Source organism: Mustela lutreola, chromosome 18, assembly GCF_030435805.1.
Source record: "Mustela lutreola isolate mMusLut2 chromosome 18, mMusLut2.pri, whole genome shotgun sequence".
In the NCBI taxonomy this organism is placed as follows: domain Eukaryota; kingdom Metazoa; phylum Chordata; class Mammalia; order Carnivora; family Mustelidae; genus Mustela; species Mustela lutreola.
The window spans coordinates 17,183,720-17,255,808 of NC_081307.1; positions in this window are offsets into that span (position 1 = coordinate 17,183,720).

The window sequence follows — 72,089 nt, forward strand, 5'->3', positions numbered from 1 at the left end:
TAAATAGCTCAAGGAGCATACAAATACCACCAAGTTTGAGCAACAAAATCTAACAGATTCATTAGAGCTGGTTGGGGTCCGTGGAGTTCAACTTTAGATCCTTTGTCTCTGCAACCTTACTTTCACAATGACATTTTCAGTGCGCAGTGCTTACTCGTTGGGTCTTCCTGGTCTCTCTGAATGGTTTATGGCAGCAGGAGTCATCAACCATGAAATTGCAGGAGGTCTCTGAATACATACTATCATTGACTGAAGGAAGACAGCTGAACACATTTGTCCAGATTTCTAGAACTCCTAATGTAAAACATGGCATTACCCTGGACCTGTGGAGGCAGTTCTCCTCCTCCCTCTGCAGCTCTCCCTCCCCTCCCCCTCCTTCTTCCCCTCCACCTCCTCCATCTCCCTCTTCTGACGGAAATACCCCGATCTAGGTGGGCAAAGGCTGGATATGTTTTCTTAAGTGAAAAGCACGTGTTTGTGTGGAGACTTTTATCTGCAGAACTGCTGCAAATATTAAAACACTCTCCCGGGGCACCTGGGTGGCTCAGTGGGTTAAAGCCTCTGCCTTCGGCTCAGGTCATGATCCCAGGGTCCTGGGATCGAGTCGCACATCGGGCTCTCTGCTCAGCAGGGAGCCTGCTTTCTCTCTCTCTCTGCCAGCCGCTCTGCCTACTTGTGATCTCTCTCTGTCAAATAAATAAATAAAATCTTATTTAAAAAACAACAACAAAAAAAACACCCTCCGTTACACACCCATTTCCTCTTAATGTTAAGAAAAAAAAAAAAAAGGCGATAAATTAACTTACTGAAGGAAACCACGGGCCTGTGTATGTATATGCATATATATAGTGCATATAATTGCATATTTAATTTACCTATTTGAAATCTTTTTCTCCTTCTAAATTCAAACATGCCCCAGAAATGTGTCTTCACTTGTCCCATCATTTGTTCATTTGTCATGAGTCTCAGAAATGGAAGATCCCATTTTATGAATGCAGATAAAATGTTCCTTGAATAGTGAATCTTTTTTGTTTTTTCTCTAATGGTCTGATTTTTTTTAAATAATTTTTTATTTTTTATAAACATATATTTTTATCCCCAGGGGTACAGGTCTGTGAATCACCAGGTTTACACACTTCACAGCACTTACCAAAGCACATACCCTCCCCAGTGTCCATAACCCCACCCCCCTTCTCCGAACCCCCCTCCCCCCCAGCAACCCTCAGTTTGTTTTGTGAGATTAATCTTTTTTAATAAAAGAAGAATTCAGGTTAAAGCAAAAGGAATGATCAGTACTTGAGGGCCTTGGGTTATTTTTTTTTTTTTAAGTTTTAATTCACTTATATCTTCACCAAAAAGAAAAATGTAAATTCTTCTCTGGGTTTCTGCTTAGCACACAAGTGAGTTCGAGTATATTATTTGAGGGAATTAAGACAGTCAAAATTATCCCGCTATAAAAGAAAAGCAATAGTAGCCAGTAATGCGTAATTGCATTTTATTTTAGTGAATGTTAGAATAATGATATATACGTGTTAAACCACAAGCATCTTAAGGGCTTTAAAATCTGTGGTTAGGGGATTTTCCAGCTGCCACATATCCTGCCAGATGCTTTGGTTTTGGGTCTATTCCTCAGTTCCGGAATGAAGAAACTCACTCTGCAAAAGTGTTGTCCCTGCATTCTGATGCTTTCCTCCAGCTGCTGAAGTTCCCATCCTCAGGATCTCTGCCCATCAACAACCTCGGCTTGAGTTTTATTTATTTTTTTAATCTAAAAAAAAATTTTTTTTTAAAGACTCCACTTATTTGACAGAGAGATAAACAGTGAGAGAGGGAACACAAGCAGGGGGACTGGGAGAGGGAGAAGCACGCCCCCTGCTAGCAGGGAGCCCAATGCAGAGCTGCATCCAAGGACCCTGGGATCATGACCTGAGCGGAAAGCAACAACTGAGCCACCCAGGCACCCTGGTCTTGAGTTTTAAAGTGCTGCTCATAATAACAAAGATGAGGAGGCAACTTTTAGTTACATGAATTTAGAGCTGAAGAGTTCTAATTTTTTGGGGGGGGGGGGTATGGTTATTCAGATGAAATTGTATAATACAGTAATGAAACTTACAAGGTTAAAAATTAAGGGCCAAAATAACATATACACAAGATGTGAAATACACAGCAGAATCATAAAACTGTAGAGTAGCTTCCAAAAGTCACCACAGAAAACTAATCTCATAAACTTATAATGAGTACTATGTATATAAAGATATGTATGCATAATAAAAGTTTAGATATCTTTGCTGCAAACATTTGTAATACAAATAACCTTTTCAACAAACCTGTGCACAGGGGATATTTTGAAACTCACAACACTTGTCAAGAGGAAATTAATTTTCACTTGAAATAAGCTAAAGTTAATGTCAAAAATGCCCTTTAGAAATTTAATCACAAAACAAAAGATCATGTCTAAGGAGTAAATTTACATACATAAAAATAATCTATAAAATGGCCTAAATGTTGCTTTATTACAGCCCGGTTTAGTAAATAATCTAGCTGTGTGATCTTGGGTGAGTCATTTAGTTTCAGTGTGCTCATATAAATAACTGATTTGTGAGGGTAGAGTGAGGCATGTATTCAATAATAATAAAAATAATAAAGCAAGTCCATGATACATTATTTTAAAAAAATTATAAGATATATTTATATCTATACACCTATGTGTATAGACACACATTATTTACATGACTAATGATGGTTATTTTTCTGTTTCCATGTTAAACACAAATATACATGTACTACAAAAAGTTTAATTTTTACATTTGATAATATTTTATAATTTTATGAAATACTTTCAAAATCACAGGAAGAAAACTCCTATAGGATCTTCTCTTCCAAGAGTAATGACAAGAGGCAGATTTGTTCAAAATTTTAGAATGACTGTTTTAAAATGTTGAAAAGCTATTGAAAAATTTTACCATAAACAAAATAAATTAAAATGCATGGCTACAGCTTTAGGATGTTTTTGTAAAACCTTATAAACTTTTATATTTGGAAATCAAACTGGGAACATCGAATAATTGCTTCTTTCTTAGACTTCCTGAAATCCAGGGTTTCGATAACCAAGATACACAGTAAGAACAGGTTTATACATGTACATATTTATCTTTGGACACAGACCAAGCAAATAAATATGAAAAACCGAATAAAATAAAAGTTTGTCAAATCTGTTAAACTGTGAAATAAGATACAGTCTCATTATAAGAGCAGAAGAAAATTTTTATTGTATCTCAACTTCCCAAGCCATTTTTTGTAGAACTCATCCCAGCAACATTTTTATCAAGCAAAATCAGCATGTTGTTCATCTCAATAGAGGGGGAATCAGAAATTAATTCTGGATTTACTCCAGTTTCGGAGGCCACAGAAATAAAATTAAAATTAAACTTTAAAGATGAAAACTCATGACTAAACTAATAAAACAGATGATTTTAAAACTAGAAATAGTTCCAATTTTCCAGGCATATGAATATCACTGAATATCACTGATTATCTTGACTCTAGTTCCATGGCTGATGAACAAAGCAGCATTATCAATGAGATTAATTCAAGCTGTCCCTAAAAATAATGCTGTTTGAGCAGTTATATCATGATTTATCCTTTAGTTTCCTCTTTAAACTGTTATTAAGCTAAGTGCTTGTTATGAATAAATACATGAATAATAATGAGTGAATAAGTGAATGAATGTACAGCTCAAATGTAATCTTCTCCAAAAAACTTGGTGGCTCTTTCCAAAGAGATTTCCAAAACCATGCACTTCTTGATTTATTCACACTTTCAGGAAAGCTTTTTAAACTTAGCTTTAATATTATGATTATTTGTTTTATTCCTCTGTGACTTTTTGGTGTGTACAGAGCACATTTTTGTGGAGGCCGAGAAAATGAAGGTCATCCCACCTCAGATTTAGCATTAGCACAAGTACAGCCATCTTAGCTTCGGCAGCCATCTCAGGCCCCTGTGACCAGGGGCTGAACTTTCCCCACCCTGCTTTAGTTCCAAAGACGCCCACCCTACTTTAGAAACAGGAATACCTAACCCTGTAAACACTTCCAGGAAAAACCCCTATACCTAACCTGTAAACATTTCCAAGAAAGTACCTAATCCTGTAAACAGCCCAGTAACAGTTAATCAGCCTACTGCAGAAAAGTCTGAAACTTCTCCCCACCCCCCTCTTGTAATGACCCACAAAAACCCCTGCCTTAACTAGCCTCGGGGTCCAAGTCCCTACTACGCTGCTGCATGGGGTATACTTGGGCCCAAGCTTAAGCTTGTCAAATAAACCCTCATGTGATTACACCTGTGTTGGCTCCTCGGGGGTCTCTCAGACAGGAAAACTCAGGCATAACAATTTTCTGTTTGTCTTTTCATTCTCAACACAAAGTATGGCAATTTGCATATTAAAGGTGATTAGTAAGTGGTTGACAAAAGAATTACGGAGTGAAGCAATAGGCTTCCTAGCATAGTCATACTCAGCTATTGACAGTATCAATTAGATAATTATAAACTCAAGCCTTTTCCTTTCATTCCCTCAGGAATATTGGTAGAGTGCTTAATATAAAGGAAATGCATTGGTAGCCACCTATCAGCTTTCTGTTGAATATGTCATCTATGAAGGTAAATAAGGAAGATGAGGGAAGAAATCCCCGGTGGTGCACAAAGCCCCAGGCTAAAGCTCTAAGGGCAGGAGATAATGAAGTTTCAATGGGCTCCATAAAAAACTAGTTTTGGTGATGTTGTCTGCTTAATCCTTCTGGTTATCAGTTCCTTCCGGTGTATTATGGAGGGATCACCTTGATGATCTTTAAATTTTCTGTAGATCTAACATCTTATTTTTGTGACCAAGAGTTATACTGTTCCAGGACGAGCTCTGCAGGCTCCTCAACACATTGCTTGAGGCACAGGCATCAAATCATTCTAAAGGATATCAACAGGGGGAAACCAGGCTCCTAAAATTATTCTATGTGCAAAATGCAGCACCAACAGAGGCAATGAAAGGTCAGGTGATGGTCGTGGTGGTGTGTGGTGGGGAGAGAAAGCTTCAAGAGAAGTGTTACCAAAAAATATGGATGCTAAACCTTGACTTTTCAGGGTAAATTTTGCAGGGACACAGCAGGGCATGTAATGGAATGAGTCATTCCAAATGTCAGAAACAACATGTGCGAAGAATAAAGGTTTGAAGCAGTGGAAACATAAAGAAAATTTAAAGTAGTTTGGTTTTGTTGGAGAATTCATTTGTGTGATGGAGACTGGAGTTGTAGGCAACAGCCAGACCTAAAGGATCTTGGAGTCCATGTCTAAGGGTGTAGACTTTTTTGTGTGGTGACAGAGCAACGTGACCCATCATTGTTTACAAAGACCATGATGGCTACTGTGTAAAGACTAACACAAGGAAATAAAAGCAGAGTAGTGGTTGTCTAAGAAGAAAGGGAGGTGAAACTCCAGGGGAGATGATAAGGTGGTCAATTGGAAGAGCAGGAGTGACCCGGAAAGGGACTCACAATGAGAGAGATTTGTGAGGAAGAATCAACAAATAAGATTCAATAATAGACTAGATTTGGAAATCAGTGAAGAATTACAGGGCAGAGTAGATTTTTTTAGATTGGGCAACTGAGGGAAGATGATTTCATTAAATAAGATAGGAAATATAGAAGCATAAACATGCTGGTAGAAGAAAGATGAATTTGGTTTTAAATATATTAAATTTGAAGTGCCCTTGAAACACCAAGGAAGCAATAGCCTTTTGCAATTAGACCAACAGTCCTGCCTTGAAAGTCTAACATAATGCTCTCATTCCTTCCTCATTTCCTACCATTCTCCACTTTCCTACTCTAGCCAACACCACCATTTTTAGATTCCTTGAACAGGCAACAGTTTTCTGCCCTGAGCTTTTGCATTTACTATTTAATCTGTTTAAAATAATTTCTGAGGTGCCCAGGTGGCTCAGTTGGTTGAGTGCCTCATTTAGATTTTGGGTCAGGTCATGATCTCAAGGTCCTGGGATCCAGTCCCACATAGGGCTCCATGCTGAGTGGGAGTCTGTTGGAGATTTTTTCTCTCCCTCTCTCTGCCCTTCCTCCCCAGTTGCATGATTGCTCTCTCTCTCAAATAATTTCTCCTAAAATATTTATTGCAATGGCTTATGTTTATTACATTATTATGTCTCAGAATATTGTCTTTTTAGAATCACCTTCTAGTACTAACTCAAGTTGCTTATTACCCCAATCATCTTTATCATCTCCTATTCATTTTCTGCATTGCTTATATGACTATCTAAAATAGTCTTGGTTATTTATGTATTTACTTGATAATTGGTTGTTCTCCCCTTCCAGACAGAAAATCTCTATGGGAATGTGGGCGGCTATTCACTATTACTATACGTACTCTAGAACAAACCTGATATGTACTAAATGCCCTGCAAAATTTATTTAATAAGTAACTGAACCTATGGTCATGGAATTAGGAGAAAGGATGGGCTGATACTCAATGGGGCACAGGAAGATTCACTGGGGAGTTTCAATTGTACAAGTCCCTTCTAAGGCTCTGAGATAACCTTTAACTAGGTTCATCACAATTTTTTTTCTTTAATTCACAAATAAGATATTTTCACCATGGTAAAAAGTACTGTCTTTTTTCAACTCTAACCTTTTCTAGTCCAGCCTCCTCATATCAGGTGATATTAAAAAAAAGGCATATTTGAAATCTGGCTTGAAAAGTTAAGTTGGGATACATTTTATTTAGTTTTTTAAAGGTGACTTTATATAGTTTGCAAAATAAAAAATTATAAATGTAGAATTATATACAGAAAGGAATATTTACTTAGAATGAGAAAAGAAATAATAAATTACAAATTAAAAAAAATACTAATACCTTAAATGTCACAACACCCAGAAAATAACATTATATTTTTATGTTATTTATGCCTGACATACTTCTATAACACTTCTGATATTTTTGGCTGGGTACACTTTGACCTCCTCTTCAAATTGCAATGCTTTTGTAATATAATTTTTTTACCTTCTCCTTCTCCTTCTTCTTCTCTCTCTCTCTCTTTTTTAAGTAGTTCTCATGCCCAAAACAGGTCTTGAACTCATGACAATGAGATCAAGACCTGAGCTGAGATCAAGGGTCAGAAACTTAACCAACTGAACCACCTTGGTGCCTCAATATAATTTTCTATAAAAATAATAAAAAGAAAATTCTACTTTTCTACTAGCATGGTTGATTTCTTTTTTAAACATTGTTTAAGAGATACTTATAGCATTATAACTTAACGGAATATCATATAAGTTTGAGGATTGTTTTCAAATTTGGGAGAAATTTCAAGTTTCCTTTACATATGAGTTATTATTTACATACTCACTGATTTTACAGGTTTGCACCCTACAAACACAGGAATTCTGATTAATTCTATTTTGTGTAATTACCACTAAAAAGTAGTATGATGTGCTTATCTTTGCTTATACCCCAAAAGAAAGAACTTCTATTACTTGAGAACCAACTTCTCTAATTACATCTTATTCATTCAATATTAGAAGAATATTCAGTTATGTATATTTCAAAATTTATTCCTCCATTTTTGATATGTTTCTGGTACTGAGTCCTATGGGGTACATTCATATTTCTGTGAAATATTTGGTCCTCTGCCCCCTGTCACAGCATTAGATGAGTCAGTATTTAGGGTTATCCCTATTTGAGGAGATGTACTAATAACTTGACTATATACCTACATAGCTTCATGGGAGGAGTTGACATATATACAAGATGGCCTAAGGGAAAGAGAAGATGGACAAGACAAGAATTTTCACATGATTTGTTTAGTAAAGAAGTAAAAGATTCAGGAAATAAATGGGCAGAAAGGAAGATTTATAACAGACAAAGGCAAATACCATGGAAGAAAGGCAGGGAAAAATTTCATGTCTATAAATATGGTTAAACAATGTTTATATAGTGCTAAACCATTAATCATTATGAACTTATGTTTTAAAGAATTAAAAATTTACATAACATAAAATATTGAATTTTAGAATGAAAAATTTTCATATGAAATTGAAAAGAATGTATCTGTATTACTTTCCAAGGGCTGTTGTAACAGATTACTGAAAACTGAGTGGGTGAACCAACAGACATTAATTGTCTCACACTTAAGGAGATTAGAGGTCATGATCAAGATGTTGATTCCTTCTGAATGTCATGAGGGAAGGAATTGATTCAGGTCTTTCTCTTTGTTTTGTAGATAGTTGTTTTCTCCCTAGGTCTTAATTTTTTCTTTTTTTTTGTGCATGTTTGTCTCTGGGTCTGAATTTTCCCTTTTTTAAAAGGACACCATCATACTGGATTAGGGACAACCCTAAGGACCTTATTTTAACTTGATTACCTCTGTAAAGACCCCATTTTCTGGGGTGCCTGGGTGGCTCAGTCTGTCTTCTGCTCAGGTCATGATCTAGGGTCCAGCCCTGTGATGGGCTCCCTGATCAGCAGGGAGTCTGCTTCTCTCTCTCCCTCTACACCTCATCTCCCCTACCACTCGTGTTCTCCCTCTCTTTCTCAAATAAATAAAATCTTACAAAAAAAAAAAAAAAAGACCTATCTCCAAATAAGGTTACATTCTGAGACTTCAGTAGTAAGAAAATGAAAATATCTTTTGGAGAGGACATAATTCAACCTGTCACATATCAAATTTAAAATTATATTTAGTATTAGTGGGTAATGACTAAAATAATAGGATGGTAGGAAAATGTCATGATTAACTGAAACAGTTTGATCTCTGGTTCCATCTATTGAGGAAATGCAGGTCACTGAAGGGCTGTGTATTTTAAAATAAAACATCCATTCAAAATAAAACATCTAGGGGCACCTGGGTTGCTCAGTCGTTAAGTGTCTGCCTTTAGCTCAGGTCATGATCCCAGGGTCCTAGGATGGAGCCCCTCACCAGGCTCTCTGCTCTCTGCTAAGCAGGAAGCCTGCTTCACCCTCTCCCACTTCCCCTGCTTGTGTTCCCCCTCTCTCTGTGTTTTTCTCTGTCAAATAAATAAATAAAATCTTTACAAAAAATCCATAACATACAAAATATAAAAAATATACATATAATATAAATATAATAAGTATAAAATATATAAATATAAAATATACCTTTTAAACTCTTATCCTATTTTTAAGAATATGTATGTACACCTTTGTTTTCTCAAATATACTTGAATATACTTGGTACCTATCTTTGCATTTCCTTTTTTTTTTTTTTTTAGTGGTAGTATCTAAAAGTTAGAAATGTTTCCAAAAGGGGAAGTCTACTATCTGTGTTAATTATTGCTTGGTTTGATTGTCAGCAGCTAGCCCCCAAGACCTGACCTTTCTTGCTCACTAGCTTGTACCTACCGACCCTTGTTCCACATTTTTCAATGTATCTCTTAACTCAGTAAAAAACCATACGTTCATAATATTGAGTGTTGGAAACCAAAACTATCCCTGAAGCAATAATGACTGCCCTGACAAGATCTCTGGCCAGCCCAGACCCCTGACTCATGCCTTTACAGATGGACCACAGAGTGACCTCTGGAAATACCAACCTCTGGAATGAGGTACCTTTACCTCATTATAATACTATAATCTCTGCCCAAGCAGGAGCACGAGGCTCATTTACATAACATGTAATGTATGTATATAGGCAGGTTTCCATAAGGTTAATATACAACCTCATGCCCACCTGTACATATGATGATAAGGGTGCCCTTTCTAAATATTCATCCTAACCCTAAATAAAAGGGACCCATTCACCTTTGCTTGGGGAGTCACAACTTTGGAAGTTCTTTATGGTCTCCTTATTTGCTGCAAATAAAGTTTTCTTTGTGCAACAACTCCACCTGGTATATCTGTGACTCACCAAGGGATGACTCTCATTGATTTGGTTACACTACGGCAATAGATTATCATGGCCCAGAAATATGGTTGTTCTTGAGGAACATTTGTGTATATGCACATACATCAATATACGTATACATGTATATGGGTGTGTATGTATATATATATGTTCATATGTTTAGGAGTATATATGTATATAGAATCTTTCCTGAAAGTTAAAACTGAGAAAACACTATATTTGTGTAAAGTAAAATATATAAATGAACAAAATAATCATATAAATCATAACTATATAAAACTCTAGCAAATAGTCTAATATATGTACAGCATATATATCATTTTTTCTATAGGCAAAATAAACATTTACATTAATAACTATTTAAATTAAATGCTAACATACAGAGTTAGAAAAAGCAAAATTAGTTTTTTATTATCCTTCTGACTAGATATTAATAGGGACAAGGTAATTTGATAAGAATGGTGCATAGTTAAAGCAATTTTACTCTATCCTTCAGTGTATTTGCCCTACATTGCAATTATTTCCTCTGTAGATTTGTTTCTAAGGCTGTAACTACCACAGGAGCAGATTGTACCAAAACAAGCAGACAGGGTCACAGCCCTCTGTCTAACCTTTGCTATTTAAACCAAAGTCTCAAGCCTTTTGAAAATGTAAATTGTCCCGGTCTGTTCACTGAGAAGACAAGAACATACAGTAAAATAATTATTTTTGTAGAAACTAATTCTTCATTCTTTTCCCTGAACACTCTTCAAGTGTTGAATTTAAAGACAGTTAATTATCATCCATTCTTCAGAGACCAAGAAAAACAATTTAGTCCTCAGTAAAATGAGCATGCAATCTACCTTATTACCCATTTTTTTGATAGGTGAATGTGAAGAATTTATACATTCATGTAAGAAAGGCAGCAACAACAGTGTTCTCTTGAGAAGACGGAACCATAAGAAAGATACAAGTTGACACTCGCTCAACCCCGCCACAAAAATCCATTTTCACTTGGCTGATAAAAAGTGCTAATATTTCAAAGAAAGTGGGAGAGAAAATAAGAACCAACAATCAATAATCCAAAACCAGTACCAGGCCTAACATTAACTTTCAAATGACACATTGGGCTACCCATTTTTAGTGACTTTTACTAAATTAATTGAAATATTCTCAATATGTCCATTTCTGCAGAAATAGAAAAGATATCAAGGCTGTGCCAACTCAGCTGCAAATTAGTACATGTCTGACTCCAGCAGGTCCACTTTCCCACGGATTTTAGTGAACCACCAGGAATTTAACAATCAGTGGGTCATGGAATATAGCATGGAATATGGCACAAAATGAATTGCTGAATGGGTAGCAAATTGTGATTTGTAAAATCTATTATTGTCTTTTGTGTGCTTTTTTTCCTTTCTTTAATAGACTATTTTTTAGAGACGTTTGAGGTTCACAGCAAAATTGAGACAAAGGTACAGAGATTTTCCATATGTCTCCCACTCTGACAGATGTACAGCCGCCCCATTATCAACATTCTTACTGAAGAGGTACATTTATCATAACTGATGAACCTATACTGACAAATTATTATCACACCAAGTCCTCAGTTTACATTAGGATCACTCTTGGTGTTGGACAAATGTATAATGGCACATATAGAACCTTATGTAGTATACAAAGTATTTTCAGTGCCCTAAAAATCCTCTGTGCTCTGCCTATTATCTCCTCCTCTCCTGAAACCCTTGGCAACCACTGACCTTTTTATTGTCTTCATAGTTTTCCTTTCCCACAATGTCATAAAATTGGAGTTTTACAGTATGTAGACTTCTCAGGTTGGCTTCTTTCACTTAGTAATAGTCATATCTCATTTTATTGTGCACTGCTTTATTGCACTTTGCAGATATTATGTTTTTTACAAATTGAAAGTTTGGATCAGCACTGCTTCCAGTAAGTGTATCAGTACCATTTTTCCAACAGTATTTGCTCACTTCATGTCTCTGTGTCACATTTTGGTAATTCAAGTAATAATTATATTCTTTCATTATTATTATATTTATTATGGTGATCTGTGATCAGTAATTGTAAATCATTGGAAGCTCAGATGATGGTTAGCGTTTTTTTTAGCAATTGGTCAGGTTTCTGTTAAGATCTTTGGCCTATAATGGGGTTGTTTTCTGCTTTAAGAGTTCTTTTTAAAAATTATTTTCATTAACATATAATGCATTATTTGCCCTAGGGGTACTGCTCTGTGAATCATCAGGCTTACAAATTTCACTGCACTCACCATAGCACATACCCTCCCCAATGTCCATAACCCAACCACTGTCTCCTTATCTCCCCATACCCCTTTTTATATTTTGGACAGCAGTCTTTAGAATTAGTTTACCAATATCCATAACAAAACTTTATGGGATGTTGATTGGGATTGCACTCAATGTGGAAATTAAGTTGAGGAGTACCAACAGTTTGGCAATATTGAGTATTTTTATCCATGAAGATTGAATACCTCTCTACTTCTTTCCATTCATCAGTTTTGTAGTTTGCCTTATATCTTGCACATAATTTGTTAAATTTATCATATGTATTTTATTTTTTAGAGTGCTAATGTAAGCATTATTGTGTTTTTAATTTCATATATCACCTGTTTGTTGCTGGTATATAGGAAAGACAATAGCTTTTGTGTAAGAAGTGTGAATTTTTAATTCTACGAAGCTCTATAACAGCTTATTAGTTATAATATCTTATTAGTTCCAGAAGTTTTTTGTCCATTCCATTGGATTTACTGCATGGACTATCACGGTATCTGTGAAGAGAGAGTTTTATTTTTTTCTTTCCCAACTAGTGTCTTTTATTTCATTTTCTTGTTTTACTGCATTAGGTAGGACTTCCAAAACAATGTTGAATGGAGTAGTGAAAGGGATATCCTTCTTTTGTTCCTGATAATGAACGTTTATACTTTGTTGTTAGGTACATATGTGTTAGGATTTTTACATTTTCTTGGAAAATTAATCTCTTTTTATTTATTTATTATTTTAAAGATTTTATTTATTTATTTGATAGACAGATATCACAAGTAGGCAGAGAGGCAGGCAGAGGGAGAGGAAGGGAAGCAGGCTCCCTGCTGAGCAGAGAGCCCAATGTGGGTCTTGATCCCAGGACCCTGGGATCATGACCTGAGCTGAAGGCAGAGGCTTTAACCCACTGAGCCACCCAGGCTCCTAATGCCTCTTTTTTTTTTATCTCTGATAATTTTCTTACTCTGAAGTCAGTTCTGCTTGAAATTAATATAACTTTTTTCTTTTGATTATGTTTGCATGGTATATCATTTTCTACTCCTATATTTTTCATCTATATGCATTGTTATACTTAAAGTGAATTTCATATAAACTACATATACTAGGGTCTTATCTTTTGATTCACTTTGACAGTCTCTGTCTTCTTATTGGTGCATTTAAACTATGGAAACTCAAAGTAATTATCAATAAAGATGAATTAATATCTGCCATGTTTGTTACTACTTTTTTTTTATTTGTTGCCCTGTTCTTTGTTCTCTATTCTTTGTCCTCTACTGTTTTTCTGCCTTTGGTGGTTTGCCTTTGCTTCTTATTGAACAGAACAAAAAGGGAATTAATGGTTCTCTCAAAATCAAATTTTATTGTTTTTTGAAACTAGAGAACTCTTCTGTAAATGACTTTTAACTTTATATGCTTGTTATTTGACATATGGTTTTCACCAGGCAATGTCCTTCACAACCAAACTCATGGGTTTTTGGTCCATTTACTTCCTCTTTTCTAGTTTTGGTTTTTAGAAATTTTTAAATTGTTGTAGTCATTTTTGATATTTTTAATTCTTAAAGTGGAAGGTTATACCAATGTATTTAGGGCATTACTGATAGTATTTTTTTTTTTTTTTACAAATTTCTACAATGATTTTATTTTAAATAGAAAAAATCCCTCTTTTTCCATTTTTATGGTATGAGCACTTTTTATGGTTTGATTTTTTACATCAGAAAAACATCTGATACATTTGAGATCTGAGGTATCTTCTTTCATCTAAACTCTCACTGAATTATCTGTACCATGCACGAAGTCAAGAGGTCTTGCTATGAAATGTGGAAGTCACAGATCTATGGAAGTGCAACCGCCTGTATATTGATTTCTACTGAGCACTTCTGCTTACCAGCTCTCCTGCTTGCCTTTCCTTTTCCTCATTAGTAAATGAGTATAATACGAATCTATAGTCTTATCATGGGTATTAGCTAAACTGTTTTAATGTAATGTATCAATTAAAATTTTCTGAAATATAATGAGCTGCTCCTCAAAATGAAATCTCACCTAATCATTATTATATTTTCCTTCATAATGCAGCCTTTTTTTTCCCCCCTATATAAAATAATCTAAAATGGGAATTGGGTCTCAAATTTTGACTCCCTAAGCACTTGATCTGTCATTTAGTATGAGCTCAATAGATGTTCAGCAAAAAAAAAATAAACATCCCCAATTTTAACTACTAGTAGAAGTATTCATTTGGCTACTAAGCAAATTTAATAATTAGTAGTTGATATACTTGAAAACTTTAAAAACATATTTGAGAAACGCTTCAAATGTGAATGACCAAACTAAGTTATCTGGCTTCTGAATTTATTCCTAGTAACCTCTCTGAAAAGTGTCCATGCAAGTGTTTTCTTTCCAATAAACCACTTTTAAAGGTTGAAGATACAACATCACAAAGTTTGAACACTTGCTACGTATTTTCAAGTGTTTTAGGTCCATATAACCCTGGACTCCACATGAACTCATTTCCAAATCCATCAAGTGGAAATGAAACTGTTTACCTATTCTTCATATCATTGTCACTTATTGTGAATTTCTCGGTTGTGGTTGAGAGCATGTTTCCTCTCATGTCATTCCCTGCAGGCAGCATTGTCCAGACTGTTTTAACAGTTGACGTCAATCTGCTTTTACCACTGTGAGTGGGAAGGAGAGAAGAAGCCAAGGTGTTCCCCCTTTCCTCCATCCTCAAGCTGAGGCTGAGATAGTGGCTACATATTTCTGTGGCTCTCTCCAGAAAGATCCACTGTGTTTCAGTTTCCACCAGATGATCCCTGTACCTGAGCCCTGGAAAATGCCTTCGGCTATGAGACTGCTGCCTAGGGATAAGAATGCCTGCTCCTGTGCCTGATCTTCATGTCTCCTCATGCTCACTTTGTTAACTTCTCAGTTCTTCCATCACCCTTGAAGCCGATTCCCAGGATTAAATTTTCCTGTTTCAAAATGACTAAAAGGTTTTTGTGTTCTTATTTTGTTTTGTTTTGTTGTTTTGACTGGATAGTGACAGATACACTTTGAATGATGATATTCTAGAAGTCACATTCACCGTATATTTTTTTGATGTTATTTCTAGGCACTGTGGATTATGATTCTGTTTTCAACTGGAAGCATTAAATTTTACAGCTTACATAGTAAAGTGACAATTAAATAAGTTTTCTCTTTATTTTTATTTTTTTTAAAGATTTTATTTATTTACTTGAGAGAGAGACAGTGAGAGAGAGCATTAATGAGGAGAAGGTCAGAGAGAGAAGCAGACTCCCCATGGAGCTGGGAGCCTGATGTGGGACTCGATCCCGGGACTCCAGGATCATGACCTGGGCCGAAGGCAGTCGTCCAACCAACTGAGCCACCCAGGCGTCCCAAGTTTTCTCTTTAAATAAAGTATTTTCTATTATAAAAAATGCAGAGGGGCGCCTGGGTGGCTCAGTGGGTTAAAGCCTCTGCCTTCAGCTCAGGTTGTGATCTCAGGGTCCTGGGATGGAGCCCCCATATTGGGCTCTGCTCAGCAGGGAGCCTGCTTCCTCCTCTCTCTCTCTGCCTGCCTCTCTGCCTACTTGTAATCTCTGTCTGTCAAATAAATAAATAAATAAAATCTTAAAAACAATACAGAAGCACAACTTTGATAATTAGTTCTGATATATACTGGGAACACATATAAGTGGATATAAAGCTTGATTCATGGAATCACATGGAATACTACCATGTGATACATGATATTATTCATGATATATATATGAGTGTGTGTATACATATATATCTATATTTACATATAATATTATAAATAAAACTTAATCTTGTATTAACCCAATAGGGATATTATATAACTTAACTTCCTATTATGAAGTTTGTAAAATATCTCCAAATTACATCCAGGCTATCTGAGTCCAAAGTCTAAAACATTTTATTCTGTAAAATCATCCTTTCTTCAAAGAAAACATCTGAACAACAGTGACAGAATATGAATATTCAATGCATACAATACAGAAATTCTTCTTCTTTTTTTTTAATTTTCTTTGCTACATTAGAAAAAACTCCTTGTGGTATTTTAAGATTAATGTTTCCCTTCCCTCAAGGAAAGAGAATAGAGCAAAATAAGTTTTGTTTTTAATGACTTGAGCTCTGGATTTAATGTTCTAAGCATACAATATGAAATTTTAAAAAAAGAAGAAAAGAAAAGAATGTATTTAGGGATGAGCATGAGTTAGAGGTAAAACTTCATGAAGAAGACAGAAAGAAGCAAAGAAAGCTTATCCAGTGGGAAGCAGAAGCCTGGGAACTGATGATGGGAAGATTCCCAAAAAGAATCTATTTGATCAGAGTCTCAAAAGCGGTTCTAGTGGAGAAGCAAGTAAGATCAACAACTGAAAGTCAAGTTATTTCTATGTGATAAGGAGAGAAGTACAAATTCATTGTTTTGCTCCTGAACTATGCTAACTAGCTTGTCCTCTATCAAAATATAACCTGCAGAGATCTTGGTTATCTGGATATTAGGCAGGGCATCATGCTGGTTCACTAAATGATGATATCACCGTAGTTAGACTTGACACAATAAAGTTCAAATAACCAACATGCCCCAATAAAATATAATATATATGTGTATATATAAACACATATATACACACATATGTATATGTATATAGAAACACACATATATACACATACATATGCATAAACACACACACACACACACACACACACACACACACACACACACACAACTATAGAAGATGGCAGGTAAACCTAATGGAGAATCAGAGAGGTTTACCAAATTGACCACATTTAGAGAGGTCCAGTGAACCGCAGCATGCCATGATGTAGAAATTTCATGTTGTACCTTCTATCACCAACAGAATCCCAGGTTTGATGAACTTTTTGGATTTTTGAGGCAGCATTGCTTGGTGGGTAAGTTGAAATGCTACCAGTTTAATGGGGATCTAGAGAAACAGAGGGCTCTATAGCACAGCATACTCTGAGTCTCAGGCCACATGACTAAGAAAATCCAACATGCTAGACATATCTGTGGTAGGTAATGATGCTGTAGAAAGCCTAAAACAGGCTCAAATATAAGGGCTGCAGCATGGACCCATGGGTCCTGGATAAGAGTAATAACTGCTGAAGCATGCAACTGGGCTCTAGCAAAGACTGAACACCTTACCATGGGATGCCAAATGGTTTTGCAATCAGATTTTTCCATTGTGAGCTGGACATCATCAGATTTGCCCATTGATTATCCTGAGAATTTGCAACATCCTTATATTGTATGATGGTAAAACACTGTATTCATTTTCTATTGCTGTATAACAAATCACAAATTTATTGGCTTAAACAATACAGATTTATTATTGTGGAGTATCTCTGGGTCAAATGTCTTGACACAGATTACTTATATCCCCTACTTAAAGTTTGACAGGCTACATTCAAAGTGTAGGCTGTACACCATTCTCCTCTAGAGATTACTGGGGAAGAATCCACTTCCAAATCCCTGCATATGGTTGGAATAATCAAGACCTCAAGGGAGACATATTATGATTAACTAAAAGGGGTATTCTGTGCATTAACTCAGAGAAAGGAACTGATTTTAGGATAAAGTGTGACAAAGGGTTTGTGGCCATGAGGTGCATGGGGCTAGAAAGCAACTAGTAGAAAAGTGGAATAGCTAAAAAGTGCTCAACTAAGGTAGAGCTTGAGGAAACCGCACTAACTGCATGTTTCCAGAATGTATACTAGACACTGAATCAACAACCAATATGTGGTGGTGAAACTCAAATATCTGGAAAATATAGTTCTCAGGACCACAACGTGGAAGTAGGGTTGACCCCCTCTCACAACTGTGTCTAAGTAATTCACTCGTAGAATAATTTCTGCTTCCCATTTCCACACTAATATTAGACTTTTCTGGATTAGAGATAATGGTTCCTAAGAGGGAAATGCTTCTAGAAGGGATACAGAAAAGATTCAATGTAACTTGAAGTTGGAACTACCACCTGCTTATTTTGTGTGCCCATATGCAAGGAAAGGGTTTATTATACTAGGGAGATAATTTACCCAGTTTACCAAAAGGAATTGGGATTGTTTTTACACAACAGAGACAGTGACAAATGTTGTATAACCCAAAGGAACACTGAACTATGGATCAAATCCCTTGGGGATAATAGTTTGAATCAGCCTAACAAGCAAATAGGTCAGACCAGCTAAAGTGCTTTGTTCTTGGTATAACTCACACATGCACTCACCCACTAAATCTTATACTACTTGCCCATCACTTACTATTCTGGAATTTTCTGTTGGCACCTAGAGAATAATGTCATGATGGCCTATGGGTGCTCTAGAATGTGCCACCTAGGAGTGTGGTAAGTTAACCCAGTAAAGCAATCTTTTGAAGAAAGGAGTTTGAGAGAAAACTCCCAATTTTTCTCCTGACAGACAGTCTTGAAATTCATTACATACACACCTTTAGGAGGTAGCCCTGAATGGAGAAACCAGTTGTCTATAGCTTTGGCTAAACTGAAAATGCACCTCTCATTGCTCTCTCTCCTTCTCTGTTTTGTTCCCCTGTGTCCTAGATCACACACCTCAATAAAATGTTTGCACTTGAGCTTTTGCTTTAGCTCTGGTTTCTGGGGAATTAAGGCTAAGGTCCTGCTCATTATGAGAATATCAATATCCATGTCAAGTTTATTAATTCCAGATGATCTAAAATTTCTTACATGCAAGGATCCAAACCACTGGAGGATTCTACTCACAGGTGTAGAGAAAAGTCTCTATTCAAACTATACATCATTTTTTGCCTACCAGGCTCAGAAACAGCTCCTCTTATATAAACTAAGGTCTCAGACATTCCTTCTTTGATGTGTCCATTAACATCCAAGGGGAAATATAACCCATCATCCAACACTTCACTCTTTTCTTCCTTCACTGATGTTACTCTGGCATAATTCTATAGCAACACTCCCATGAATCTGAATGGGATGAATTCAAGTGGCAATAGCCAATCACAATGCCAATTTATATATTTACAAATCTGTACATTCTTTCTAATTTTCCCATCCTATGTTTCTTCTCCTCTCAAAGTTGTATTTTGGCACATGAATACTTCATAATATGCTCAATACTGTAAGTGAAACAAGTTCCTTATGCTTAATCAATAACACCTTGAAGAATAGTTTATCATCCATTTATCTTAAAATCTTGTTACGTTTTTTATTTTGGAGGCATTACTTCTATATTTGCTTATGAGAAATATGCCCACTTGACCAAACAGATTAAAATCATGAAGATGGCAAAACAAAACAGAACAAATAAAAATTCATAGAATCCTTGCCTAAGTACCGTCTCTTTGAATAGATAGCTAATATTGTTATTATGCTGTTATGACCTTAAACACCTCATTAAAATTTGCCTGTCAGTAGGCATAATAAATTTCATCGAGGGTTATAACATACCAGATGTTGGTCTGAAGAAGGGGATTCTTGGGTCAGTACTACTATAGATGATAAAAGACCAGCTTTTTGCAGAAGTGAGTTAAATTTCGTTGGCATGCTTCTGTCCTGTTTTCAGTATGCTCTCCTCCATTCCAGTGGATAATGACCCATGTCTCATTTTTTCCTGATGAGACTGGGTTTATTTCCTAATCCCAGGTCCTTGTGGCCCTGTTACTAGAGAGTTCCTTTCCAAGGAAAACATTCTCATTATCACCTGCAGTCATTATTGTCTGAATTCTCTTCCCTACATGCACATTTCATTGTTACTGGTGTTTTTCTCTCTTCACATTGTTGTAGCCACTCTTTCCTTCACCTATGGCCCTAGGTGTGCTTCTTTTCTCAACTCATGCCCAGGCTGCATTTGTCCAGGCTTTCCACACATCAGGGTGTCTTGAGCTGAAGTCCACCTTCTTCTCACAAACAATGCTTTCTCTGTTGCCTGAGATTTGCTGAGTTATTGACTCTGCTGTATTCCCTGGGGTTTAAATTTGTAATGGGCTTAAGTTGCTACTAGTCCCCAAAGATACTTGAATTTTGATGGATAGCTACCAAATATAGAAACCTGTTTAAGCCACCCAATAAGTTTCTAATAGTAGAACTTAGGCAACTCTAATAGGCAGATATTTGCAAATTGGTGTACAATGTGTCTATACGTATATGTATGTAACCTTGTCCGTCATATTTATCTGTTTGTCATCCACCCATTTTCTACCCATTCTAAGTAGATCTAACATTAATGTTAGAGGGAAAACTATCTTATTTCACTGAGTGAAATAATGAGGAAAAATAGGGAGAAGTCATGTCATTGGTGGAGGAAAAAATGGCAGATTCTTACTGTGCAGAAGTGTAATGGACTACAAATAATTTGCTAGTAAATTTTCTTTATGTATGACCTTGTTATTTTAACTACACTGCAGTCAGTTTCCTCCCCACTTTTTCCTTTTGCAGAACTTACCCAGTCTCTGTTAGAAATCAGAATAAAGTGCAAACAAAATTTGAGATTTTCAAATGCACTCTGAAGTTGAACTATTTAGTTCTGGGCATTTACTACACCACTGGCCTTGTACTGAAAGTTCTGGAAATAAAGATAATGCAGTTGATGTGGCCTTGCTCTGAATCTACATGAAACAGTATTGATTCGTTTAACATTACAGTTTGAATGAGTTAAAAAAAAAAATCAACAACATCTAGGTTGTACCAGCTAGCATATTTTGAAATAAGCAAAAAGCTGTGGAAAAAAATCTAAAAGTAGAATATTTATTGTTCCCAATTGACACTATCAACAACAATATTTTTGCATTTATAAAAAGTGATCATGCTAGTATGAGAACAGTTAAACAGATGTTAAATGTGTGTTTGTAATACCACCATGACTGCCACCCTGCCACCTACTGCTCAAAGGCAGCCATTTTCACTTTTGTTTATATTATTTTGTTCATTTTTCAGGTGTTTACCAATTTGTTCATGAATAACATAGGTATAATATTATTTTCTGATTTAGCAATTTAGACATTTATCCATTTTGATATTTTGATATCCTATTATAATGGATATTTTGATATCCTATTATAATGGATATAGACTCAACTCTCTTTACTGGAAATAAAAGAGAAAAAGACAAATTTCTTAGGCATGTAGTAAATTCATTATACCATACAATTTCAGTGTAAGATTGGATTTCACATTTTACGTAGTTCCAACACTATCTAATACATGATTTTTTTTTTCCAGCCACTCCTCAAAGGACATCAGCTGTTGCATGAATTCCTTCAGTTGCTATGAAATTATACCTCTCAAGGTTGTCCATTTCATAATTCCACAGCTAAGCACTTGCTCTCTCAAATTAAAATCATGTTCCTGGGACTGCCCTATCTTGATCTAGAATTCCGAATGTAATTACTACTATTCTATCTGACAGATATATAAATATTTTGAAGGCAATATTAATTTTTTTCTTTTAGGATCCTCTTTTCAATGTTAAATATTATAAATTTCTTAAATTAATGTATTTCAAGCCATCACCCATGTTACCTCCTGAAGTTTTTTTTTTTTTTTAAGATTTTATTTGTTTATTTGACACACAGAGAAAGATCACAAGTAGGCAGAGAGGCAGGCAGAGGGAGAGGGGGAAGTAGGCCCCCCGCTGAGCAGAGAGCCCGATGCGTGACTCGATCCCAGAACCCTGAGATCATGACCCGAGCCAAAGGAAGCTCAACCCACTGAGCCACCCAGGCACCCACCTCCTAAAGTTTTAAGATGTCTTGATGTCACCATTAGAGGTGACACTGAGAGAGTGACATGCAATACATTCTCACCTCTACTTCCTTACCTGGTTTAGGAAAGCTACCATACCGTGCTTACTCCTAGTGAGCTTATGCAACCAAGACACTTTACAGAGTGCTTTTTGCTGTCTAGATTTTCTGATTCTGACCCCTTGACCTTGATATTTGGACCCAAGAACAGAGCCTAATATTTTATCCCTGTTATATTTTCTTTCTAGTTAGATTTGGTATGTTGCTAAGTCTGGGAATCTTTCGAATATAAATCCTATCATCTGTGATATTTCTCAACACTTCCATATTTGTGTCAACCACAAATATTCCATGCCTTCCGTGGGTACCCTTACATAAGCTATTAATAAAAACATTCAACCAGAAAGCATCAAGAACAGACCTGCTGGACATCTCCCTGTCAGGCTGACATTAATTCTTTGATAAATGTTTCTGGGAGTTAGCTTGTCTACTTGGTTACAGTAAGTTTTTTTTTTTTTATTAAAATGTATTTTTATTTATGTTGGGTTGCTGGAGATATATTTCTATAAATTTTTTATTTTTTATAAGTTTTATAGTTTGTAAAAGGAGACCAAGAGAGCCCAAGAAACAAATAATAATAGTAATAATAATAATAAGAAGAAGAATAAGAAAATAATAATGAATTTCTAAGATGTTAAGGTAGGAATGGAATAGAACCTGGGAGAAGCATTGATAATGCATTTTTTAAACAACGTATTCAAAAATAATTATGATTTTCTTACATGGCTAAAAGTTATCTGTAGGGTTTTAGGCAAAGTGAATTAAAGCAGAACACATAGTCATATTCATACAGATACTATAATTTAGCTGTTAACTTTTAGATGATGGCCTTGTCTTGCTGTAGTTAGTGTGTGTGTGTGTGTGTGTGTGTGGTTTGTGTATGTGTGCCTATCACAGGGACTTTTGCCTGGGAGGCATTCAAAAGTGTTTGCTGTTTATTTGTTTGTTTTTCTACAAGTGTTAGAAAGGCATGATAAATAAACAACCTGAAAATAATTGTGTTTTGAAGTACGTGAACAGATGCTCTGGTGTGTGGGGATTATTGTTGAACAAGTGTAAAGCATGTCTTGAGGAAACTTGTCATGTAGGTAATATCAGCTTCTACTGACTAAGAGATGGTCCCTACATCCCAATGTCTGGTGCATCAATTTCACAGAGTTGGTATATTCATTAGGTTATTTGTTCCTATTTCTGGTACTATGTCCATGTCTTCCTGGGAATGAAGGTTGGCCAGACCATCTGGGATTAGAAATAAAGACCAAACATGTCTCTTCAAACTGGGGACACTATAGGAAAATTTTCTCTTCCTTTTGGATATATTCCTGGTCATTGGTTTATTTCTAAACACTGTTACTGAGCTCTAGATTTTATTTTATGAGTTAATTGGGACTGAAGAGAAGATTTGGAATAAATGCATACTTACTTGCTTATTAAAATGAATAGCTTGCATGTTACTTCTTGCTAATTAGTAAACTCTGTTGGTTAGGTCTTAAAAGAAAATAATCTAAAATATAAATATTTATGGATACTTAGAAATGTAAACTGTCATTTTTTAATGTTTCTCTTTAACCAAATTTAGCAAATAAAAAGCTGTCCTGTTTTACCTCACTTAAATTTTTAGACATATGATTACACTAACACTACTCTATTTATGACAGAAATACTCTAATCTCTGGATCTCTAAAATACTGTATTTTTTAGCTAGATTAAAGACCTAAATATGAAGTATAACATCACAAAACTCCTAGAAGAAAACATAGGCAGTGACTTCTTTGACATTGGTCTTCACAACATTTTTCTAGATGTCTCTTCAGTCAATGGAAACAAAAGCAAAAACAAACTATTGGGACTACATGAAATAAAAAGTCTGCATAGTGAAAGAAACAATCAATACAAGAAAAAAAGCAACTTAATAAATGGAAGAAGATATTTCCAAATGATATACCTGATATGGGCTTAATATCCAAAATGTATGAAGAACCTCTACCAACACCAAAGTGGGGAAAAATCTGACTAAAAAATGGGCAGAGGACCAGGACAGAAATTTGTCCAAAAAAAGACATGTAGATGGCCAACAACACATGAAAAGATGCTCACTATCACTAACTTCAGGGAAATGCAAATTAAAACCATAACAAAATATCACTTTATACCTGTCAGAATGGCTAGAATTAAAAGAAAACAAAAAATAAAACAAAACAGAACAATAAGAATTACCAAGCATTGGCAAGGGTATGAAGAAAAAGGAGCTCTAATGTACTTTTTGGGGTAATGTAAATTGGTGGCACCATTACGGAAAACAGTATGCAGATTCCTCAAAAAATTAAAACTAGAAATACCCATACAATCTAACAATTCCATTACTATTTATCCAAATAAAATGAAAATACTAATTCAAAAAGATAACTCATCCCTATGTTTATTTACATTATTATTTATAATATTTACATTATTTAAAATAGCCATAACATGGAAACACCCTAAGTGTCAATTGATAAAAATTCATGGATAAAGATGTGGCAAATATATGCAATAGGATATTACTCAGCTATAAAAAGGATGAAATGTTGCCATTTGTGATAATATGCATGGGTTTTAGAGGGTATGATGCTAAGTGAAATAAGTCAGACAGAAAAAGACAAATATCTCTTCCAGTCCTGTCCATGTTGCTACAAAAGTTGGGTATTCATCCTTTCTGATGGAGGCATAATACTCCATAGTGTATACGGACCACATCCTCCTTATCCATTCGTCTGTTGAAGGGCATCTTGGTTCTTTCCACAGTTTGGCGACCGTGGCCATTGCTGCTATAAACATTGGGGTACAGATGGCCCTTCTTTTCACTACAACTGTATCTTTGGGGTAAATATCCAGTAGTGCAATGGCAGGGTCATAGGGAAGCTCTATTTTTAATTTCTTGAGGAATCTCCACAGTGTTCTCCAAAGTGGCTGCACCAACTTGTGCTGAGTGAAATAAGTCAAGCAGAGAAAGTCAATTCTCATATGGTTTCACTTATTTGTGGAGCATAACAAATAGGATGGAGGACAAGGGGTGATAGAGAGGAGAAGGGAGTTGGGGGAAATTGGAAGGGGAGGTGAACCATGAGAGACTATGGACTCTGAAAAACAATCTGAGGGGTTTGAAGGGGTGGGGGGTGGGAGGTTGGGGGAACCAGGTGGTGGGTATTAGAGAGGGCACGGATTGCATGGAGCACTGGGTGTGGTGCAAAAACAATGAATACTGTTAACGCTGAAAAAATAAAAAATTAAAAAAAAAAGAAAAAGAAAAATATCATATGCTTTCACTTAGGCACAGAATCTAAAAAATGAAACAAATAAATACATAAACAAACAACAACTAAAAACAGACCCATAAATACAGAGAACAAAACAGTGGTTGCCAGGGGGGTGGGGACAGGATTAGAGGGAGGGACAAAATGTGTGAAGCGGAGTGGGTGACACAGGCTTCCATTTGTGGAATAAGTAAGTCACGGGGATAAAATGTCTAGTAGGGAATATTGTCAATGACATTGTAATTGTGTTGTAGGATGATATACAGTAGCTATACTTGTGATGAACATAGGCATAACATATAGACTTGCAGAATTACTATGCTGTTCACCTGAAATTAATGTAAAATTAAATGCCAACTCAGGGCTCCTGGGTGGCTCAGTGGTTTAAGCCTCTGCCTTTGGCTCAGGTCATGATCTCAGGGTTCTGGAATAGAGCCCTGTGTTGAGCTCTCTGGTCAATGGGGAGCCTACTTCCCCCCCACCTCTGCCTGCCTCTCTGCCTACTTGTGATCTCTCTCTGTCGAATAAATTAAAAAAAAAAAAAAAACTTAAAAAAAAATTAAATCCCAACTCTACTTCAATTAAAAAAATAAAATAAAATCATGATTTCTTAGAGAAAGTTCCAAAGCAAAAACATTTTGAGTTTAGTATGTGATTAATCAGATGGAAACGTCTTTTACTGATCTTGATGTATATCTGGAAAGGAACAGGTGTGTACTGGCAATGCAAACAGAAAGGGGATTTCAGGTATCAACATAACAGGTGAATAAAAAAAATTAGAAATGTGTAAAGACACATATTGCCTTACAAAGAAACCATACTGAGGAGGCAAGCAAGAAATGAAATCAGTTAGATCAGAGTCATAGAAATGATTGAAAGACAGAGTAGCTGTACAAGATTAGGAAGGGAAAAAAAGGTTTGATCAAATCACATAAAACACAAGACAGTATCAAATGACAATATATTCCCAAAATGCAGAACCAAAAAGGGATATTATCAATAGAATCCACTCCAAAGAAATACGAATTGTTTTTATAAAATGGACTTTTGACAGCACAGCATTATAGATTGAGAGAAAACATCCTTATTCTCAAAGAGGTGGCAATCTCAAAATAAGACTCAGTGTTTGTAATACTTTCAACCTGGCAGGTGCTTGTACTATCAGTACATTAAGTTCATCTGCCTCTTTACCTTTCACCTAAAGACACTGCAGAAAGTTGCTGAGAATCAATCTTGGAAGATCCCTCCTTTTGAAGGGATCTTTTGGTTAAGGGATTCCAAAAGATGGTCTGAGGTAATCATGTTTCCAAAGCCATTTTTGCTTTGTATTTACATTATTTTGTATTACATTTCCCTATCTGTGATGCTGAGGGAGAAAATACTTTGGCCTAATGAAAACAAGGGGAACGGTAGGCAAACCCTACAATTTTGGAGTTTCTGTCCTTGGGAAACCATAGATCTACTGGAAAGAATAGAAACCTCAGTATATCAGGCTATAGCTTTAATATTTATGGGCTCTAGATGTTGACTCTAAGTGGCTGAGTTCTATGTTGACTACAACTGAAAGACAGAGTTTGTAAAATATGTGTGTATAGGTTCTCTTGGTAGTGATTATTTTATAATGACCACAAATTGGAAGTGTATTCAAATATAAACATAAAAATTATTTTTTCCCTGCTACTTTAATCCTATGGTGCTATATTTGCTTGTTTTTATTTCCCTCAGAAACCTTCATGGAAATACTAATTAATGCAAGTCAACTGTTTAACTTTTAATGTTATTGGAGACTTTAAGTAGGCTTAAAATCAAGTATTTGTTTTTAAAGTGCAATTGACACTTTTAAAAGTTTTTCTTTATATATAAAAACTATAAAAGCTTTTAATTATGGCTTGCTCTGTATATAATGGATTCTATTATCATAAAAGAAATTACTTAACTACCTCTGAAAGAAAAGTCACAGAGTTTGCATAGTTTCCAGCTTAATTTTAAGAAAATAAGAAAAGCAAGCTATTTTATAAAATGAAATATAATATTCTTTAAAAACCTGTAGTTCATTCATCTGAGAATATGACTGAATTTCCTTGGCAGCACAGCTTTGAAACATGGAGATGAAGGAAACCAATCCTATTATTGGATAAACATTTTTAGAGGGGCCAGAAATTGCCAAACTCAGGAATTACAGAGTTATATGCCTCTTGCAAGTAAGTTAAACATCAAGAGAGGGGTTGTAACCAGCTAATAATTATAAACAATGTATGAATACTAAGCCATTTATTTCTGTTGCCTAGAGGAAACCAGATACTAAAGCAAAATATATATATAAATATATATATGTATAGGTAGATACTTAGATAGATAGAAGGATAGATATCTATATACATAAATAGAAGGATTGCTCAAATGTGGTGACTTAGAGAATGACAGCTCATTGCATCCCCAGAGAACAAAGAAGGTGAATAACCCTGGGATCATGTTTCTTTCTTCAGCTGGAGGGAATGTGGAACCACGTGTCAGATGACTGTCCTTGCAGGGACTGTAAATTGGATGCTATAATGAGCTGGTGGTAGGACTCAAAAGGAACCATCCAGGGCTAATAAGCACCCAATAGCCCAGTCAGATATATAATGTGCTGTATTAGAAAGCTCCATAGACTCCAGGAAAATTCAAAGAACCAAATGTGAATTCTTCTGCCAGTCTAGGGCAATCTGGACTAGCCAATGTAGAAATATGGCATTTCTGCCATGTATCACTTTATAATCTTTTTCTGTTCATCGTCTTTTTTAATCCTTAAAACAATCTTGGAAACACAATCTTTGGGGACTGAGAAAAGTTTAAGTTCCTATGGAAGATGGTCGAGAATTGTTGTTAACCTCTCGTGTGACTTGCTTAAGGAATTTCCTCATTTGTAAAAATAGTGTCTATGATACTTGTCCTTTCTATCTCACAATCATTTTGATCATGAAATACATACAGATGTTCCCAAATTTATTGAGCTCCATATAATCCTAGGATCAAGTGGGATCTGGGAATGTTAAGAAAGCCCCCAAGAGCTTGCACTTTCTTAAGAAGAGAGGAGAATTGGAGTGAACCCTTTAGATCCTCAGTTGGAACTGGGAATTTTGGCAAAGTCTTATGAAAAGCCTATCATACTCTTGAAGGGAGACTTTCTTTCAGGCATGGCTCCATCTGGACTGAGTCATCTAGACCTTATTTTCGTACGTCTCACAGCCAGGTAGTATTGTAGTATTGTATTGTTTCCTTAAAGACCTCAAGGTTTCAACCACTAGGGAGAGAAATGGGAAAAGGCAGAGGAAGTTTATGCTTCTGAAATCACTTTGTTCCTACAATCATGGATTGTCTGCATCTACTGATCTCTGCAGAAGCATCCATGTCTTTCTATCTGCACAAGAACAAGAGATGGAGAAGGTAAGAAGGTAAGAAGGTAAGAATGTTCTGCCCTGAAAATCTCTGTGCTCTGTGTGTGTGAATGTGGGTGGTGGGAAGCGAAAGAGAGGGCAAGATGGAAGTTGAGAGAAGAGCAGTGAGTTCAAAAATAATGTTTCACCCTAACAAATGCTTGTAATTAGGTACTATGTAGTAATTAAAATGTACAGTCTTCCCTCTAGTAGTTTAAAATGCAACAGAAAATACAAGCAGGCAGGAGACAGCTTAGCAGTTGGGTATGTCCAGGAGAAGGCAAGGAGCAAGGGGAATGACTATGAATGGCTACAAGGTTTCTTTTGGGAATGACACAAATGTTCTAAAATTGGACTATGGTGATGGATGCACAACTCTGTATATATACTAAAAACCACTGAATTGCACATTTTAAACGGGTGAACTTTATGGTATATAAACTATATCTCAATAAAGCTGTTAAAAAGAAAGATGATGGGGACTCTTTTTTGCTAAAACAAGATAGATAAAGGTGCTTATGAATATGTTATTCTCATCTCTATCTCTGCAATGCCTTTCAAATCCATCTCATTCTTTCCATTCATTATGAATCTTAGTTCAAACCCTCGATTAGCTCTCTGTCCAACACTTACACATGGATAATAGCTTGTATTTCATGAGTGGCTTCTAGCTGATTAGTTATAAGCCCTCTTATCCAGACTGCTGCATTTGATTTCGAAATGGTTTTCTTACCCTGTCCTCACTCAAATTTTCTTAAAGCACAGATCTGATTATGTCCTGAACTTACTAAACGTTTCACGTAGTTCAACACTGCCTACAGAATGAAATGCAAACTTTTAGCTTGATCTATGATTCTGTCTTTCTGGTCTAATTTTTTACATCATAATCCTACTAAATCACAATTCATTTTTTGGCATACAAAACAACTCATCTTTGCCTTAAAACATACTCTACTTTTCCACTTCTCTGCTTTTTGCCCTTCTCCTAAATTCAAGCTGTCAAAATTTCATTCATTCAGCTCAAATGCTTCCTCCTACATGAAATCTTTAATTGCACACATCACAATCACAACCTTTAAAAAATTATACCCTTCCTTGTATTTAATTAGTTGTATATGTGTTACTTTTCTACTGTAACTATCCAATAAATATGATTAAGTTGAATTTTCAAATAAATGGTATATCATAAACCTTTTTATTTGTTATAATAGACAAGAGAGATTTTTGTAGAAATGATGCAGAGTAAAAATCCCTCCAAGCCAATACAGACCTTTGGCCACATCTTACAATAACATGCATCTTTAAGTTTCTGCTTCTTTTTCTTTTCTTTCTTCCTCCCCAAGCATTTCCAATCCACTCCAGACTCTCTTCCCCATGATCCTCATTGCTGAGAAAGCTCCAATTCTGTCAGCCAAGCTGGTCAATGCCAGCCTCCATCCATTGAAATGCACTTTGTATTAACTTAATCTTATTCAGAAACAGCTCTCAATCTAAGACTAAATTGTACAAATGGAATACAGGAGGGTAAAATGTCCTTTTTCTGGAAAATGTACAATACTGAGACACTATAGGGTACTGGTTTATGCAAAATGAATTCCTTTTAATGTTCTTACTAGGTACATTTTCATTGAGCTCATATAGAGATGAGGCTTTTGCTTGTGTTGCATAGTGAGAGATGATAGTGGTAAATATTTCTGAGATATTATCTTGAGAGTGGTTATCAAGAAGGAAGTAAAATGACTGGTGGGGAGGGGATGGTGAACAGAAATTTGGTTTGCGTGTGTGTGTCTGTGTATGTGTGTGTAGAAAATACAGCTTGGATTTCAAACCTTGACAATGTATAAGAATCATCTTGTATAATTTTTAAAGATACAAATTATGGGGTCCCATGCCGATTATTTTCAGTAGGTAATGCTCATGAACTAATGTTTGTAAATCTTCTCAGGTAATTCAGAACTCTCTGGTCCTTAGACTGACATTTTGGGAACAACTGGATCTTGGGCACATGTGTAATGACATCTAGGGTTTTCTGGTTTACAAAATGTTGTTCAGACATTAGAAATTTCTCCTAAAATTTCTTGGGAATTTCTGGGGAAATCCTCATGCAGAAAGTTTTTTTTTTTTTTTTCATTCCATGGTAGTCTTAAATGACAAAAAATAAGTTTTGTGGATATTCATCAGAGACTTGCATTTGGTTGGTATTTTGAATCTAGCCCAAAGAATCTTAAAAATTATTTATGCCTCTATGTGTATGTGTGTGTGTGTGTGTGTGTGAATCATCCTGAAACTTCAAAATATCACAGTTGGAATAACTGCAAATGTATACTTTATAATAATAATTAAATATTTTCTTCAAAAATTAACTATTTTAATTTTTGTCATATATAAAAGTATTGACAATTTAATGCTGTCCTATTGATTTTTAAATGACGAGATAGTAATGCTATTTCTAACTCCCCTCATAGTGTCTACTACTTTAAAGACAGACCTAATTTATAAAGAGAAAAACCTCAAAATAAAGAAAAGAATGAAATTCATAAATTGAGACATGCAGACATTACATCTGAAAGGTACTTAGGCTTTATAAGTCTGGTTTTTTCCCCTAGAATATATGAATTCTTACCCAGGAGAACAAGTTAATGAACTTTTCAGACTAATTTCTACCTTACCTTTAGAAGGCCTTATTTAATTAAAAAAAAAAAAAAGAAGAAGGAGAAGAAGAAAGAAAAATCTATACCACTCAGAATAGGTTGAATTTAAATTATATTTTCATCCCTAGTATTATTGACTCTAAATTTTATTTATTTAACATAGATCTTTAGCAATTATTACAACTGGTTTCATATGTGAGTTTATTTTATAATGTGTAAGAAGAAGAAATGGGCCCTTTTTTGATTGGAGAAACATTTTTATAATATACAATATATTTAAATTATAAGTAAACATAAAGAAATAAAAAGGTTTAACTGATAGATTCTAAGTCATTATAGTTTTTCATGTGAGTAGAAAGTCTTTTTTTCAAAAATATTGCAGGATCTCTTGCCACTCTTCGCATGATTTAGAATTTTAAATAACCAATACTTACTGTTTAAAAACTCTGAAAGATTGCTTTTATGTTTAATTTTCATTTTTGTTGTTAAGAAATTATTTGACTTTTTGACTAAAAATAGATTATGCACTCCTTTTTTCTTCTTGATACTACCATTTAGGCACCATGAATTATAGGAGACCAACATTAGATGTACTAATAATATAAAAACAACTGATTTTTAACATTAAATCATTTACAAATGATCAAATCTGTGCAATTTTTATTAAGATTATGTCATAGAAACAAGAACAAGAAGTATGTTCTTGGAAGAACATAACACGCATATCTAAGTAAGAATTGTTACTTTCTTTTGTATGTCAGTGTTATATTATTCAAATAAGTACATGCTGACAGGACTGACAAAGCAATACAAAGACAATTATAAATACAGAGAGAGGTAATTAGAGAAATATAGATATAAATTATAGATATGAGGAATAACTTGATATTTGATATCACTGACATAGTCATTATGAGAAAAATTAGAAATACACAACTGATTAAATATATTACCTTTGTTTTACAGAGTGGTTTATCTTGATTCCAGTTTGGGCTATGGAGCAGTATCTTTTCTGTTCTTAGAGTCTAAGTCTGATTGGCCAGTGGACAACTATTTCTATTTCACATTGTTATCAGTATGCCCATCTTAAAAACAAAGTGGAAAGTTGCAGTCTGATGCTGAAGAACATTCTTTGTACCTTAAAGAAGTCATACTTCTTGTGACTGACCTTCAACACAGAAATCCAAAAAGTATTTCTCTAACTTTATCAGAGGAACACTGATAAAGTCTTTTACTGAAAGCTTAACCTGTGCTTAGACATGTAAATCAGTTTAGGGGATTATTGTGGTAATACCCAGTATATAGTTTTGATACTTTAAATGTTGATTGTGAATTGATTTTATAGCTTATTCAAAAATTACTAGTCATTTCTATTATATTTCAGGTGTGGGACGAGAGATACTATGATCCATCTTGTTCTTGGGTATCTCACTGACATGATATTATTCCTTATTTATTTCTTCAAAGTCAAGCAAAATTCTATAGAAATAGTTTTTTAAAGATACTGCAGGTTTCATGTAGTTGGCACTTACTTTAAAGAAATGCCTTTAAAATTCTTGAGTACCACCTAATTACCTTTCTTACATCCACTGAAGTTATTAAGTACCTGACAAAAAATATCAAGAGGCTGTATCATGAGGAATATTTCACCTGAATATCCAATATTAGAGCAAAAATATTAAGTGCCATGTGTCTAGCATTATGGAGAATTCTGGGTTAAGTGCAGGTGCCCTTTCGAGAAAACTTGGTATTAATATTTCAGTCTCAGCCATAAACAGCACTTCATGTGTTACTTATAAAGGAAGATTTATTACCTTCATATCCTCTTAATAATTTATTTCTTCCTTTCATCAGGTATAATCTCATACTGCAGCCTTTTGGCCTTAAAGAATAATTTAATCTATTAGCCCAGAAAACCTTTAAAGCCAATCCTTGACACTGGGTAGAAGTAGACGGTGTCACTAAGAGTATGCTGTCCTAGACGGAAGCTCAGCTTTCAGTTCATCACATATCTGCAGGAGTCGTGCAGGGTAGAAACCAAATCCTTTGGCTTCCAATCTCCTTGTGGAACAGACTTCCTTTAAATACGAAAGAAGACAGACAAAAAGACCCTGAGCAAGGCCTACACCAGGATTGGAGGCTCAGGAAAATGGTTGTTTGTTTTTGGTTTTTTAAACATTTTATTTATTTTACAAGTAGGCAGAGAGGCAGGCAGAGAGCAAGAGAGAGAGAGGAGGAAGCATGCTACCTGCTGAGCAGAGAGCCAGAACTTGATCCCAGGACGCTGGGATCGTGATCTGAGCTGAAGGCAGAGGCTTTAACCCACTAAGCCACCCAGGCACCCAGGAAATGGTTTCAACAGGAGGTTAGGGAGTAGCCTTGACAAGTGGTAATCGGCACTCATCTTGGGAGATACTGTAGAGTAAGGGTGGGTTGATTTTCTTTATCCACCAGCTGAATAAGGAAGGCTATTATTTGCTATTAACAGAGATTCATCTTTAATTATTCACACTCGTATTTTTCCTGAGGAAGAAAATGATAACGTCATCTACCTCTCTCTGTATATATTTATTATTTAAACCAAAAGTTATGTTACAGAGTTTCTTAAGAATAAAAGGGAAATATCTGAAAAACAGTTACATTACAAGGAGGAAACACAAATGCAGCTTCCTGAATTTTTCATGAAAACTCACCCAGAAGGCACTACATAGTTTCGAATCAAAAAGCATAGATGCCTTAGGACACATAAACAATGTAACTGAATCAAAGAAATTGCAAAAGCTTTATAGTCTTAAAAATATTTCTCATTTTGGAAAAGATTTACTGAAGCAAATAAAATTACAAAATTGTGCGTAAACTGAAAAATATAATGGAATGGGAGCATAGAATATTTATTATTATTCTTTTTTAATTTCTTTTTTTGTAAATTTCAGCTTGATTGAAGTGTAATTCCCAAATATATTGTAAGATATTTTAAGTACATTTCATGGCAATATATTCATGTATATGTAATATACATGAAAAAATTCCTGCCATCTAGTTAACTTACACATTGATTATATCATATTTTTATTTCATTTTACTTTATTTCATTTATATTTTGGTGAAATTATTATTCTTGATTTTTAAAAAAAAATATTTTATTTATTTATTTGACACAGAGAGAGAGAAAGAGAGCACAAGCAGGGGGAGTAGAAGGTAGAGGGAGAAGCAGTCTTCCCAAAGAACAGGGAGCCCAATGTGGGACTCAATCCCAGGACTTGAGATCATGACCTGAGCCAAAGGTAGTCAGCTGCTTAACTCACTGAGCTACCCAGGCACCCCCAGATAGTATTCTTGATAAAAGCCAACAAATAATGGAGCATATGAATACATCATGAGATGGTCATTCAAAACAATTTTCAAAAAACTTGAAGTATTTATCATTCCTTTATTCATTTGACTTACATATAGGCTTAAGTAGGAAGAAAATGCTGATTACATAAGTGCTTTTAGGAACAGCACAAGATACTATGATGAGGAGGCAAGATTTTAAAGTCAAAGAGCTTAAGATATAGCAAGGGAGACCTAGATAAAACAAGCATCATTATGAGGCAAAAATCTAACACAGATGTTTACAGAAAGAAGAAAGAACTCTTCATTATTTCTTTTTCTGTTTTGTTTTTTTTAATTGAGGTATAACTGACACAGAACATTATGTTAGTTTAGGTTGTACAACATAATGATTGCAAAATGATCACCACGATAAGTCTAGGTAACATTTCCCACCACATGTAGTCACAAATTTCTTTTCTTGTGATGAGAACTTTGAAGATCCACTGTCTGAGCCACCTTCAAATCTGCAATACAGTATTATTTAGTCTCCATGTACACTACATCCCATGCTTATATATTTTTTAATAACTGGAAGTTTGTAAGTGTTGATTCCCTTCACACATTTCACTCTGCCTCCACCCCCTATTCTATTTGAATTATTTCACTTAGCCTATGTCCTGAAGGTCAATCCATTTTGTTACAAATGACAAGATTTCATTCTTTTTTAATGGCAGAGTAACATTCCAATATATAATATATATAATATTATATGTATTAATATAATATTCCTTTATAGATATTCATATGCTTTTCATTCATTCATTCATTAGGTTTTTTTTCTGTATCATGGCTATTTTAAATAATGCTGCAATGAACATGAGGGTGACTGTATCTTTGTGAGTGTTTTTATTTTCTTTAAATAAATATCCAGAAGTATAATTGCAGGATCATATGGCAGTTTTATTTTTAATATTTTGAGGAACATCCGTACCATTTTCTATAGTTGCTGTACCAATTTATAATCCCACCAACCGTGCCTGAGGGTTCCTTTTTCTTCATATCCTCACCATTCGTTACTCTGGTCTTTTTAATAATAGCAATGCTAACAAGTGTGAGATGATATCTCATTGGGGTTTTGATTTGTATTTCCTGATGATTAGTGATGTTGAACAACTTTTCATATACCTGTTGCCCATCTGTATGTCTTCTTTGGAAGAATATCTATTTAGATCATCTGCCCATTTTTTAAATTGGATAGCTTTTTTGTTTGTTTTTGTAATTGAGTTGCATGATGTATATGTGTGTGTGTATATATACACATATATGTATACAAACATACGTGTGTGTGTGCGTACATACATCATATAAATGTTAGGGGTAATAGCCCAAATATACGTGTGTGTATGTGTGTGTGTGTGTGTACATATATTTGGGCTATTACCCCTAAATCCCTTTTCAGGGTGATGCAATATTGACCCAGGAGACAGATAACCATTTCTGAGCAGTAGTGAGAGAAGTAAGATTGTGCAATGTGAATCTGTAGTGGAGTTAGTACCACTTACTTTCTGCAGCAATGCTAACAGAGTCTGAATGCAGTGAAAAAAGACCATAAGGACTACTCAGCATTGGGATTTATTAGAATACAGGTGGCCAAAGTCAAGTGGATGAGGGACTTTACAGTATCACTGAGAAGACCATTATGGTCTCACAATCTAAGTTAGGGAGAAAAGTGAAGTCAGAGAGAGGTTGATGAACTAGGAATATAAAGTGGTTTAAGTGATTAGAACTCACAGTGAGAACACAGTTTAAGTTAGTTGCTAGTGAAGGCAGAGAAGGGATGAAAAGTAAGCTAGTTCTTTCAGAGAGAGAAATTTTAATGTTCAAAATCAATAATATTGATTGAAGACCCATAGTGAGCAAAAGAGTAAGCTCTCATTGATCCAGAATGTTTGAGGAATGAGATATCTAATTAAGTAAATATGCTGACTTAGAATAAGTATTATATAAATAGAAAATATCCATGTAACATATTCATACACATAATGAAGTACATGGGATTTTGTCAGAGGAACTATTATGTTATTGTCAACAGTCATGAAAATATCTGAAATGTTGGATATCTCTAGTCCTGAGTTAATATTAGTGGTACATTAAAGTAAAATGAAGTAGTACATATACATTTTTATGCCTATTTTTCTTCTTCTATTTACATATATATACATATATATGTGTGTGCATAGTTTTAAATCTGTATCTAGACCTATAAAATCTTCTGGGTAGGTTGCACAGACCTAAGTGTGTAAAAGTCCTTCACACATACTGCCATCTTCTGAAACAGGTATGATACACTTTGATAGGAGCTTGAAAGGGGAAAGGGGTGGTAAATTGCTTCTATATTCACTCAATTGTATCAACCATATTAATTAATGCAAAGAAAAATGCACCTTAGTAGGCTAAGGTAGAAAACCTGTGGTAGAAAAAGGTAGAAAACCTGTGGAAAACCAACAGGTAGAAAGTTCTTGAAGGACAACATTAATTGGGAGGAAAAGAGAAAAAGAGACAATAGGATAATCAATGACCACAGCAGGTTTTCTTCCTATGAAGAGAATTGAACTAGATATGCATAAAAAACCAGCTAAATGCAAAGCTTGGGACTCCTCTTTTTCCTTGTCTTCCAACTGTTTATTATGGAATTTTTCTACATTATAATTTTGATACACAAAGGGATATGCTGTGGGTTGTCAGATTCTACAGAGTAAATAATACATATAATTCACACTTTACTGAATAAATATGCTCTATTTTGAATGATTCGGAAAAGCCTTCATGATGTTGGTTACTGTTGAAAATAGATTGGTTCTCAGAGGAATTAAAGCTAGTCTATCCTAATCCAAGCTAATCTATCTATACTGTGCAATTCTATTTGGCACTTAATACCATGCACTTATAAGAAAAAAATGAATAAAAGAGGCATAATTTTAGCTGTGTTGGACAAGGAAAGACATGGCATTAACTACCCATCCTTTGTTTTAATAGTTCAGAATACTCATGTAATTCCCCACACTGGATGAGGTGGCAAAAGACATGATATTGATTTTTCATACTGACTACAAATTGGGTGAAATGCCTACCCTATGCCCAAACTAACGTCTTTTGCTTTAAGGAAATGTAGCAGTAGGGTTTGGTTTTTAGGAGTCAGCTTGGTTAGAAGAGGCTAGATGGCAGTGAGGAAGAGAGCCATGAATATAAGGGAAATGTATTTCCCTCTCATGGAACTTCTGAGAGAAGCAGTCAGGACTGTGGGTGGTTCTGTTATCCTCAGCACATGGCTTCCAGGTTTCCTCCAGACAGCGCCAAGTCCAAGCCAGAACACTAAGCAGGAGAGACAGCCAAGGCAAACACCTTTAGAGATAGAGAAATGATTGTGAAGTAGCAAATATCACTTCCATTAATATATCTCGAGCTTGAAATTTGTTCCTGGATGCAACTAGCTGTAAGGCAGCCTGTGAAATCCTGCCTTCAATAGGGTTTCCATTGACAAAATGAAGATAGAAAGAATGGACATGGGACAGCTGGATTTTCTAACATTCATCCTGTTTGGGATAGAGGATTGCTGTGTCCTCCCATGGTGGTGAGAGAGACAGAGAGACAGAGACAGAGAATGAGTTCTCTTTTATTTTTCTTAGAAACAAAGCAAAACACTACTTTTACCATGAGGGTTCCACCCTCATGACCTCATCTAATCCTAAGTACCTCCCAAAGTCCCTGAGGGTTGCAGCTCTTCAGAGCCCATAACATCATCCAAAGTTGATAAATCTGTTTCCTTGGCTTGTTCACTCACATAAGACCTATTTACAGAATTGGGCAAATGAACTGCTATTGCCTCATATAATTAAATCCATTTAGAAAAAAAAAAAAGGCAAAAGAAAGAATCTTTGTGTCGAAGGCATGCTGATTTGTAAAAATATCTGTATGTTATTACTCAAAGTAGTGCATTTCAAGACAAAAATTACCCAGAAACACAAATATAAATATATTTATATACCTGCAATCCCAAGGTTTTTCAGGTTGTTGCTGGTTTTTATATAATCACCATCATAAAAATATTTTATTGAATAGTATCATAGATAACTTAGAATACAGTATGAAACATTTTGATAAAAAAGCAAATTAATTTTAAAAATTAGGCTAAATTAATATTAATTATTAATAGAGTACTATATTAACCTATATTTTCTTGTTTTATTCCATTAATCTGATGGAACTGGAATTAAAACAAAATTCCCATTCTACACAGGAACTAAGTGAAGTTATGAGAGGATTAATGACTTGCCCACCACCACCCAGCCAGTAAGTAAGTAGAACTGAGATCAAAATTCAGTTCTTCCACACTTTCTATTCTCAAGGTAATATTTCCCACCAACTGCCATACCAAACAGGAATTCTCTGCTGATTTTATTTGCTCTCCTAGAAGGTGATAAATTTAAGATTTCCTGTTATAAATTTTACTTTGATTTATTTTTATGTCTAGAGGATGTAATATATAAAAATGTAATTATTGAAACAGCTTGTTCAGAATTGGAATTAAAAATATTTTATCATTTTAGGCACCATGAATTATTGGAGACAAACATTAGATGTACTAACAATATAAAAACAAATGATTTTTAATATTAAACTATTTACAAATGATCAACAAATCTGTGTAAATTTTATTAAGATTATGTCATAAGCCAGAAGCAGTTGAGTGTGCTCATGGGTGTCAAAGATACTCATAACACCCTAAGTAGGATAGTTTCTAAACTCAAAGAGTTTGGTTAAGAAAGTACTGGACATTGGGGAGGGCATCTGTCGTAATGAGCACTGGGTATTATATAAGACTGATGAATAAGTCTATATAAGACATATAAGACTAATGAACCACAGACCTGTACCCCTGAAATGAATAATGCTTTATATGTTAATTTTTTAAAAAAAGAAAAATAAAGGTAATTGCATATCAAAACAGGACAAGAAAGCATTACTCTATTTATAGAGAGAATCATATTGCCATATAATATTTCGATTCTGCTTACAATTACAAAGTATTTCCCCACCTTTTCCTCTATTCAATAATATCCTGTGAACTAGGCCAGGCGGGTATTATTATTTCAATTTTACAGATCATCTCTGGATGAGAAGGTTTTCACGGCAGACATTCCATCTTTAAACATGCACTGAGAAGCCACTGTATGTCAGGTGTGATGACAGGTGCACTGGGAAGCAAAAATGAGTTGTTTGTTTCCCTAGTGCTTCCAGAGTAGCACAGAGAAAGGAAACACAATCCATCACTGTGATGCTGTGATTACTATGATACCAGTAGTAGATACAGTGAGCAAAGGGAGGTAGAAGTGGTTTCAACACTCAACAGAGAACGAGTGTCCAGGTTGTCTGAATTAATTCCAGTGCCCGTGTCATGAGCAATTGAATAGCCATGATTTTCTGATTATAAATGGTTTTCGTATTCCGAAAATGAAAGAACATTAGAATGTGCTAGAACTGTTAGAGTTAGTGGGGTTCAATTTCAGCTTTCCAGAAAGGTCAGTGATTAGAGAGGTGCAAGGGAGAAGGGCCATTCTGAGAAAGGTCACCATACTTGAAAAGCATGGACTTTGCCAGAAGCAGAGCATGATGGGATAGAAGTCAGTTGACCAGGTTGACAGAGGCAAAGGATGTGGACTGGGAACAAGTAGGAAATAAAGCTTCACTAGGAGAATGGCACAAAATTGTGGGTGACCTCTCATGCCAGGTAGGAGAATTTGGTTTATATGCAGAAGTCAACAGAGTATAGGGATTTTCTGAGCAGAAGAGTGACATAGGATAGCAGTATTTCAGAAAGATTATTGCAGTGGAAGGATGGATTAGAGAAGGAAGGAGTAGGGGTGGGCTAATCAGTTAAAGAGCTGTTACAGTATTCCACACATGACGTGATGAAAGGCTGGGCTTTGGTTTAGTAGTGAGAATTGAGAAGAAAGTAAATCTGAGAGGCATTTTATTTTTTTAACGATTTTATTTAAAATCTTTTAAGAGAGAGCAAGTGAACGTTTGTGAGCAGGGGGAGAATCTCAAGCAGATTGCACTCCTGATGCAGGGCTAGATCTCATGACCTTGAGATCCTGACCAGAGCTGAAACCAAGAGTCAGAAGCTCAGCCGACTGAGCCACACAGGCCCCACACTGAGGTGACACTTGAGAAGGAAAGAATTACTGAACACAGTAACAGACTGCCTCTAGCAAATTTCAAAATGGAAAACATCAAACATAATTTTGCTCTTTGTACTCACTGTACTTGTCATCTTGTACTTTCTATTAATTCTTTATGACCTGCCATTTAATAAAGCAACTGTCAGAATAATTTAAAAATTTGGAAAGAAAAGTGATGATGATTTTCTGAGAAGTACAATGAGACAAGAGATGTTGAAAGTATACTGCATATAGTAAGTGCTCAGTAAGTGTTCATGTAGAAATTAGGTTTTAAAATGATCAAATATATAAAGTAAATCCCTTTTTCAGAAATCAGCTTTCGTATCTAAGGTTGTAATATTTAAGCCATATGAAATATGAAGACAACAACAAAGAAACAGAGATTTTTTGGTGTCTGAAGCAGTGAAATGTCACCAGAGAATGTTTCAGAAGAAAAAAAAAGTGACACAATCAATTTAAAAGGTGACATATTGAAATATAAGTGAGAGGTATCCCTTTTAATTTTTGTAACAGGTAAAAAACTGGATTGACAAAGTTATCTAAATATATATTGGTAGTTGGCAGAGTTCATTTAGAAAAAGTATATCTGCTTAGTGACAAGAAAATAGCAATGAAATCTTCGTCAATTTTCTGTATGTGAGAGTAGCTGCATTTTTATTATAACTAAAGGTGGGTGAAACTAAAGACACCCTTAGATTATTTCATGGGATTCAAATCTGAATGACTAGGTTAATTATAAGTACAAATCTACTAATATCTGTAAATCCAGGTCCCTCTCACAGCACAGAGGGCAATTTGTTGGTAAATGGCTTCAATTAACATAATGAAGAATGAAATCATAAAATCACAGCTTGAGTGCTCAAGATACCATTTTAATTATTCAGGACAACATATAACTAAATAAAATTTGATAATTATGCTTGTAAAGGTATTTGTGGACAACTGAGAAAAAGCAAGAAAAGCTAAGCCAAACAAATGTATGAAAATGTGTTAATTTCATAAGCAAGAAAAGTACCACCACCTCCTCAAAAATTTCCTAGGAAAAATATAAATTACCTTACACACATTCTAAACAAAAAGTTGAAATAATTTTGAAACATACAAAATTGCTGTGAAATGAATTTCTAGTAAGCTAGAATTGGAAAGGGTCAATTATATTATTCATATGGATTCAGAAATTAACTACAGAAAAACATCTCCAAAGTGTATCCCTGTGAACTCATTAATTTTCTTTATTTACATGCTCAGTTGAGTATGGTTTTATTGAGTTGCCCAGATATTTATTGATGCATTCATGAGTCTCGCCCTTCCAAAGTCTTTTCATGGATTTATAACTGAAATTAATCTGATTTTATTATCTTACAGAAGTACCTTTTTCATATCTCCTTTTTTAAGATTTTATTTATTTATTATTTATTTATTTATTTATCTTTTATTTATTTGTTTTAGAGAGAGAGACAGATGAGAGAGGAGAAAGGGTAAGAAGAGGGAATGGGAAAGAATCTTAAGCAGATTTGGTGCTGAGATAATGACCTGAGCCAAAGCCTGGAGTCCAATGCTTCACCAACTGAGCCACTCAGGAGCCCCAGTTCATACCTTTTTTAGAACACTTGTATAGACATTCTTCTATAGATCAGTCTTTTCTGGAATGTGTGAGGAACTCATTAAATATTTTTTGAGTAACTACATTAAATTTTGAATTCCTCCTCTTACTTCTCTGGTATCTCGAATACAACAAATGCTCAGAAAATTAATTTGAGTTTCTTCATATTTTTGCACCCTCCTCAGCAGTATTAAATACCATGCCTAAAATGAAATAGATAATTTAGACGTCAGATGTCTGTTTTATCTATGATAAAATTACTTAAAAGCTAAAATGGATTCAAACAACCATCAAATTTGTCTTTGTTTTGCTAAATGCAAAATGTTGGTATCAGGTGTGAACTAAAAATATTTTTTTCTGGAACAATAGTAATGAAATAACATTTTAAAAATTCTAATGTCATGTTTTTCCTAATATTAAATTAGAAATTTAATCTAATTTATTTTTTCCTCATTATTTTTTTGGATGGCTATTTGACATAATGAACTTAAAATATAAACCCACCTTGATTTTTGTATCCTTTGACCTTACCTTAGTGTTCAGGTTATTTATATTTTAAGATATTATCTTTAAATAAAAATGCATATGTGATCATTCAGTTTCCTACATTGTCTTTTGAATTAAAAAACCTTTAATTTTCTCTATAGTCCCATTGTCTTGCCTGGCCAGTATAAAGAAGTGATGTCTGACTTGGGTTTTAAGATAGAGGCTTTCCTCACTCTGGTTTCCTTTTCTCTGGTCTAGTCCAATAAATACATGAAACATAGTAAGGACCGAAAGAGAAATCTGCTGATGGTATAACAGTATTTCAAAAGCCCTAGGCATGAATTCTGGAAACATGTAACTTTAGATACATGTATGCCAATCAACTGTTGAACTCTTTTTTCTTTTCAATTAATTGACAATAGAACTTCTACCAGGGACAAACGTCACCAGCCTGTTTAATGACATTTCTGAATGTTTCATATATTTATAGTACTAAATAGTTTGTTATCATTTACACCTTTTATTCTTGTTAAATCATATCAGAAGAGCCTTATAGAGCACACATGCAAAACTAATTCTCAGAGAGATTAAGTCATCTACCCAAGCTGGCAAAATCACTACGTCTTAGTTGGAAATGAAATTTTCTGATTAAAATCAAGTGATAGTAGCAATACTCCTTACCAACTCATCTCTATAGGTAACAACTTGTAACTTTCCAGAAGAATTTTCTCAAGGAGAAACATTCAAGTTTTCAGATGAATAAGAGGTTACTTCTTAATAACCTTCAAAACATATCACTACTCCCTTAAAATAAGCCTGCAATTGTCAAGCTCCTGTTGGTTAATTTCCTTTGCTGGGAAGACTTGATCCCATTTTCATTGCTTTCCTGCTGGCAAAAACCTGCTCATGTCAAATCATATGTATTAGAGCACTTTTGATTTTCTCTATAATTCATCTTTTTTTTTTTTTTTTTTTTTATAATAGCAGTATGTGCCCATGATAAAACTGTAACTTGCAGAATAGGAAATGGGTTTAGGAACAAGGTAAGAAGACATTTTTTTTCTATAATTGGAGTGGTTGAACAGTGAAATAGGCTTCCTCTTAAAGAAGTATTCATCACTGTGCTGAGGCTGGTGTTGTTATGACCACATATCAGAATGGCAATGGGAAGAAATATGCATCAGCTGAGAGGTTAGTTTCTTATCAAAGGAATCACCTTGGGAGTTTATTAGTAGTTTTTCCCCCCTTTAGTTCTGGTTTTAACTAGATGCTAGGTCATTTTTATAATGTGGCATTTTTAGAAGTGCCATTTTAGATGACCACTGAAAAACCTTTGTTTCAGAGAAAGTTCATGCATTAGGGCTGGAAATGTGTCAAGTGAGGGCTTTGAGCTGCGTTTAAGCTGTGAATCTGAGCTTGAGGGTTGAAAACTGTTAATGAAATGCATTTGATACACAGTGTGGAAAGGAGAAAGGAAGGAAGGAAAAGAGGAGAGAAAGGGAGAAGGTACTAAATTCAGAGATACCTAGAGAAGAGTAAAGAAGGAATTAAATATGATTAAAATCCATAGTAAATTACAGATTGTGTCTCTGGGCAAGGACATTTTTTTTTTCTTTCTTTTCTTTGCTTTTCTTCTCTCTCTCTCTCTTTTTCCTCCACTGTCAGGAGGACTTTAGGTAATGGGAGAAGAAGTTGGAATGTTTTATTTTTACAAATCCCCTAGAAAACACAAGAAATGTATGAGCGTAAGGTAAAGTAGGAAATGAATACCAAATATCCAGATCCTTACAGTGTCTTGGCTGGATCTAAGCCTTCTGTCTTTTTTTTGTTCTTTTTAATTAAAGGTATGCTGAGATTCATGTGCACTCCTTTGTGATCATAACATTTTTTGTTTTCATAAAATTATAATTCAAATAATTTCGATTGTCAAACAATTTCTGTTTTTAGAGACGCTAAACAGACTTGGAGTATGACCATATGTTCCAAGACTGACATGATTCCCAATCCAAAAGTATAAATAGCTTCTCAGAGTAGCTCTCAGGGTGACAGGCATAGAAAATCATCAAGACACTTGTCTTTTTATATAGCAAAACATATTTAGATAACATTTCCACAAGATAAAAAGTTGCAGTTCTATTCAACTTTTTTATGAATAATACATCACAATACAACTTCTGTAGTGTCACTGATACCAACTTTATAGTGAATTTCCCTTGTGAGACAATTCAATTTCAGTGAAAGAATGGGTATGCACACACACACACACACACATATGTATATATACATATATTTACTACATAATGCAATTTGATGTGCATAAATATGAATGTATGATAATGATTCATTTTGTCTAATAAACTCAAATATAACTAAATTTATTATTGTGTATAATTAAAAGAGTTTCTGGTCAGAGTTTGTATAAGAGGATTTTAGAGTAATATAATCATTACACATATTTTATTCTATAGTTTGACAGTATGGTTAGAATATGGAACATATAGCACTCACAGCTGAATAACAAAATACATTCCTTAGAAAATAGCATCTTATTCAATATTTTATCATTTATAAAAATATTTGAATAGCTCTTCAAAGGAAAATCATCTCTTTATAGTATTTGTGAAGTCCAAAATTATTCTTTTCTAAAAGACAACTTTTAGCTGATTTCTTTCATTCATTTATGTACTAAAAAAAAATCATGGAGGAGCTATTATGTGCCTTTTTTTTCCAGTTTCTTATTGCGTACCAGGTACTAGGAAAAAAAGAAATAATTATGACATGATTACTGTCCTTAGGGAGCTTACTGTCCTGCAGAAAGTAACCCTCATGGGAAAAAACAAACAAAAAAAGCAAAAAACCCCAAAAAATACGACTAAATGAAAGTAATTGCGTTTTTCACACTAAGGATACAAATGAGGTAGTTTTTACATCAAAACTTAAAATTGCAATAGACCCAAGTCCCTCACCCTTCTCCTACCCCAGAATCTGCACCTTGCAAATAGCTCTAAAGCTACCCAGAGATATTCACAGTGAAACACGGCACCTACAAGTGTGAAGGCAGACATAAGGCCTGGCCTCCATTTTGTAGGGTTGGGGAGCACAATAAAGAAAGGTGATGACCTCACTTTCATTTTGTTCATAGCAAACAGTCTGCTCCCAGTATGTTAAAATATACCACGTGCCTGTCCCCTTGGTGCACAGACATGCATGTTGCCCCAGGAACACACCACTGCCTGGTCAGAATGTGTGCGTACTTGTTACGGGCAGTGCCCAGGCCAGCAATGGTCTCTGGCCCCGGGTACAGGGCTGGCCCATTGGCCTGGATTCTTCCAATTCAACCTGTATAAGAAATCTCTTGAGACATTCTTTTACTGAATAACCACACAAGGATGAATGCAGAGTATTTTTTCTAATACAGGGTAAAAGAAGGCACGAGGGAAAGTATGAAATAGCTGAGTTTCCCTTCAGTCTTCTTCTGCCATCCCTCCTGTACCAAAACCGTCTCTCTTCTCTCATTGCTCTTACCGTGCTGGTTGGACCCTTTCTTTATTTTTATAGAGCACTTTGCAGTTTATGCGGCTAATCCATATGTTCTTTCATTAAGTAATATGCTAACACTTTGGTGTGAATTAGTTTAAGGCTTTATCCTCACAAGATAGAGGATATAGACATGGTAAGTCAAAATGATGAACATTTTGTTATAGTAACACTAGCTCAATTTTTAAAGTATTTAGTATTAATCAGGTATAGTCATAAGTAGGTTCCACGTATTGCTTCATTTGATCTTTAATCTTTTTTTTTTTTAAGATTTTATTTATTTATTTGACAGAGAGAGAGCACCAGTAGGCAGAGAGGCAGGCAGAGAGAGAAGGGGAAGCAGGCTCCCCGCTGAGCAGAGAGCCCGACGCGGGGCTCGATCCCAAAACACAGAGACCATGACCCCAGCCGAAGGCAGCGGCTTAATCCACTGAGCCACCCAGGCGCCCCTGATCTTTAATCTTAAAGGGTAACTATCATCGTTATTCTTTACAGATGGGAAAAGCAAGGCAAAAAGATAGTAAACTGTAAGACTAGAAGTGTAACCCATACACTAATGCCAGAGCCTAGATGCTGACTTGTGAACTATACTTCCTCCCTCTGGAAATTTTCAGGCACCCAGTATTTGTGTTAGGTCAATCATTATTGCACAGAGAAATGACAAAGCTTCAAAACACATCTTGTGGGTTACTGCTTTATTCTAAAACTAATCTTGTGGGTGACATTCAGATCTAAAACAGATTGAGTGAATAATGCTGCTTACTGAGAGGGGTTCATTGTAATCTACCTAAAACCACAACAGACAGAGAACATGAGGTCTTAGAGTCATTTCAAGGTTAATTAACTAGCTAATAAACATATATAGTCATTAAGATCAATTCTCTACAAAGATTAAGAAATGATAAAGGAATATAAAATATACAATTGATATCTGAAAATATTAGATTTTAAGGTTTTCCTCCTACAAAATGAAGCAGATATTGGCAATGTTCACTTTGTAGGAAAGAGTTTTCTCATTATTGTCCTCATTACTTCTAATCTAACAGTTAGATCCCTGGTAATAGTTAAAAGAGGAAGTAGCTTCTTGCACACAGGCAGCTGCAAACTAGCTAAATGGATTTTAGGTCAGTGGGTCTTTCTCTGTATGTTTAGTGTATATAATAATTTTCCTCTTGGTGGAAATGTATTGCAACACCCCACTGATTTATTGTTTTTGTATATATTGTTAATTCAAAGACTGGTATTCTCCAGGAAATTAGGGCACATCAGGGCACACAGAGCTTTCTACTTTCCAGAGGAAAGATCAGAAGAAAAAAAAAGAATATAAATATAAAAAGCTTCAAATCAAGACTAAATCCCTATTTAGTCCCTTGGCTTGCAGCACCATCAATCAATACGAAGCAATTGCAATTAGTTAGAAGAGAGCTCAACCTTAGAGTTGCTGAACAGATGGAAAAATAGAAAAGAAATGAAGCCATCTTCCATGATCAGACAAACAAAAAACCACATGACCATTTTCTTCTCATTGGTTTCCCTCGTTAAGATGTGTTCATTTAATTGTTTTTATTTTGAAGGTTCTGGTGAGAATCTTGAAACTAGAATCATCTTCAATGAAGTATTTTGCTCATTACTCTTTTTATAAGAGGTAAATTCCAAACTGGCTTGGGGAAATAATTGTTTATGTTTTAATTAGCCATCTCCAAATACAAATAATGCAGCGACCTCTTTAGCTCATTCTAGTATTGGGCATCCCAAAGTCTTCCCCAAATACTCTGATGACAGTATGGAGTATAAAATAAATACAACACATAATTCTTGCTTTCTCATTCATTCAAATTCAAAGTTGAAGCCAACACACAAGATAAATAGTAAACACATTAGGGTGTGAGTAGCAATAGTTCAGTCAAGAAGTGAAGCTTCAGTTGTACTTTCAAGACAGATAAGATTTACATAGAGGAAAAAGTATAGCTCTTCTCAGAAAGAGGATAGAATACTAGAGCAGAATTGTGGAGGCTGGAATGTAAACAAAGCGTTTGGGGAACACAAAGTCCTTATCGATCAATCAACTTACTGAAGTTATAGTGAAAAGAGGCTTCATTCATAAATGGAAAATATATATACTATATATATTAAGATATAGATGAATGATTACACACACAATTTGAAAATCAAATATGATTAACATATTGAGGCCCAGGGGAGGCAAAGAAATTAGAATTTTATCTTAAAACAATAACAAAAAATTGAAGGTTCATCTTAAAGTCCAACTCAAATCTCTCAATTTTATAGGATAAACATGCATCTATCCAACCAATAAATTTCCGGGAAACTACTCTGCACAAGGCACACATTCTTCACACTTAATGATCTGAGAACCAAATAAAAAGTCTTAAATATAGGAATATATTTATAACATACTTAAAAGAGCAATACTAAAGATATGCAGAGGTAGAAAAAAGTAGCTTCACTGAATTAATCTGTGTTGAGGGTGATAAGGAATGAAATATATTGAGTATTAGTTAGTCAGATGAAGGAGGAATGGGAAATCCCCAACAGAAGGCACAACATAGCCTTAGAGAGGCAGATACTGGTGTCTATAAAACTACAAAGAGTTGGATACTGTTGGACATAAAATAAATAGGTAATAATGAGATATACTATAGAAGTAAATACAAGCCAGATCATGGAAACCATGATATACCAGTTAAGAGTTTAACCACTTCTTGTGGTCTATGAGTAGTCATTGAGAGGTTTAAAGAGGGCAGAATCATGGCAATTTGAATTGGAGATAAACAATTCTCCAGGCTAATAAAGCATAGAGAGGGACACAACTGAAAAGGCATACTTGGAGGGAATAAATATGATCCCAGTGAAGATCATCCTCTCTAGACTTCTTAGTCTCCTTGTTACTCTTCCAACCACCACATACAACCTGACTTGGCTATTGTCTCTCCCTAGTATGGTATTCTCTTCTCCCTATTTTCTTGGTTAACTCTTAGATATTCTTAAAGTATTTATTCAAGTATTAATTTATCAGTGGGCTTCACTTGATAAGCACATTTTTACAGTTCTGATCTTCATTATCCTATTCTATTTATGTCAGCCTATAGCAGGTATCAGTGTCTGAGATGTATTCAATTTATATTGCTTTTTTTTCTATCTCCTGCAAATAGAATGTAAACTCAAGAAGGTCAAAAATTTTTTTAAAATATTTTGTATATAGTCAGTTTAGCTTTAGAAGAGTGCCCAGCCTATAGTGCGCACTCTTTTTTTTTTTTCAGAGCCCCTCAGTTCTTTTCCTTTTTGTTTTCTTTATTTCTTTTTTTTTTAATAAACATATAATGTATTTTTATCCCCAAGGGTACAGGTCTGTGAATCGCCAGGTTTACACACTTCACATAGTGCACACTCTTTAAACATCTGCTTAATAACTAAAAGAGATGAAGAAGGAAGACCAGATTTAGGAAATATTGAGGCCTGATCAGTTATTGGATATGGAGGCTAAGGAAGAGCCAAAAATCCCTCCATTTTCTAGCGCAGACAATGGGCTAGATTGTAACTTTTTAAAGAAAAGATTTATTTATTTGACAGAGAGAGAGAGATCACAAGCAGGTAGAGATCACAAGCAGGCGCCCCAAAGGGGTCTTAATGTGTTGATAAAACACCTTCTTTCTTTTATTCTGAAAGCTGAGAGTGAAATTGCTGAAGTTTGGATGAGGCAGGGTTCTTGGGAAGTGAGGTAATGAGACAGTTCCACAGCCCACTAGCTGCCTTGATAGAAGATTCTTGGCAAAGGAGGTGACAACATAGTCTTTACAATCCCGACTGTCCCATGGTATCTCCAACAGTGCCCCATGAACTCCAATACTGAGCTCGTGCCTCATTTTGATCTTTAGATAGGATAATAAATCATAGCGAGTAACTGGTCTGGGTGCCCAGCTAGTCTGTCCTAACTTCTCACTCCTTTCCCCTCGCATGTTTTTCTCTATCTTTCACAAGACTCTTTTTCCAAGTGTAATTGCCACTGGCTTAATAGAGAATTTTAATTACATAGGTCATAATTTTTACTCTCTGCAAGTGGCTTTCAACATCTGATAGCTGCATGGGCTATTCAGATCCATATATCCCCAACTCTACTATTGTTGTTGTTGTTGTTATTATTATTATTATTATTTTGCTTCTTGGGACTTACAGAGGCTGAAAATCAGTCTCCCAGTTTTGGGGATACTAAAATTTCTCAGGATGACATCTTACCATTGGATGCCCTTATTGATAAACATCCAGTGTTGTCTAATCTCAAAAACAAGCTCTCAAAAATATTAGTATTTTATTAAATCTAAAAGTAGCCCTGAATATTTCAAACCTTCTTTTGCATATCCTTTAATACACAAATAGGTCTGGGATTAAACTTTCTCTGCTTCCATTTTCTGAATAAGAAAATATTGCATATCAGACCTACCTATTCTCAGAATTCCTTACCTCAATGCAAAGTTGGAGGAAAAATCCATAGACACTACATGCTGTGTCAGATTAAATTGAAAAATAATTTAATTAAAATACATCTGTTCTCTCCAGTCTGCCAGAATCTAATCATTTGAAATGGCACTCTTCCAGACAAGAGTGGCCACTGTCCCTAGTTTAGAGATAAGACAAATCTAATATTTCACACATTTCTCTTGTTTAGGGAATTTAATAATTCCCCTTTCAAAACCACATCTAGTGGAATGTTACAATAACCTTTTGAAAGTTGAGAGGGATGCAGAAGAAAAATGAGAATCAAATGATTTGAGAATGCTTCTTGATTTTCCAGGAAATATTTATATATATATTCATATATATATATATATATACACACATACATATCGCATATGTATATATATACTCATATATATACACATATATATAAAAATATATAAACCCCATATATAAATATATATGGCATATATCAATCACAAAATAATATTAGATCTAAAGTGTAAGTTACTTAAAAATATGTAATAAAATTTTTTAAAAATTCCTTTTTTTTTTTTTTAAACCTGATGTGGCCTCTTCAGTCTCATAAAATTAATCCAGGCAATTATAAAGACAACGAATCTGTGAATGTAATGTTCTAGAACCCTGCTACATAATCCCAGTTGTTTAAGGGACAGTGAATGATTGGGTATCAATCAGCTGAGCCTCAAAATAATTTTGTGAGAAATGCAGTCAAGGAATTTGGGTCTCATTCTTTCTGACAAATATAAAAATCTTAGGGTTTGTTACCTCACCCTGAAAAGAACGTAGGGGAGACTACACAGCTCTCTCTAAGTAGAGCAAAACATCATGGTGGGGATCTTTTTAGATCTATCAGGATAATTGGTGGTGCACTAATATAAGCTTTGGGGAGTTTTTTGTTTACCCTGTTAATTAAAAGACTGCCTCTCTTCTTGAGATTGCCCCATATTAGCTCACCAGTTCCAATTATTCCCCAAATCATCTTACAGAAAGATAGTATTTCAGCATTTATTATTGATGATACTGTAATTCATTTAAGATTTATGATACTTATTAGATGCCTATCCTTGGTCCATTGCTTCCCTCATGCACCACTCTCTAAGGGCAAGCTCATCCATTCCACTGTCTTAGCAATCACAAACATGCAGATGACCCCTAAACTTTCTTCCTGGGCGCAAGCCGGTCCTCTGAGATTCGAGAAAGACATTTTACCAGCAAATCCCACAGGAATCTCAAATTCAATATATTCAAACTAGAGCTCTACCTTCTTTCTAATCCTGCTCCTCTTCCAGCGTCCTCTTTCTTCTTTAGAAATCACAATCTAAGGGGCACCTGGGGGGCTCAGTGGGTTAAGCTGCTGCCTTCGGCTCAGGTCATGATCTCAGAGTCCAGGGATTGAGTCCCGCATCCAGCTCTCTGCTCAGCAGGGAGCCTGCTTCCTCCTCTCTCTCTCTGCCTGCCTCTCTGCCTACTTGTAATCTCTCTCTGTCAAATAATTAAATAAAATCTTTATTAAAAAAAAAAAAGACTCCCCTTTGTACTTTCCATCAGGCCCTTTATTACTACTCATCAATATCACTGATTGCAAGTGAAATGATCAAACTCTTATAAGATACATACAAAGATCACAGCCAGATATGGCTAGAGTTGTAGTTTAAAAAGCAATACATCGTACTACCAGATGTAAGGAATGAATAGGTCAAAAGGGGGTGATTAGCAAATTCCATCCAGCCTCTCTGATGTGTACTTTCTGAGACCATATTGTTGGACACAAGGACGGTGTCTAAAGGTGGAGACTGAGAGTCAGAAAGGCAATGATAGGAGAGTGGTTCCGTGCAGGCTTCACCTCCAGATGAAGGAGGAAGACAGGAAGCAAAGCAGCCATTCTTTTCTTGCTGAGTCAGTGAAAGGAACAAGGGAAATTCATGCTACAGAAAAGATGGAAAAATAATCCCATACAAACGTTCTCCAAACTCCCAACAAGGTGCCGTGTATCTTAAATAGAGACGTTGAAATCCCAAAGGACAAGGACCGTTCTACTGAGATGTATTGGAGAGGTTGAGGTCTGGCTCAGGGGAGCTGTACAGATACTTCTGCATAAGAAATTTCAACTTAGGAAGGTTTATAGATAATAACAGCCACTCACCAGGACATAAGCTTGTCAGTTCTGCCTAGCATCAATAGATGCTTTCATGCTCACCCTTAATTTAGTCTCAGCCATTCTGCTGTCCTAGGCGGCAGCTTTCAAATCTTTGACTACAACCTACAGGAAGAGCTGTATTTTACATCCTGACACATAAATACAGACGTATGAAATTTAAGGGAGAGAGTCACAAGATAACACCACATTGGAAGTATTTTGATACTTCCTTTTCTTTGCCATTCCACTTAATTTAATTTTTCCTCACGAGTCACTGGTGTTTGCTGGTGACCAAGTTACAGGTCCTGCGTAATCTGCAGTGGGAAAGTCCAAGATTTTTTTTTTCCTTTTTAACTGAGGCAAATTCTGTTTATAAACTTATTTCTGCCAAACAAAACAACATAGTACAAATATTCTCAGAGACATTAAATGAGAATATAAAGCAATAGTAATTGCCTATGAATCTTAATTAGGATGTGCATTTGGTCATTTGTACTATGGATCTACTTAAGTGGGTCCCACTGGATTCAAGAACATTAAACCTATCAACCACCTGAAGGATGCTTTGTACCAAGATTAAAAGGAAGGGTCAATACAAATGGAGAATATCTATTACAGTCTTTTATTTTGGACCTATGTAGTCTATTATGTTTATCCCTATTAGTATATGGATAGATAAAATTAAAAATTTTTTTAATTAAAATTTTGAATACAAACATATATTTTTTATATACATATATTTTTATCCCCAGGTCTGTGAAAAAAAAAAAAAAAAAAAAAAGAAAAAAAAAAAAAATTTTGAATACAGTTTTATTCATCCTAATTTTACTTTACGAGGCAAGTTACATTTGCAAATAAGCAAATTTACTTCTCTGTACTTATGCATAGCCAGAAGTTTGTTTACAAATAAGAGTTTATTCTGTAAGTCACTACAGTTTTTATCTTTTATCTGAAGAGCCACTTTTTATGAAATGTCTATATCTAGGAAATACATTTCCAGAGAATTTTTTAATCTGTTTCAATCTTCCTCATATCTGATATATTTTTTCTACGTGCAAAAAGACTTAAGGAAGAAATCAAGGCAGTTATTTGTATAATCCAGAAAATACATTCACTCAATAATGTCAATGGAAGAAAAAATTGTTATTTAAGTTTTTCCCTAAGTTTTTTTTTTTTCCTTTTCACTAGGTTTAAAGGGCCCTAATGATTTGGTCAAGTTGCTTGAATTAGTTTTATGTTGAAATAACTGTTGGGGTCAAAAGAAAGTTTAATCTAAATTCTATAGACTGGGGAAATCCCCCAAGTGCCTCCAGATTCATAATTCATCCTCACATACAAAATAACCATCATGGCTTAGAGAAACAGACATGATAGTCTAATGAAGACAGAAACATGACAATTTACTAAGGAACCCAAGGGTAATTTGTAATTTCTTTTTAAAACTGATTAAGAATGAATCAAGATAAAATATTCTAAATAAAAGGTTTGATTACATTATTTTATTCACAAACACTTATACATAATTAAAGTCACCTGGAGTTCAGAAAAAAGGAGAAAAAATAAGTTATTAAAAGAAAATAACTGATTGTGTATAAATTAAGCCAGAGAGTTGTAAAGCAAAACGAGGACAGGTGATAATAGGATTCAGGTGGGATGGAAGGACACTGAGAGAGGACCCAACCGCAAGAGGTTGCTAGAAAGGAAGGCTTGAAGTGAAATATTCCATAGGCATGTTCTAGTTCAATTTTGCAATTGAAGAAAGATAATCTTAGGGAATTTGCATGTTATTATTCAGACCATTTTCAGATTTCTTCCAAACATATCATATGAGCTGATGAAAATCTCATTTTTTAGATATCTATGATCTCAGGAGGTTTCTGAAATCACTGGTTGTTTTATGTGCACTTAAAATGATGTCGTAATTAAAACAGAGAAGACTGGGCAAGAATCAACATCTCTAGGAGGACGGTCTTTGTTTGCATCACGTTCCTCCAGCTTTTGATCTAGGACTGAAATCAAATGCTTGACCTAAATTGAAACAAATTAAATATCTAATATGGGGTTTTTATGTATATATATTTCTTTTCTTTTTTTTTTTTTTAAAGATCTTATTTATTTATTTGACACAGAGAGAGAGAGAGGTCACAAGTAGGCAGAGAGGCAGGCAGAGAGAGAGGGGGAAGCAGGCTCCCGGCTGAGCAGAGAGCACGATGCGGGACTCGATCCCAGGACCTTGAGATCATGACCTGAGCCAAAGGCAGAGGCTTTAACCCACTGAGCCATCCAGGCGCCCCTGTATATATATTTTCAAAGTGAAATGAAAGTTTATGAAATAGAAAACACCTCAAGGTAAATACCAAACCAAAGAGAAATTTATACCTTCACATTTTCAGTGAAATTTACCAAAATAATTTTTAAAAGAATATATACAATTTTTTTCTTCAAAATAAAGAAGAAAAAATTGCCTTAAGTGAATTAAAAAGAAGTGAATTGACTGGATGTTCTGAACATAAATATATGACTATAGACTTCTCAGGCTGAATATAACAATGGGATGAAGGGTTAAAAGTAGAGCTTCATGGCATGTTAACATTTTTTAGAGAACTGTTATTTTCAGAGCAGGTTCACGGCAAATTGAGAGTAAGGTATAGAGATTTCCCACATACAATCCACTCCCACACATGCATATGTCCCTCATTATCAACTTCCTCCACAAGGGAGGGGTCCATTTTTACAATTTCTAAATTTCCATCATTATCACCCAAAGTCCACAACTTACATTAGGGTCCATTCCTGAGGTTACACATTCATGGATCTGGGTGAATATGTATGATGTATTTGCCATTATAGTGTCAGAAATTTTCTTAAAATTTTAAAAATTTCTTAAATTTTCTTAAAAATCCTTTGTGTTTCACTTATTCATCCCTCCCCTGCCCTAGCAACCTCTGATCCTTTTATTACTTCCATAGTTTTAGCTATTCTAGAATATCATATAGCAAGAAGGATACAGAGTATAGTTTTTACAGGGTTTTTTTTTTTTCACTTAGTAATATGCACTTAAGCTTCCTTCATATCTTTCCATGGCTTGATAGTTCATTTATTTTCAGCACTTAATAATATTCTGTTGTCTAGATGTACCACAGTTTATCCATTCACCTACTGAAAGACATCTCCAATGTTTCCTGGTTTTGGAAATTATGAATAAAGCTCTTATAAACATCTGTGTGCAGGTTTTTAATGGAAATAAACTTTGTATAAATACCAAGAAGCATGATTGCTGAAATCATATGGTAAAAGTATGTTTACTTTTGTAAAAAACTGCCCAGCTGTTTTTCAAAGGGACTGTATCATTTTGTATTCCCTCCAGCAAGGAATGAGAGTCCTGTTGCTCAACATCCTCTCCAGCATTTCATGTTATATTATGGATTTTGGATATTCTAATAGGTGTGTAATGGTGTCTCATTGTTTTAATCTGCATTTCCCTGGTGACATTTGATGTAGAGCATCTCCTCATATGTTTGTCACCATCTGTATATTGTCTTTGGTGAGTTGTTTGCTAAGGTCTTTGACCCATTTTTTAATTGGGTTGGTTTTCTTATTGTTGAGTTTTAAGAGTTCTTAGCATATTTTGAATAATAGTTTCATATCAAATTTGTTTTGCAAATATTTCTCAGCTTATTGGCTTGTTTCCTAATTCTCTTGGCATTGTCTTTTGCTGGGCGGAAGTTTTAAATTTTAACGAAGCCCAGATTATCAATTATTATTTTTTATGAATCATGTCTTTTGAGTTGTATCTAAAAAGTCATCACAAGGGTGTCTGGGTGGCTCAGTTAATTGGGCATCTGCTTTTGGCTTGGGTCTTGGTCCCAGAGTCCTTGGATCAAGCCCTGAGCTGGGCCCCCCCACTCAGCGGGGGCCTGCTTCTCCCTCTCCCTCTGCCTACTTGTGCTCTCTCACTCCGTCTAATAAATAAAATATTTGTGGGGGGGGAAGTCATCACCATGCCAAGGTCATATAGGTTTTCTACTATTTTACCTCCCAGAAATTTTACAGTTTTGTATATTACATCTAATTCTATGATCCACATGGAGTTAATTTTTGTAAAGGATTTAGGTATATATCTCAATTCTTTTTTTTTTTTTTTTTTTTTTGTACATAGATATTCAGTTGCTTCCCTCTTAGAATTTTGAAGTCTTCAAATACAGAATTTTGAGGAAGAATTCTAATGTATTTGCATGCTTTTGTCATTATTTTATGTTGGATTAACTTTCAAAGTGATCAAATGTATCAGAAGGTCACAGACTCTCCTAAATGGAGAGCAGAGCTTCCAAAAGCTCACTGATAGAACTTGATGCACATTCTGTTTCTTTTTCACACAAATGAATAAAAGCTATTAAGAAACACCTCTCTTTTTTTCCTTTTTCTGTAAGAGGCAGAATAAATTGTCATCTTTTCTCTTGTCACTTCATATACTAAATATTTGTCTAATGACACTGTAAAAGATGTAATTTAGCCACTGAGCTTTAAATTTTGATGTTCTACCCACATACAGTCATTTCAATATGAATCCTGTACATATGTTCTCTCCCAAAGTGCATGGTTAGCCTAAGTATATTCACTAACATTTTCAAAATGGAAAGGAAAGTCTGACTATATAATTCACCCCAGGTTCTAATTTTATACCAAAGAAAACCAAATTTTTTAATCATCATTACTACTTATAATAGTATTAAATCATTTCTAACCATTAAGCTTATTTTTAAAGTTAGAAAAAGTAGTGTATGTTTCATTTGAAACATTTTTCATGATTCACAGACCTGTACCCCTGGGGATAAAAATATATGTTTATAAAAAATAAAAAATTAAAAAAAATTAACTATAGTGTAAACATTGATGTATCATTGTCCATCTAAATTGTACTTCTGCTTTCTCAAATTCTACCAACCTCTGATACAAATTCCATAAAATAGCTTATTAGAATAATCAGTATGCAATTAATTGAAAGGTTAATTTGGGCACAGCAGACATCTTTACAAAGTTGAATCTTCCTCTCTATGGACAAGGTATAACTTTCCATTTATTCAGGCCTGATACACTGCCTTTCAGTACAGTTATATAATTTTCTTGATATAAATTCCCCAAATTGGAAATCATTGTATTATCACCTCTGGATAATTTTGGACCTGTGACCTAGGTGAAAATTCATTATGAACCACAGAAAAACAGATACTTATTGTCAAAAATTGTAACACATCTAAGAGTTTACCCTGCTTGCAAGCTGACAATGTAACCTGCTCAGGTTTCCTGAACAATGACAGACAGACCACATGAGGCTCCTGGATCAGAGACAGAGCAGTTTAATACTCACTGCAGGAGCTCGAGTCTTGACACTTAACTCTAGTTCCACAGGGTATTAAGAAGGCCAGGTGACACCTGCATATGCAGTAGATTGCATTTTAACAAAAAACTAAGCCCCGCCCACATATCTTATCACAGGGCATTTAAGATTTCTGCTCTTTGCTTTGGAAGGAAGCATGCTTTTCTTTAAAGACTGTACACAAACCTGTCTTTTTCTCTGGAGAAAGTTGTTACCTTGATCTTCAGAGGCTACTTGCTTATTATACAAACATCCTTTAGAGATTTTCCAGAACAAAGCATAGTTAGTATCTCTCAAAATATTCAGAAGTGTAAGCTTAAATAAAATTTCCTAATTCATACCACAGAATCATGATATAGTAAAGCTTTTGTTTGTATTTTCCTTGTGTGAAAAGTATATTGATTATTTTTCTGGGTAAAAATAGATTGTACAGATAGGTGTATATCAGCCATATAAAGTGAGAATTTGAGGTCAACTTGGTGGAAACATAAATATTTTTCTTTTGGTTATTGCTAAATCCTAGTATTTATATAGTATCTCTTTCTTCCATGTATTGTTAGGAACTATAATAGTGCCTAACACACTGTAGACACTCAAATAATATCTGTGGCATACATTCATGGATTGAACAGGTTGTTCATCGTTTTTCTTTTCCTGATTCCTTTTTTTCTTTAAAATATTTGCTTTTGGGGCACCTGGGTGGCTCACTGGGTTAAGCCTCTGCCTTCAGCTCAGGTCATGATCTCAGGGTTCTGGAATCCAGCCCTGCATCAGGCTCTCTGCTCAGCGGGGAGCCTGCTTCCCCCGACCCCTCACCTGTCTCTCTGCCTACTGTGATCTCTCTCTCTGTCAAATAAATAAATAAAAACAAAACAAATATATATATATATATATATATATATATATATACAAACAAACAAATATATATATATATATATATATATATATATATATATATATATATATTTGTTTTGTTTTCAGGAAAAAAAGATTTATTTTGAATTATCTGTAAATTTGAGAAAAAAAACTTTTCCAGTGGCCTAAGATTCAGGGTTATCTTTACTGACTTCATCATAAAACACACACACACACACACACACACATAATGAAGGGTGTTTAACTCAGACCATCAAAGCTGGTATAGGTGGGATAACACATCATTGTAACATCCATAATCTCAGAGCCTATAATTACTAAATAAAGTGATCTTTCTAAAACAAAATGTCATCATGGTATTCTTTCACTGAAACTTTTAGAAGAATTTCTGTCTTTAAGATAATTTAAAAACTCCAAATCATGTGATTCATGGTATGGAGCTTCTAATGCCATTTTGATAAATATTCTGCAATATAATTTTATTAAATTCCTTTTCATTGTTTGAATACAGGAAGCACTTGGCTTTTGTTGTTTTTCTTTATCTCTCTGGCTCTCTTTCCTCCATGTATTGTTTCTGTCTTATTTCTGTAGCTCTGTATCTAATATTACATATGTTTAAATAATTTATCCCCAAATAAGATTATATGTTAATTCTGCTGGAAAATCTCCCTTGAAACCTTATCAGAATGAGCCAAATATCCTGCCTAAGAAGTTATGTGTCAACTTATATATTTTACAGTCACCAAGTTTATACCATATGATAATTGATCCCTTCTGTAATGCAAATTACATGTATCTTTTAGCATTTATCCCAGCACTTATGCCATCATTTGAGAGCCCATGGATGCTCACTGATTTTGATACTAAAAATTCATTCCAAGATCTTTACCTGCATTGGACAAGGGTTGTTTACAGTTATTTATTTATTTATCTATCTATTTATTTATTTATTTTTTAAAGATTTTATTTATTTATTTATTTGACAGAGAGAAATCACAAGTAGATGGAGAGGCAGACAGAGAGAGAGAGAGGGAAGCAGGATCCCCGCTGAGCAGAGAGCCTGATGTGGGACTCGATCCCAGCACCCTGAGATCATGACCTGAGCCGAAGGCAGCGGCTTAAACCACTGAGCCACCCAGGCGCCCCTATTTATTTATTTTTGAGCTCAAGAGACTGACACCTTATAAGCAATCATTTGCTTATCGTTCATTGAACTACTTCTAAATGCAAAATTCTGTGAAGGCCATAATTCGAATAAGAGAGTTGCTCTCCTTAAAGGAGATTATAGGTTAGGGAGGTACACATATATAAAAATAAGAGAAGGTAATGGATATGAAGTGGAGGAGGAGCACAGAAGTATGTTGAATGTTTCAGTATAAAATGTGAATGTTTTCAGTATAAAAATCTATATGATACAGTGAGAATGAGAAGTTGAATGCTTTAAAAAAAAGGCTCAATTAAAGTAAAAATTTTTAAAAAACATATTTAGAGCTTAAATATTTGATTTGGTTTGAACTTAATATATAGGATTACAGAATTTATTCTGTAATTTTTACTTTAAGACCAAGATTTTCTTCCAAGTATGGTTCTGGATCACACAAAGAGGGTTTTGTGTGATTTTATTATAAAAATTATACTCACAGTGTCTCATTCGAAGTATTGTAGGTTTTTATTATTTATTTATTTAAAATTTTATTTATTTATTTGACAGACTGAGATCCCAAGTATGCAGGGAGGCAGGCAGAGAGAGAGAAAGGGGGACGCAGGCTCCCTGCTGAGCCAGGAGCCTGATGCAGGACTCAATCCCAGGACCCTGGGTTCATGACCTGGGCAAAAGGCAGAGGCTTTAACCCACTGAGCCACCCAGACACCCCTATTTCAGGTTTTTAAAAGAGGAATGAGATTCTATAACTTTGGATGAAGAAAACATTCCTTTACTTTTTTATGATCTCCCTCCACACTAATTCCTCAACCTGACCTATTGCAATTCAAACAAAAATATGTTTTCCCTTTATAGTGTTTATAAGGCACTCAATGTGATCTTAAATATAAATATCTCTATTCATATTCATATATAATTAATTTATATAATGATTATACAAATAATAATAAGTGCCTTGCATAAGCAGGTTATGGAACATACCAAGTTTATACTAACAAATGATGTTTTGAATCTAAATTCCCTGTTCCGTATTTTATGATAAACAACACCCCCTATTGAAAAGACTGAAGCAGAAATTTAGAGGAAGGGCTCTTGGTTGGCTCAGCCATTAAGCTTCTGACTTTGGCTCAAGTCATGATCCCAGGGTCCTAAGATTGAGCCCCGAGGGCTTCCTGCTTCATGGGTGGTCTGCTGGGTGGCCTGCTTCTCCCTCTCCCAATCCCCTTGCTTGTGTTCTCTCTCTTGCTGTGTTTCTCTCTGTCAAATATATAAATAAAATCTTTTAAAAAAGGAAATTTAGAGGTAAACACCAGGACAAACAAATTAAATAAGGTTCTATTGGAATTAACTAAACACATGTGGAGACTTGTGGCTCTGCCCATGAAGGGTTAACAACTACAGGCATTGCTGAGAGCAAATTCCTAAAAACCTGAAGGAAAAAAGAAGAAGAAGGAGAAAGAGAAGGAGAAGAAGAAGAAACAATCGCTTTCCCTGCATTCTACAAACTTTAATAAGTTGTGTTTTCTTTTTCATTTAGTTTAATGTTTTTAAAAAGTTTCACTGAGACTTCTGTGATCTGTGTGTTATTTAGAAACATCTTGTTTGATTTCTTTTTTTTTTCTTTTCTTTTTTTTAATTTATTTTTTATTTTCAGCATAACAGTATTCATTACTTTTGCACCACACCCAGTGCTCCATGCAATCCGTGCCCTCCCTAATACCCATCACCTGGTTCCCCCAGCCCACCCCTCGCCCCTTCAAAACCCTCAGATTGTTTTTCAGAGTCCATAGTCTCTCATGGTTCACCTCCCCTTCCAATTTCCCCCAACTCCCTTCTCCTCTCTATCTCCCCATGTCCTCCATGCGACTTGTTATACTCCACAAATAAGTGAAACCATATGAGAATTGACTCTCTCTGCTTGACTTATTTCACTCAGTATCATCTCCTCCAGTCCCGTCCATGTTGTTACAAAAGTTGGGTATTCATCCTTTCTGATGGAGGCATAATACTCCATAGTGTATATGGACCACATCTTCCTTATCCATTCGTCCGTTGAAGGGCATCTTGTTTGATTTCTAAGTATTTGAGGATTTTGTAGATGTTACTGATTTCTAGTTTGATCCCATTGTAGTCTAAGGCAACCCTGTATGATTTTTATTTTTGTAAATTTGTGAAGCTGTATTTTTTGGCCCAGGATGTGGTCTATTTTAGTGAATATTCCAGGTTGTGAGCTTGAGAGGAATGTCTCGATTTTCTGCTTCATACGGGGCTGTTGAAGTTCCCAGCTGCCACAAGAGAGTCACCTCTTCGTCCTTACACTTGTATCAGTTTTTGTCTCATATATTTTGACACTTTCTTGTTAGGTTCACGCACATGAAGGATGGCTGGTCTTGGAAAACTGACTTCTTTGTCACTATGTAACACCTTTCCTTACCCTTGTTAACTTCCCTTGCTCTGAGATCTGCTCTGTCAGATATTAACAAAACTAAGTCTGCTTTCTTTTGATTAGTGTTGGCAAATATCTCTTTCTCCACCATCCCTTTACATTTAATCTATATGTGTTTTTATGGTTTAAAGAAGGTTTCTCGTAAACAACATAGAGTAGAGCCCTTTTTTAAACATCTACTTTGACAATGTCTATTTTTTTAGTTGGTATATTTAGACAACTGACATTTAAAGTGATTACTGATATGGTTGGATTAGTACTGAGTATATTTGTTACTTTTTTTTTGATTTGTTGCTCTGTTCTTTGTTTCCATGTTTGTCTTTCACTCTTTTTCTGTCTTTAATGGTTTTAACTGAGCATTTTATGTAGTTTCATTTTTTTCTCCCTTCTTAATTCCATATAAATTATACTTCTTGGGGCACCTGGGTGGTTCAGTCGGTTAAGCATCTGCCTTCAGCTCAGGTCATGATCCTGGGGTCCTGGGATGGCACCCCGCATAAGGCTCCCTGCTCATTGGGGAACCTGCTTCTCCCTCTGCTCTGTCCCTCCCCCGCTTGTGCTCTGTCTCTCTCTCTCTCTGACAAGTAAATAAATATTTTTTAAAAAATTATACTTATTTTTACCTTTTTTAATGTTTGCCTTAGAGTATGTAATATGTACAACTACTCCAAATTTGCCTTCAAATGACACTATACCACTTTACAAGTAGTACAAGTAACTTATAATAATGAAATGCTAATTCCTCTCTTGTCCCCTGTGTCACTGCTTTCATTCATTCATTTCATCAATACAAAAGTGCATAGAGACAGTGTATACATATATATATACACATATATATGTATATATGTATATATATATAATCAAATAGGCTGTTATTATGCTTTTGAGGAAATTTTTATTTGTTATATAAATTAAGGATAAAAAAAGTAAAAATTTTTGTTTCACCTTCATCTGTTCTTTCTCTAATGATCTTCCTCTCTTTGTGTAGAGCTGTATTTCCTACCCACATCATTTTCTCCTCTCTGAAGAACTTCTTTAAACATTTCTTACAAGGCAGATCCACTGGCAACAAATTCCCTCAGTCTTCAATTGTTTAGAATGTCTTTTTTTTCTCACTTTGGAAGGATAATTTCACAGGGTACTGAATTCTAGGTTCAATTTTTTGATTCTCCCAACACTTGAAAGATTTCAATCCACTCTATTTTTGCCTCCATGGTTTCTGAGAAGTCAGATAAAATTATTATATTTGCTTCTCTGAGGTTAAGGGTTCTTTTTGTTTGTTTTGTTTTGCTTTTGTTTTTGCTTGGTTTTTTTCTTCTAGTTTTACCAGAATTTTTTTTCTTTATATTTAATTTTCTGTAGTTGAAAATTTATATGCCTAGGTGTAGTTTTTTTGTTTGTTTGTTTTTTGCATATATTTTGCTTGGTGTTCTATGAGCTTCCTCCATGAGTGATTTGATGTCTGATGTTAGTTTGGGGAAATTCTGTTATTATGGTTTTAAATATTTGTTCTGTTCCTTTCTCTTTTCCTTCTGACATTTCCATTAAGCACTTGTTACATCTTTTGTAGTTGTCCCATAGTCCTTGGATATTCTGTTCTGTGTTTTCTCAAGCTTTGTTCCTTTTTCAGAGTTGTAGGTTTCTCTTTCTTTCTTTCTTTCTTTCTTTCTTTAAAAAATTTTTTAAAATTTATTTTCAGTGTAACAGAATTCATTGTTTATGTACCACACCCAGTGCTCCATGCAATACGTGCCCTCCTTAATACCTACCACCAGTTTTGTAGGTCTCTATTAAGACATCCCTGAGTTCACAGATTCTTTCCTCAGCTGATAAGCCCATCAAACACATTCTTTATTTCTATTATACTGTTTTGATCTCTAGTATCTCTTGTTGGTTCTTCCTTAGGATTCCCATCTCTCTGCTTACCTTGTCCATCTGCTCTTACATGCTTTCTACTTTATCCATTAGAGACTTCAGCATACTAACTAAATTCCCAGTCTGATAATTCTAATAGTCCTGCCACACTTAGTCTGGCTTTCCCCCACCCCCCCAACTATATTTAGTTTTTGTTGTTGTTTTATTTATTTTGTTTGTCTTTTTAGTAGGTCTAATGATTTTTAGTTGACAGGAAGTGCTGTAAAGGGGACTTCAGCTGCATAGTAGTGATATAAGGGGGCATGAAAAACACTCTGTAGTCCTATGATTAGGTCTCAGTCTTGTAATGAATTTGTGCCTCTGGAAGGTGAATGTCACAAGTACTTCTCCGTTTTTTCCTCCTTTAAATGAGAGGGGCAAGACAAGGCTAGAATTCCATTTTTCTCTTACCCCAGCCTGGTTAGGTATCCCTTGAAACCCCATGCTGGTTCAAGCTCTGGTAAAATAGTTTCTTTTGAATGCAGGTCTTGTTAGGAATAACAGAATGGTCTAGTATATTTCAAAACGGTTACTTTTCCCCTTCCCCTGCCAGAAGCATGAGGGGATTTTTTTCTATAAACTTCACCTTCAGAACCGAGTATACCTCCTAGCAATAAAACTCACAAAAATGTGAGGTTCCCTATGACTGGATCCCCCTCCCCAGAGTTTTTAATTTTCAAACGTGTCCACACTCAATCTCTAGCAATACGTTAATTAGTTTATGTTTCCCTGCCTTGGTACTGGTTCTCACGGAAGTATCTGTCCAAGGGTTTCTGCTCATGTTGGCATTGTCTGTATACGCCTGTCTATTTCTCCAATTTGAGGGCAGTGGCTTACCCTGTCACATCAACACTCTGACAAATCTAAGAAGAGTTGCGGGTTTTTCAGTTCAGTTTCTTCTTGTAAGACAGAGTAATGAATTCTGTGTTCTGTACATATGAACCAGAAACGAAGCTATTTGTATTATTTTAACCTTCTAAATTTAGGTGACAATTTTAGTATGCAGCAATAGATACCAAAATTTTAGCAAATTGAAACAAGAACAGGGGTGCCTGGGTAGGGCTCAGTCATTAAGTATCCACCTTCTGCTCAGGTCATGATCCTAGGGTCCTGGGATCAAATCCCTTTTCAGGCTCCCTGCAACAGGAGGAAGCCACCTCTCCCTCTCCCACTCCTCCTGCTTGTGTTCCCTCTCTTACTGTGTCTCTCTCTGACAAATAAATAAATAAAATCTCTAAAAAATTTTGAAACAGAAATATATAACAAAAAAAATCTTAGTAGTTACAGAAAAAGAAAAGTTACAGCAAAAGGAATGACAAAATTAAACACCATTTCATATTAAAAATTCTTTGCAAACTAGTAATACAAAGGAATTTTCTCATTATGATAAAGAACCTACAAAACTCCTGCAGTTCAGGAACAAGGCAAATGTTTGCTCTTACCATTTCTATTCAACATTATTTTGAAAGTTTTAGCCACTGTACTAAAGCAGGAAAACAATGAAATGCTTACATATGAGAAAGGAAGAGATAAAACTTACTTTTATTTGTAGACATTGTGATCAAGTGTATAAAAAAAATCCTAAAGAATATTAAAATAATCACCATAATAATAAGCTACCTGAACTAATCAGTGGATTTAGCAAGTTATGTGATACCAGGTCAATTAATAAAAGTTAATTATACTTTTATGTGTGAGCAAAAAGAGCTAAAACTGAAATTTTAAGAAGACCATTTATAATACATCAAAAATATGCAATGATTAGGGAAAATTTTAAGGAAACGCTAAATAATTTTGTTAATTTTGTAAGGAAAGCAGCTCTATCTTACAAAAAGCAAAAAAAAAAAAAGTCAAACTTTATCTTTGCAAATTTCAAGTAAATGGGTAAAATTTCTAAGTTTTTCATTATCAATCTAAGCAGAGAATATATAGATTTATTTATTTCCACACAAGAGAAATCATCAATGAAAACTCTTAGTCCAGCAAAAGATACTGGGTATTCAATATATAGATTACGGGTTGATAGGAAAAAAATAAAACAAGCTAAGACAAAAGCAAGGATTTAACTCATTTCCTGATAGTCCGTGGTGGTGGGGGAGGTCCTAGAAAGAATATGAATCTTTAAATATCCTATACATGTAAACTCCCTTCTCTCCCAACCCTCATTAAAAAATAATAATAATAAAATAAAAAAGAGCTAACAAACTAATTGAGAAACTCAGTATAGACAAAAGCATTTCAAAATCAACACAGAAAGATCACAATTTATCAAATGAGTAAATTTTGATATAAAATTAAATTCACACGGTAAATTAGAACTATTTTCTTCCCCTTATGGTTCTTATTAAAATATAAAAGGCATGTAAAGTATGTGAACACGGAAATAAACAGACATTTTCTATTTTACATGACAGCATCCTGTGACTAATAATCCAATTATAAGCAAGAGGAAGAACGGAAAAAATGGTATCTTTTACTTACTCTTGATAAAAGCAACAGGAAGGAGACCGGCATCAGGAAGATAAGTTCGGTCTTAACAAGCTGATGCTCACTGCTGTAATTACCTACTGTGTCTATTTTTGATCCTGCCTACTTTGTGATATTTGATATCATAATGAACTGTTGATTGTGTTTACGAATATTTGCAAGGTGCTTATTTACTCCTTCTTACCAGTGGGAAATTATGTTTTGTGTATTGAAAAATGGCTTGACCAGCTGAAAATAATCCCATGCTATTTCAATTAAATAGAGATACACTTTGCCTAAACTCAGTTCCATAGAGGTTTGTTGCAACTTGCAAAACCACATCCGGGAAAAGAAAACCAAAACAACAGAACCACATTACTTGTATAATTCCCTCCAAGCACAAACTATGCTGATATATTTGTTACCAGAAACAACTTAATGACTTGTGAATGGCAAACACATTTTGAAAATAAAATGATTATTTTATCCCCCCAAAATTGCCAATAAATCTTTAGCTTAAAAACCATAATGAGCTTTTTGAATAATATATCAAACTCTGTGATACCTTCTTAATACACATATACAGAAAAACTAAAAATGAATTTATGTTCAAAAAACTCCTGTCGTATTCTCTCTCAAGAAACCCCAAATTAAATAGAATAGGCAAGCTCACATGGCTATTATTAAGCCACTCTCAGTAAGCAATTATTACCTTAAATAGACCTCTCAATCAACAACATTTATTAAGCAACATTAGGCTGTGCAACTTGGAAAAATATTAATAGTTGTTTAAAATTTGTCCATAATGAAGATTAATGGAATTAGCAGTGGTTGGTGGTCTGCCAGACACCTGGTCATTATAAACATCACATATTTCATAATTTTGTCTCTCCCTCAAACTCAAGAAGAATCTAGTATTGTTTTATTTTTATAGGAGAAGAAAAAGGCTCAAGGAGAAGAATTTGGCCAAGGTCACAAAGGTAGTAAATGGTAAAAATGGGATTTGAACAGTGGTTTATCTGATAATATAACCTGTAGGCTCTTGTTCATTGTATTTATTTCTTTTGTTCCCAAGATACAGCATGCAGGCTGTTTCAAATCTGGCAGTTGCAATTGGCCATTTGCATTAAGGAAAAAGTTCCAGAATGTTTGCTATTCTACTAACATCATAGGCTGAAAAGAACCCCACACTAACAGCTGGAATGTGCTCCAGGTTCAGCTCCGTCACTGGGAAGCCCCATGGCCCTGACCAGTAAGTGCCCCTTTGGGCTTTGGTTTCCTTATCTTTAAAAAGAAAAATTGCATTAAATCTTCTTACCATCTTTCTGTTTCTTTGTATAAATCAGCTGAAAGGTATACCAAAAAATAGCAGTATTATTAAGAAAAATTCATTTTTTTTCCAAGTTAGATGCATTTCCTCTCATCACTTATAATAGCTATGTAAGTCAATGTTATGGATTCTCACAACTTATTTTACCCATTCATTCCTTTGGGACATGTAAATCACTCTATGTTTTTGCTATTATTAATAACATGAGGAGGATGTTTCCTTGCATATATGTCTTTGTAAAAATGTTTACTTAGGTTATTTGCATTCCTATAAGTGGAATTATTAAAGAATACTTTTATTTAAAGTTTATATATAAAACACCTTATTAAAAAAAAACACCTTCTTATAGAATGGATTTATAAATAAACATTTTCTTAAACCATGACAACACTGAATGTTATTATCCTTTTTAATAATTTGCCCAAGCTGCAGGTCAAAAATAGTGTGTAATATTTTTGAATGGTATTTTAAAAAATCTAATGATGGCTATATTCCCATATGGTTATTCCCTGTTTCTCTTGCCTCTTTTGTCAATTTCCTGGTTATGTTTTCAGCTGGTTTTCATTATTTACTGATGTAAAAGATATAAGATATATAATGTATAATAGTGCATAAATATTAAGCACAGAACTCAATGACTGTATTGGCTTTTTTTATGTCTGTGTAAAGAGTTCTTTCAAAACTGAATGGCTTGATATAACCAACATTTATTATCTCAGTTTTTGCCAGTCAGAGCAACTCAGCTGAGTGGTCATGACTCAGGGTATCTCCTCATTACAACAGGGATGTTGCATGGGGCATGGGTATCTGATGCCTTGATGGAGGCTGGAGCAACCACTTCCAGGAAGACACCAACATGGCTGGAAGATGGACAGCTCAGCTCCAAGCTGTTGACTTGCCATAGGAAATCCATGAGGCTGTCTGAAGGTCCTTACCACAAATAATCTGGATTCCCTCTGACTGGGAAAGCCAGGCAGAGGACAAGTGAGAAGAAAGCCTTTTAGGACCTCATTCTTACTGTCACCCCCGTCACTGCCCCTCTAGTCTATTCATTAGGAGTGAAGCACTAAGCCCAGCCCCCATTCAATAATGCCATGGTAACTCTTGAAGAAGTGTCAGAGAATTTTTGAGCATATTTTAGAGCCCAGTAACTTTTTACATACATAGTTAAACTGATGTAGCCAGCATTCAGATGAAGTTACAGAACTTTCCTAATACACCATAAACCATTTTTGTCTGCTCTTCAACTTCATATGCAGTTGACCCTTGCACAATGCAGGGGTTTGGGGAACTGGACCCCCCACATCATTGAAAATTACATATAACTTTGGATTCCCCCAAACCTAAGTTGTCGCGCTCTCCCTGCCTGCAGAGATGACACAACACCAACACACACACACAGGTCGATGCACAAGCTCTTGTTTATTCCCTGGTCGATCTTTCCCCTCCCCCTGCGGGGAAGTTCCCTTGCCTTATATAGGGCATAACAGCCAATCACAGAGGTGTTCACCTGACGAGCACGAGGTCACGTGTGGCCAGGGCGGATGTTTTTCAGGCTGTCCGTGCTGTTCGGGATATGTAGCTGGTGCCATCTTAGGGGCGCGACCCCGACACTAAGTTCTAAGTGCCTCCTACTAGAAGCCTTATGGACAACATAAATAATTGGTCAACACATTTTCAATGTTATATGTATCATATGTTATATTCTTACAATAAAATAATCTAGAGGAAAGAAAATGTTATTGAGAAAATCACAAAGAAAAGAAAATACATTTATAGTACTGTATTTATAAAAAAAACAACAACAACAAACCAACCCATGTATAAGTGGATATGTTCGGTTCAAACCCATGTTTTTTTTTTTTTTTTTTTTTAATTTTATTTATTTATTTGCCAGAGAGAGAGAGAGCGAACCCAGGCAGGCCGAGTGGCAGCAGAGGTGGAGGGAGAAGCAGGCTCCCAACCGAGCAAGGAGCCAGATGTGGGACTCAATCCAGGACGCTGGGATCATGACCTGAGCTGAAGGCAGCTGCTTAACCAACTGAGCCACCCAGGTGTCCCAAACCCATATTGTTTAAGGGTCGACTGAAAGTAGTATTATATATAAAGCAGAGGATTTTTGCTTGGCTTTTCACACTTAATATGTATGTCAGATTTATTCATGTTGTTGCATGTAGCAGTTTATTCTTTTTTTTATTACTGTGTTCATTGTATAAAAGTATGTTTTATCTCTATATTTTAGCTATTTTTTCACATTATAATTTTACTTGTCAATCTTTACAGTATCCATCTTTGACTTACTGTAATTCACCTTAATATTAGTTCTTTGATGAATTCTCAAAGAATGTAAGAAACTTGCAAGATTTTAACTCCATTTGTAGACAATATTGTTTTAAAGTTTTACATATTTATCCTATTTGATGCTTTTCATTCATTTCTGAAATTCTGTCTTTCCATCTGAAATCTTTTTTCCTTCAGCACAACTTTGCGTAGCATTTCTTCAAAATTCAGTTCTGATGGTAAAAGTCCCTCAAGAATTAATTTCTAAAAATTATTTAGCCATCATTTTTGATGGACATTTTGACAGGATACAGACTTCGAGTTTGACCATATATATGTATTTTTTTTTTTTTAGCACATTACAGATATAATTTCATTGCTCCTGGGTTATATAATTTATTGGAAGTCAGCTGTCAATCTTACCATTACTCCCATAAAGATGATGCTCCTCTTTTCCAGTGAATATCTTTAAGATATTTCTCTATTTCTGTATTATAGTAGTTTGACTGTGATGTGCCCATGTATGGTTTTATTTGTATTTATTTTGCTTGAGAATTGCTAAACTTCATGAACTCATTCATTTCACATTTTAAGATCTTGATCTCTACAAATATTGTTATCTTTCTCCTCTATTCACTGTCATTCCTTCTCACATCACATGTATATATGACATTTAAACTATAAATCTCAATATCTCTTATGCTATGTTTTCTTCTTTTCATTCTTTTTTGTTCTTCTACTTGGTATGTTTGGATATTTTTACTGACCTGATTTTGAGTTTATTAATCTCATCTTCTGCTATGCTCACTCTGCTGTTAAAAGTATCCATTGAGTTCTTAATATCAGTTATGTGTATTTTTTAGCTCTAGCATATCTGTTTTTTCTTATAATTCTACCTCCATATCACAATTATTCTTAATTTCATTTCCTCCATTTTATTTAACTTATTTAAAATAGTTAAAGATTTTGTCATAACTCCAATGTTAGAATCATCTGTGAGCCTACTACTTTTTGTTTTGTTTTGTTTTCTTTTGATTATTGGT